Raw genomic sequence first — 70624 nt, 5'->3', positions numbered from 1 at the left:
GGTTATTGCCATTGTCATAGGAGTCTCTGCAGTAATAATTGTTATAGTAGGCATGAGACAGCAGCCCAGAGCAGTGATTATTCCTGCCTTTCACAATAATATAAATGAAATCTTTTGTTAAAAGGAAGCCTGAAATTAAATAATTTCATACAGGTAGAGCAGAGATATATCAGCTCTTCTGTGATCAGTTGGAGTTTTTCAGCTCTTTCCCATGGAACAAGAATTGAACCCAGAGGAGTGTGGGCACAGGGATTGATCTTGTGCTGTTTTAGCTTTGTGTGTAAATCCTGAGATCACACCAACCATGCATATAGTGTACCATAATATCACAATTCAATCAGCTAGTAAAGGGAAAAAAGGAAGCCAGATCATTAGAATGATGCAGGATCATATGGGACAGCTATGTGCCACTCTCTAGTGTGCAATAACAACCCTGTTTTTCAGGAGCAGCAAAGAAAAGGGGTGATCGTGGCTTCGGACAGTAACTTTTCCATGGCTGTTGCTTACCACGCCTCAGAGCTCCGTGTTCCTGTGTTTGTCATCCTGTCCACCAGCACGGCTCCGGCCAGGGTCAGGATGTGCCGCGACTACGGTGCCATGGTCATCTCCTACGGCACCACTGCCAAGGATTCCCAGGTGCACGCCCGCCGGCTGGCACAGGAGAACGGCTACCTCTACCTGGAAGAGTGAGTGAAAGCCAGGCACATTAGATCTGATTAGACGCCTGCACAGCTCTGCAAAAACAATTAGTTTCATTAAAATGTTATCACAGCTCATCCAAACGCTCCTCTTACCTGGAATATGGATGGCTATGTGTTCCCAGGCACAAATCATTCTTTCTGTAGCAGCTGGGGATGCAGACCAAAATGAAACACTCTTCTCTGCCCCTAAATTAGTCAAACTCTGTGATTTCTATGGGCTAATATGATGGTGGCTATAGTTTAATTCTTTAGTAACTCTGTCAGAAAGCATTTAGGCTAGTGTTCATTCCTGGTCTCTCTGAAGTTAGGAGGGTAAAAGTCAATCTTTAATGCAAATGGTTCAGTGGGATAATGTGGAGCAAGAGAAGGTTAAAGCTCTAAGATTTTCACATATCTGGCATGAGGAACAAAACTGATACTGCCCTGAAAAAAAGATGATTAAGAGACTACTTCAGGGATACACTTAAAGTAGCTAAGAATGAGCATAAATCCAAATTTGAGCTATTTGAGGTCACTGGACAAGGCAGATGTAACAAAAACATAGGTAAGACAAGCAAAACCACTTAGAACTAATATATTTTCCCATTTCTCTTTAATCTCTGTAGCCTCTTATGCATTCCCCTCCTCCCACTACCCCCTTTTCTTTTTTAACCTTTCTTCAAGAAAAATTTCCAAAAGCACAGAGGGGTGAATCATTAACAGTGGTCCCTCTGATACCCTGAGCTGGAATGTTATTGTCCCCCTACCACTGCTGCTTCTGTGCAGGTTTCATCCCTCTCCTGGTGTTTCTATGACATCTCCTGCAGGAAGTGCCCGTTCCCCTCCAGCTCCCAGGCACTGCTGCCTCAGACACAGTCATGCTGTTGCCTGGGTAGAAGATCCCAGAATGAGCAGAACAGAGCAAGTCCTCACTTCTTTCCCAGCTGGTGTATTGGGAAGGCAATACTACGAACTGTACTGTTCAACTCCTCTGTTAGCTCTGCAGCAGCCAGTGACGCACAGAGCTGGTTCCTGGGCCTGGTCTGCCACCATGGGCACAGTCTTGTCCCAGACTGGGATTTTCAGTGGGGAATGAGGTGCCCTGAAACCCAATGAATTTGAAACACTTTTAGGCTCCTTTGAAAACCACAGTTTTCCATAATTTGGTGATTCCCAAATTTCTGTCAGCCATCTTTCAATTGATGTGTTAACCTCCAGCTAGCTTGCATCAACTATCACGTTCACACAAAAGAACTAAATTATTTTATTGTAATTTGATGTTAATCTACCCCTCATCCCTAAATAATGATTTAAATTACATAAGGTAGCTATTCTCCATATTCATGGAGCTCCAGGGGCAATGCATATGTAGAACTTCAGCATCCAACACTGAGGAAATCTAAATGTACACACTACCATTAATAATACTAAAGCACTCTGATTTATTTCAGGTTACAAGAAACAAATTGTTCAATCTGTGACTCCATTTAATTAAAATCCCACAGATGCAATTTTTCACTTAAAAAAAAAAAAAAAAAGGAAGAAACCCCCCACTTCAGTTGTGAGGCTTTTCATCATGGGAATTATATAAAAATATTTTGTTAGGTGTAGATTTCCCAGTGTAATGTATGCCTTTATGGATAGCCAGTCTTCTCCAGTGTGGGTCTGACAAACATTCTTGTCATTTGCCAAAGCTGGATGTAACATACCAGCTGAGCTCCCAGGTGTTAGAATGGAGCTTCCAAAATGTCACTGTATTTCAGTTTAATTCTAGCTTGGATACAATCCCTAGCAATTTGGTCTCTGGCTCTCCTCACCCAGGAATTCATTCTGCCCTTCCTGAAGCAGACCCTACGTGCCTGGGTTGGGCTGTGCCTGCAGGGGCGATGCCCTGCAGCTGGGTGTGTCACTGTCAGCTCTTCCCATTGCTTGAGTGCAATTAAAATACTGTGTCATGAAAATGACCATGCAAGAATTCAAATAGATGAAGGACACTTTTTACTCAGTTGCAACTTCCTGGGGAATCCCAGGAAGGAAATGTGATTTTTCAAATTGGAATTCAATCATTTAGTCTGCTTAATTGCTGCCTAGGTGCCATGAAATTGTTTACTAACTACAGGGGCTCAGGACCTCATTATAAATGCAATGTGACTATTGCCAATAACTAACTCAGTACCTCTGTGAGGATATGAGAAACATTCCTTTGTGAATCAGGGAGGAAAGAGTGCTGCAGATGGAATTACACACCTTCCATCCTTGAGAACCCTTTTTTTTTTCTTGTGTAACTCCATATCTAAATGTTGATCAAACCTGATTATTTCTGATCTGGTTAGTCTGCTACTCTATCCTACAGACTGAGTTCTTTCCTAGGAACAGATAGGAACAGAGCCTTCTAGCTGCCGCACCAAAACTTCATGGGAAAACTAAAGCCTGACAGCCCATCTTTGATTAATGATGTATCACACATTGCAGAAGGCAAATATCCAAGTTTCTAGCTCTGGCTCAAAAATGCTTGTTTCAGTCTACAGTCTTTAGATTTATCTGCCCTCTTCCTTCATTTTGCCTCAATGGCATATGATACATTTTTTACTTTCAAAAAGAAAAAGTTATCAGACACAATGCAAAGAAAGTCACCCATTTTCTTATAAAAACTGATGGCTGATCAGTAAACTGATGTTTCAACTGGATGTTAGCAAGGAAAACATGATGATCTGAAATATTGATTCAAATTACAAACAACTGTCTGTGCTCAGAGCAGTCTCATTTGGACAGTTTTCAGTTGCTAGAGAGGCTTTATTCCTTCACTGAATATCCCAAGCCTTCACTCATTTTTGCAGGTCCCCCTTGTGCCTACTACGGCAGGGTAGCTCCACAAACTTGGATCAGAATCTTATTTGAGTATAATTCTCCAGAATTGTTCAGGAGGCCAGTGATATATTTTGTCACATATAAGGAGGAGGAGAGAGCTCCTTCAGTATCTTGATAAAGACAGTAAATACAAGCATTCAGTTACTCATTCCACTATGATTTCTTGCCTTTGTTTTTGGCTGTGCTGCAGGAGTGGAAGTTCATTAATCCTATCCTTTCTTATGTAGTTATATAGACCCTTGCCCTGAAGAATTTTCTGTGTCTTGATATATATGTGAGGTAACTTCTCAAGAGCCTTGGTCTCCTCCTTGCAGGAATTTTGTGCTCCTACACTGAACCTCTCTATGCCTGTCTAACAGGTACAGTAATAAAAACAGTTTCCCTGGACCCAAACATCCTTGGGTCAAGTAAATCAAGTACAGTCACTGGATCTACAGTTCTGTTTCTCAGAAAAAGCAGAATGTACAGAGAGCTCATATTTATTTTCTTACATGTAGTCCTACATTTACATCATTGCTAACTTGTAAATAAAATGCAAACCAGCTTTTAGAAATAGATCCAAGTCAGTCATGACTGTATAGTGGAGTTTTCTTCAATTTTTTGGTGCTGCTTGCCCCTATTATTTATACTACATTTGCCTTAAAGTATTTTACCAGTAAATATTTTGGCATGACTAAAATGCTTTGCTTAATGCAAAGGTATCAGATATTGGCTGTGGACTGTGGAAAGACAACTCTAGCAATCTCTTTGATATTTATGAGGTTGAACACACTGCTTAAATCTCATTAAAATTTCCATTCATCACAAACACAAAATCCACTTATAAGTAAAGAGAGGATTTCTTTTTGAGGCTTTGCTTGTAGTTTAGACTGCAACATTTAAAATTTATAAAGCTGAAGGTAGTGATGGCAATGGAAATATGACTTCTCCCTGCCAGTTCTGTAAACCCCTAATAACAATGGGAGTTAAGTGCTCTTCATCTGAAGACTGAGGGGCTTGTCTATTGCTCAAGTTTTCTCCTAGTAGGCAGCAGCATACTGCGATCCACCTGATGGCACCATCCTGCTGCATCACCTCCTCCCCTCATGTGCTGCTGATTTACTCTCACATTTATCTTTTTCTGCTGAACAATGTCTTGAAAGTAGTAGATGGAATTATTATTACTGCACTGAGAACTGTGACCTCTGCTGATCTGTGCCCTCCTTCCCCCAGGGAGGACAGTGCTGTGTACCTGTCAGGCCTGGGAACCGTGGGGCTGGAGATGTACGAGCAGGTGCCAAAGCTGGACGCCGTGATTTTCCCTGCAGGAGGCCACTGTGGCTTGCTGGCAGGGTCAGCTGCTGCACTCAAACACCTCAACCCAAATATTTCTGTAATTGTAAGTTGCCTTTCACCTATTAAGCATTGTGTTTGGGTGGCTTTCACCACAGCTGTTTACAAAAGACACTGGTATCTAGTGACACTTGCAGAGACCGCCTGTGCTGGGGACAGGAACTATCTGATCCCATGGGCTTTGCCTCAGAGAAGACCCTGTAAGAACCAGGGAAGTTCCTGTCCCTTGGCTGTTTGGCTGGATTTAAGATAAAAGTGTGGGAAGATTTTTCCTAAGCAAATAAAATCCAGTTCTGTGTTTTGAAATAAGTTATTACTGGAAAAATTTGGTCCTAAGTAAGCCACGGAATAAGTTTAGTGGTAGCATGGTTGTTTTGCCACTTGAAATTAATTGCTAATTTGAAGAGGAACTTTCTGTAAATTTTGCTGTCTACTTTGGTGGCATCTTCTGTTACAACTGGTTCAATAAAAAAGTGACAACATCTCTCTTCCTTAGGGAGTTGAATCTGAAACTTTCCCAGTATTGCAACAGTCCTTAAAAGCTGGCCACCCAAATGACGACCAGGCCTGCAACAATCATCACTTCTATGGAGGTGAGAAAATGCAGTATTCTTTTGGAGGTAAAATAGAGGTTGTAACAAATTTCTCCAACTATATTATTTTCTCATTATTTCAGTTCAAACTGGGAGTTTTTAAGGGAGTTCTCTGAAATATTTTAAGGGAGTTCTCTGAAAAGTCAGAACTTAGTTCTAGCTAAGAGCAAATTCTGCCACATTTTCCCCCACACCCTGATGGGGTAAGATGTTATTTCCAGCGTACATGAATACTTAGAAATATGAGAGTATTTGTCTGAACATTGTGCTCACACACAGCATCAAACCAGTGAAGTCAATGGGAAAGCTCTTGTGGAAAAGGCAGGAAAATTATGTAGTGCTTAAACATTTAGACACAAAACGAAAGTGTTTATAAATGGTAGAGTTGATTTGCTCAAAAAACCTCATCTGTTAAGCAATTTAAGAACATCCTGCTTGCCTGATGTTCAAATCTCTGGAAGTTTTGGATTAAATGGGAGTTTTGTAAGAAACTTCTAATTCTCTTGGTTTGCTCTGCCTGTGTCTGCACTCTTAGCCAGCTGTCCTGCTGGAGCTAACAAGCCCGGTGCTGTGTTTGGGTCTCCTCTCCTTCAATCCTTATTGAGCAGTGAAAAGCACTGGGCTGCAGGGTCATTCTCACACTGCAACAATGCCAGTGAAGTATCAGAAGTTTCTTGAAGAGGCTCAAAATGGCAAAATCTTCTTGTGAGGTTTGGTGTTTCATTGCCAAACACATTTCTGTCACATGAAAAAAATCAAGCAACTTAAGGTCATGTAACAGCAGTGTGCTGCACTCATTAAGGGCACAAACCAGCCAGGACTCCAAAAAATGTTGAATATGTCTAAAGCAGCCAACTTCATATTTTTGTCTTTTGAAATCTACAGATGTGAGTGGAGTTTGCTTTGGCAGCAATTCTTTGCAGCTGACTGGGAAGCTTGTGGATAAAGTTGTTGCTGTGAGGTAGGTGAAGAAAAGCAGTGACATGAATAATACTGGATGCACATTGTTGTATATAAAAAATGCAATATGCAGACTGGGGCAGTGTGGGAATGGGGTACCCTTCCTTCCAAGAGGGGCACTGAAGACTTTGAACCCAGACCCACAAACCATAGAAATCACAGAATATCTCAAACTGAAAGAGATCCGTGAAGGATTATCAAGTCCAACTCTCAGCTCCTCACAGGACTACCTAAAACGAAGTTATATGACTAAAAGTAGTGTCCAAACTCACCCCAAAATTTCACCTGCCACCACTATCTGGTCATGTTCTGGGTGTAAAACACCTTGTGTTCTACAACACCTGAACAACAGCCCTTGACAAACCTCTTCTAAATCTTCACAAAAAGGCCACATTTGTGGAATATACTTACTGCTAGGATTTAGGTAATATTTCTAGTAAACAAGCCATCCTGTCTTTCAGTTAATAATGAGTCTGAGATGTACATTCGCCCCCAGCAGCACAGCATGCTGTAATACCATCTTGGGATCACATGTATCTGGGTGCATGGCAAGAACCCAGTTACCCATAAATGCATTATCTTCTGCTTTTGGGAGCTCTTTTGATTTGTTTTGACCCAAGTCTCTTGCTTTCAGGGAGGAGGACATCCTCATTTCAATGCTGAGACTGCTGGAGTATGAGCGAGCCACGGTTGATGCAGAAGGGGCCATTGGGCTTGCAGCACTGGTGGCAGGGAAGCTGCCTGAGTTGAAGGGTAAAAGGTACAGCAACTATTGCAAACAGGGAACTGTGGCAAAAGCATGGGACTGAGCACCTTGGTCCTAGGAAATTATGAAAATCTACTTGTTCTATGGGTGACCAGGCAGTTCCTGCTCCTGGACTGGCAAGGGGCTCAGAAACTTGGTGGCAGAAACTTCAGACTGACTGGACCAGTCACAGGTGGTAAGATTGTGCTGAACCAGACAAATGCCAGCCTGGAGACCTGACGCATCTTGTCCCTTTCCTTGATTCTCAGATATTTGGGGGAAGAGCAGCTACAGCTCCACGAGGCATCATTGCACCTGCCAGGACAGTGTCCTGCTCTTGTCAGCCTGTTGTCTCCTCTTGTTCCACTGGTGGAATCCAGCTCTGTCTGTGGTGGGACAGGAGCTGGGCTCTCTGCTGCAGTGACCCAGTGGCACCTGCCTCCCAGTCCTGAGAACTGTCCACACAGTCAGAGGGATTATCCTTGTGCTTAGTGTTCAATGTGTGGCCAAGTGCTGCCTTGTCCCTCAGCTTGAGGACTCAGCACTTAAGTGGATTGAGCCTTGGCTCAGGTCATAGTCCAGAATGTATTTAAACATACATGCCCTCAAGACAAAACAAAATTTCTAGTGCACAGCATTGTACACTAAAATACTGCCGAGACAATTCTTCAGAAGAGGCTGACAGTACACACAGAGCAGCAACATGTTTTAGTACAGCTACAATAAAAGGGAAAATGCAAAGAGGTTTGGTTTGACTCTGCAGAGAGAGATTTTCACAGACCAGTCACGTGGCTCTTCACTTGCACTTCAAACATTTCTGCACTCGTTTTTCAGGGTTTTGATGAATTTAATCAATGGTTACAGAAAGCCTTGAACATACATTTTGTCTGATCAGTAAGAGGCTGAAACTTAGGACTTCCAGGTGAGAATTATGTCAAATTCTTAAAACTTGAAACCTAGACCTACAGTCGTCCAGCTAATTATCTCTAACAACTCAAATCTACAGGAAATGTGAAATGAAAACAACATTTCAGACCAACTAATGCAGCCAACTTCTAGGCCTCTCCTACCTGCTGACAATGGATGCTGAGGCAGGAGCCCTCTCATCTGTAATACTTATTGAGGGGAAGTTCTAGCAGGCTGATATTGGCACAGTCTTTATGATTTATAGTTCCTTTACACAGGCAAGTGCTAATCAAAACTCTTCTTTTTCTGTCTGTTTTCAGAGTGGCAGTTGTTATATGCAGTGGAAACCTGGAATTACATTTGCTGCAACAGTGCATAGCTCGTGCCCTGACCCTGGATAACAGAGTGTGTAGATTTTCCCTTGTGATTTCTGACTGCCCAGGAGACATGTCAAAGCTACTGGAGATTTTGGCTCGGGAGGAAGCAAGGTAAATTAGACTAATGGTTGGGAAATATAATCAGAGACTAGCACAAAGATTATTAAAGATTAGGAAATGTTTCCAAACATCTCTGAAGCCAAGTCTGTAAGTAATTAATTAATCAAAGGTTTTTTTCTTGTTACATTGCAGAAAAGTTTTTATTTCCTTCATTTTTTTTCCAATCTGAAAACACCTCTGTAGCATGTAGAATTGTGTTTAATTCAGAAAAAAGAAAATATATTTACTCCCCAAACACTTTCAGAAACTGTTTTGCAATGACAGGGAATTGTTGTGATCTCTAATTTGTCCCTTATTTGATCTAGAGTTTTGGATATCAAACAAGAACGCACATTTGTGACATCTGAGCTCTTCACTGTCGAGGTAAGAGGAGGTGCAATTTGTTTCCCTAATAGTACTGGCCTCCCCTGGTTTATTCTGTTTCCCTGTCTCTTTATGCCTATGTTGAAGAAGTCCAACAGGGTGTGCACAGTGTCAGAGATTATTTCCTCTGTGTTATACAGCTTCTTGCCAAACACTCAGCAGGCATATAAATAACACAAGACCAGTTTTACTTGCTGTTGCAACATCCTGGTGAAGTACTTCAGGTGTTGTATTGCCCTGTTGCTGGTATGAACCCTCCTGAATGTGTGGCAGGTGCTGGAGGAGGTGAGCAAGCTGCAGCATCCATCCAGAACTTGAAGAGCCAGCTGTGTAGGCTGGCTGTAATTGTCTGACATGTTTGCCTCGAAGCAATGTAGAGAACACCCTTACTCTTAAGGAATCCTCATTTTAAACTAGGGACTCAGTTTTGTTTCTTAGCCACCAAGAGCACAGAGGAAAGCCATTTGTCCTTTGTTTATTTATTCCTTTGAGTATTGGATGCAGAAATATTGAAGAAGTGTTACCAGCTAATGGTGTCTCTTAAAAGAACCATTTGTCTCATGGTGCATCTCTTATTTCAGCTGGTTTGGCAAAGGTGTGGTCCTACTGATTTCATGCTATTGCTGTCCAGGTCCAACCTGACTTAGTTTGTGAAACCCCAGGTGGAAGTCAAATTAGAGATCTTTGCTAAGCAGGCTTATAATTGGGGTGCAGAAATGTTACTGGGTAAGCAAGTTCTTTGATTTTGGACTTTAAATTTAATTTCCTGCCTGGATGCAAAAGCCTGCTTAATATTTTGACTTGCAGATTTAAAGAAGAGGCAGATGTACTATGGTACATTATATCATCAATACTCTCAAGTATCTAGGACTTAACCCACGTTGTTCTGCAGTGTGCCATAATGACAAGCCAGCTCACTGCTTTGGCTGGTTTGGAGATAGCATGACACTCGCTGCATGAGGTGGATAAATCCCTCTGAGTGACTAACTTAGCTCTGGAAATGCTTTTCACTGAAAGCTAGATTCAATAAAACCTGTCAGTCTTATAAAGTGTTCAATGCCATTTTTGTGGAGTGACGCTTGTAGTTTTTACTAATGCTATTAAGCAAATCAAATGAAATCTACTCTCTCAGGTGTTTTGGGTTTTTTTGCTGCTTGTTTGTTTTGGTTTGTTTTTTTAGTTTTTAGTAAATACAGACCCTGAATGAAAGCAATGCTGTTTATGCTGCCATATAGTCTGCACTTTAAGCACAATGTAATTTCACTTCAAGAATCTGACAGTGTCGTGCAAAAGGGTTGAAGGGAGGAATTTGCATCCCTGAATAATTTAATTGGATATTGAATTTGCATGATGGCTTTCAATCAGTTTGGGAGAGAGGCTATTGAATAATTAGATGTGGAGTACAAAGCAGTGACCCAGACGTACAGACCTCTGCAGGCAGCTGTATCTGGCAATATCTAGAGAATTGTGAAGCTTTCTTTGAAAATTAAAGCATGTGTAATCAAAAAGGATAAAATATAGAGTTTATATATAAGCATCAAAATGAATTTGCTCTATCCAGGTACAAGAAAAAATATCTATTTTCAGAGTAAAGCTGATACCTGTGAGGGATATTTTGGTTTTTCCTTTGTTGTTTCTAAGAGCCAAAGACCTGTGTCATCAAAATGTTTTATGCATTTGTTATATAAATAACGCATGAATTTAAACCAAACCTGGGTCAAGAGCCAAAATTACCACCTTGTGCTGTACTGGCAGTAATAACAAGAAAGGTATTGCAGCTATACCCATTTCATTCTGACTTTAATGCGGACTTTTGACTGTGGGTATGGTTTAGGTGTTTGACAGAACAGAGCAAAGAGCATAGATGCTGATTTGAAACACTAAATCTGTCCTGTCAAGATTGTTGCCTCAGTATTTAATCATCCTTTTAGATGTACCCTTTTATTTCTAAACAAAAAGATAGAAACTTGGCTTCTAGTTGCTTATCAGGATGACAGAGCTGCTTTGGTTGGGTTTTTTTTAATTCTAGTGAAATGCCTTTCTGGGTTACTGTTTGTTCATCTGTGTGCACTCACACTTGGAACACTCTGTGGGAAGATCCTTGCTGATAGTCTGATTTCATGAAAAAGTAAGGACCTTCTAAAATGAAATTTTATGTTCAAACTACACTTCTGAAAAAAAAACAAAACCTTATGGAACATTTTACTGGCAAAAATAAGAGATGTTTTTCTTTACTAAAAAAAAAAGAAGGAATACATTTATGTTAGAGTAAGAAGTGGTGCAGAGGGATCAGCTGCTTGTGTTCTGTGGAATGTTATGGGAATTTCTTTAGGGTTCTGCCTGCCCATACCTCCAGTGTAGATCCTCTTCCCTTCTGACTCATTCTGGATTTCTTTCTCACAGAGAACTACACCCTAATTCAGTCTTACCTGACTGGTTAGGAAACTACTTCCAAAGTCCCTATATTGAAATAGATAACTCCTAGCAAATCAGAAAATTACCAGTCTGGTAGGCTTCACATTTTACACCTATGGAGGTTAGATGCCTGGGAATATCTAGACAGAAAAAAGATCTGAGCTAATGAAATCATCTGATATCACCAGTTAACTGGATACAGATATCTAAAGGACTACCCAGTTCATGGGAGGAAGCTACAACTTGCTTCTGTGGACTTTCTCTGTTCTTCATCAGTAATATTCCTCAGAGTCAATTGGGACAATTTATCATTTAAATTGCTTCCATATGTAAACCTCCTTAAAACCATTTAAGTCCCTTTAATTTCATATTACTGTTGGCTCAGAGAGAAGTCAATGAGCAAAATCAATAAGCAACTTCATAAAGTAGGGACATTCTTTGCTATGAAGTAGATCAGCATCTTGCCTGCTTAATTAGTGTATCATTTTTGGACTTGGGCAATCTAGTTGAAAAAAATTTCCTTGAGCTCATCAATTTTCTAGAAAAGTCTTCTCACCACTGAAACTACAGCATAATCAAACTGGCAGGTCCAGGAGGGTTCTGTAAGGTCTTGAATTTCCCCAGCAGCTGTTCAGTGGGTGGCAGTGCTCCCTGTGAGCTCCCTCCTGTCTGGCATTATGGGTTGTCTGGTCTGTTCACTTCAGACCTCTTGGGAGCTTCAGTTTTTTCCAAGTTTGAAGAACTTGGAAAAGAGTGGTTGTAAAAAGAACATCCACAACACTACTTTTCCCCCCTGTCTGTGCACAAAAATGCTAAATCATAAATCAAATATTTCCTTTTCAGTAACATTACACATTCTCCCAGCGGTGCTGAAACTCCTGGCTTTGTGTGGTATAGTGCCTGTTTTTCTCATACAGTTCATTCACCTCAGGCCAGAACTCAATACATTATTTTAGTCTGCTCTGGTCAATTTGAATAAATTCATTTGTGCCAACTTGCATTCTGTAAAGGATGGAAGGGAATATTTTGGGCTAGAGTCCCCAGTTGCCAACATATTGCCTGTTAATGCCCTGTGAAGCAAATACATAGGAGCAGGCAGCTGTACAGCTAAGATGTGCAGAAGGATGCTACCATTCCCAAAGCATTTCCTGCATGACCCTGGGCAAGGCTCTGTTTGCATGTTCCATTCCCCAGCTGCAAAGCGGAGACACTGGGAGTGGGAAGTTCAACACTCCATTTCTTCTGAGGCCCTCCAGAAGAATTCTGTCACGTTCTTTGATGGCATTCCACTGTGGAATGCCAGACTGTGGCACAGGGCAGCCTGGCCCAGCTGGAGAATGAGAGGCTGGCCCTGGGGAGGGTCTGAGTGCTCCTGTTGGGTTATTACCTGCCTTATGTAATGTGGCTGCAGCTTGTTCCTGCTCGTGCTCACCCACCCGAATGCCCCAATTGCCAAAAGATAAGGGCTCAGGTTGCACAACCACTGGCAGCTGCTGCACTCTTTCTCAAGCATTCCATTGCTCTGACCATGGGGACAATCTAGCAGCTGATCCCCAAACCATCACCTGAGCTGCTGTTACCAAATAATCTGTAATGTGAAGCAATCTACACTGGGTGTTTACCAAATAATTCAGAAAATTGCCCAGTTGCTGTTTTTTTTTTTTGTTTTTTTTTTCTAAAGAAACCCCTTTTTCTAAATAAGGAACAGAAACCAGTGTATATAAATCAAGTTTTCACTCTTAATTCCAATTTGACTTTCATGCAAACAAACCTATAATGTTGCTAAATGTGGTGTTTCATGAATAGTAAGTTATGCAAAAAGACAGCTTAAGATGATTAATATGATTTCTAGAATTAAAAAGCAGGATACAAAGGTTCAATGGATGATTCACAGACATAAAGGACTGCACTAGTTATTTAGGATTAACTTTGCATGGAGCCTGGAAAAGCACAAAAGACTGAAATCTCTTGATTCAGCAGTACTACACACATTTCCTCTGCTCTCTAACATTGGCTCAGCATGTCCACCCACTATTTTTATTTGCACACACAGCCTACAGATAGTAGGCATCAGGAAGCTGAGAGTCATGTCAAACTCATTTTCAAAATCTAGAAAAATATGATGTAAAAGGCAAAATGCCTTCACTATGAGATTTTGCAGTTAAAAGCAAGTAGAGGTGCCCACCCTATTCAGAACAGAACTTTGCAAATTTCTTTCTTTTGTGAAGTTATGAAATTTCCTCTCTTTGAAGTCAGTTTAATTCCTAAGAGTATTTGGATTTATGCATCTGGATTTTGGTGTTGCACAGCAATAACTTGTAATCTATTTTTTCCTTCAATATTTTTTTAGCCTTTGTCCTGCTTCCTCAGTAATTTCCAGTCATTAAATTCCACAAGCCATCAATATTCAGTGAAATCTCTTCTGTCTTTAATTTTAACTTGTAGGCCTGCTCTGAAAAAAACTTACAGTCTGACTGAACCCTTTGGCTGAAATGTATCTTTAGATTACGTGTCACAGGGAATGGAACTTTAGGTACAGTAAAAGATCTGTCTGTCTGGTTGTTTTAATGGTCTTACTGGGCCAGACAATTATTTAATTAATTAATTAATCAATCCAGCAAAGATATGATATGCAGGAGAGAAATTAATACAATGCACTCTGTTGTTGGTGGTTTTGTGAGGTTTTTGATACACAGAAAAGAAAGGTGCACTGTGCCCAGCTGGCCCTACAGCCAATAAGAGCTCTGCAGGTTCAAAAATCCCATGTATAGTTCTGAGGGCTTATCAGTATGAAATAAGTTTAAGGTAAAATTTCCTCTACCTTGTCTGGTGTACAAGAAAGATCAGGCAATAGGTTCTGTTATTTATTCTTAAATAAGACCATTTTGGGGCACTTACTCTTAGCTCATCGATAGCTGTGCAACCTGCTATAGCAAGTGGTACTGGGATGCTTCTGCATCCCACAGGAAATGTAACCTCATAAACTCCCTGAGAATGTGAGGGCTGCTCTGTTGGACACCTGTAAATTAGATGTCCCAGGTGAAGCAAGCAAGAGAGAGAGTTTGTGAAAGTATAACTGCAGTGTAAATTGGCTTAATCTAAGCAAGAAAGTAAATTCTTGCCTTCCTTGCTGCTGAGATCTGTAGCTGCCCTGAGGTGTTGTGTGATTCTCTCTGCACTCCTGCTGGGACCAAATGTTCTCTGTTCCTTTCTTTGACAACTGTGAAAAATCGGGTGAATTTCTGGGGTTGTTTTTTATCACAGCTGTTGCTGTTAGTACTTTTATGATACACTGCAGCATAGTATCTCCCTTATCAGCTGCTGGCTGTTGTGCATGTTTAGAACAAAATGACAGTGTTTATCCAACCTGCTCACAAGCTCTCTGGCTCCAGTCTAGGGAGGCCTGCCTTCTTTCCATCATGAGCAGAAAGGAAAGGGCAGAGAGGATAATTAGCCATAAATCAAAATGCTTCCCCATACTTGCTGCCAGGGCAGAGCAACAGCTTGCTACCGGACATTCAAGGCTGGATCTGTCACATCCAGACTGGTTCCAGGAGCAGCAATTGATTTACTCAGGACAAAACAGGCATGATTGCATTTACATGAGGAAAAATCTTACTTTTTTAATTACAGACTCCGTGTGTGTGTGTCCCCTTGAAGATATCATTGCAAAGCTTTAGGGTTTTTACATCAACCAGGGAATGGATCATGGGTGTTTGGTACATTGGCGCTCACAGATACTTTTCCCAGTCCTTGTGTTCTCTCTCCTTTCCTCATTTTTACTTGTCCTCTATGACTGTCCTTTTCTTGAGATTAAATCCCACTTTTTTGAAGAAGAAAGAAATTAACATCTAATTTGCATTCCAAAGAACCAAACAAATAGAACTATCTGCAGCACAAGAGGCAAAGAATTACAAGACCAGATCAGAATTGTGGCTTATTTCATGATGGGTATTTGGGAAGCTGTAGCCAGTTTTCTATTTAAGTGAGCTATGGCTATTTAGATTAACTTGGAGTGTTAGTGTTTTATATTTTCATTCAACAGTTTTGCTAAAGGTTTATTATAATTTTAAGACAGTTCCAGAAAACATTATTCCAAAGTTCTTATTTAGAAATATCATTGTAAACAAATTAGAGTATTTTTTGCCTAGTTGCTTTCTAAAAGGGATGCAGCTCTGGTAGGAACATTTTGACAGGGCGTGTCTGGAGTAGCCCACCATCAGGTTATCATAGCTCGTTGTTTCTCTGCTCTCTGTAGATTTGCCTGCTACAATGAACTCTGTAGCTGCACTTTGACTCATCTTTTGCCCTTTCCTTGCTAGATTTCCACGTTTCTGTGAGGTCTTTTCCCCATGTGGCACTTTCAACATCAGTGATCATTCCAGCAGGACTAGCAGTAATGGAAGTTAGGAGTTTCAAATTATGAAGTATAATTTTCCTTCTGTGCCTTTACTTTGGTGCCTCATCTTTGCTAGTGCCCAGGCTTTCGAGTGATGGGGCAGAGATATGAGTATGCAAAAAAGAGAGATTATAGAAAAATTGAAAAAATGCCATTGAAGTTATTTTCTTTAGTGGCTGCATGACAGGATTTCAGTAGTACCTGTGGAGGCAAGTGAAGAATTAAAAAAAACTATCAAGATTGTGTTTGCCCAAGTTGTTTTATTTAGCAGCAGAACAACCATAAAAGAAAACTAGATGTGATGCAATAAAAAAGCAAAAAACAAAATTAAGCAAGAAGGTGTGTGAGAAGTGAAACCAGGCAAAATACTGAAGAGATGATAAAGAGCTGGGGGATAACTCCTTAACAGACAAGAGAAGGAGAATACAAAAAGCTTGAAGGATGGAGGTACTGGAACAAACCCTGCCAGAAATACAGAAATGTGATGAGGTAAGAGTCAGAGGTGGGTGAGGTGGCAGCAATGCCATGCACAGGGAAAGGAAAAGAGGAGCTGCTAACAGGTGTCTTCAGGGAAGCCAAGAGCAGAGAGGTACCTTGCCCAAGAGCCAGCAGAGGATCAGCCTGTCTTCTTTAAACTTTGAAGGCAATAAAGTAGGGTTTTGGAAAGTTTTATGGTCATGCAGGTGGGCTGGAAGAGCCCCAGATGTCTGCAATGTCAGTTCTCTTACCTGCATAGACAGCGGATGTGACAGCCAGAGTTTTTATTTTGAGCCGATTGTTTTTTTGAGTGTATTTTAGGTTTAAGTTGGAAATGCCTTTGTCTGAGATTGCTGCCATGCCATCAGGAATGGTCCTAATTCTTTTTCCAGGTGATCTGCACTGTGGAGACCAGAGACAAGATCCACACAGCCCAGCTGAGAAATGCGCTCTTGGAACGCTACCCCACAGTTGCCTGGACTGAGCGGTGACGGGCACAGCGCGGGGTGGGGCACGAGGGCCTCTGACAAGGACTCTGCAGAGCCCCAGCCTTGAGGCTTTCACAACAAATATTATCTTTCAAAGCTGAACAGTTGGCAAATAGTTTCAGGATATTTATTTCCTGCTCAAAATGTAGTAAATGTCTTTGGGGGAAAAAAAAAAAGCTCAACTCGGAACGTTAGTTTAGCTAAGGGAAGCTCTTAGTCTCTGCTGGTGTTGGAATTCCTCAATTCATTATCAGCTGGCTGCCTGGATTTTAGCTAGTTTGTAGAACCCAGTGATATTCCATAAACAGGGAGAAGGCATTTTTCTTTACATCTGAATATAGTCCTCTCAAAGGTCTTCTGATTTTGATGCCCATTGTTGAAGTAATGCAGCTCCTTCTGCTGGACCTAGCCACATTAGAGAAATTTTCTGTTTCCAAGCCAGAAGCAGTTTTCTGTTTGCTAAATCTGCTTCAGAAGGTATGTGGGGTTGAACATGACTATGTTCTGATCTTTGCTACCACGTGAGGAAAAATTATGCTAATAGAAGGTGATTTAAACACAGACAGAAAACCCCTTGGAAGATAAAAGCCAATATAATATTTTTTTCCCAAGGGAAAATGATCCTATTTGCAAAATCAAATTCCAAAATATTTTGCAGAAATTGAAAAAAAGTATTGAGTATGATTAGAACCCATAAATGGAACACAAATATATTTCTTCCCTCTGTTTTTGGAGACTCAGTATAAAAAGTTGCAACTGGCTTGTGTTTCTATATAAAAAGGGGTCTCACTACCCATGTGAATTTTGTAAATAGCATTCCACTGATTATCTTAGTCTGTATAAAACAGGCTCTATCCATCTCACCTGACAGATTGAGTACACGTGTTAATAGCCAAAGGCAGTGCTGGGAGAAGAGGAAGCCTAAGTCTTAGGCACATGGCTAATACAATTAACAAAGAACACATTGACCTAAATTCCATTTTTATCACTGCAGGCAGAGACCAACTAATAATATAACAGAGTGGGATGGCAAGAAATATAAGAGAAGTTCAGGCCCTCTTCTGAATGTGCACACCACACAGTTGTGCCTTTTCATTTGGGCAGAATTTAACTTTAGCTCTGGAAGATCTTACAGCACCTTCCAGTACCTAAAGAGGGCACACAGGAAAGCTGCACAGGACAAGGGGCAAAGGCTTTAAAGTGAAAGGGGACAGATTTACATTAGGTATTAGGAGGAAATGCTTTACTGTGAGGGTGGTGAGGCTCTGGCACAGGTTGCCCAAAAAAATGATGGATGTCCCATCCCTGGAAGGATTCAAGGCCATGTTGGCTGGGACTTTGAGCAGTCTGGCCTAGTGAACAGAACTCCATGACAGGGAGGTTGGAACTAAATGGTCTTTGAGGTGCCTTCCAACCCAAACCATTCTGTGGTTCCATGATCCATCTCTCTTTGTAGCTTATACAGGCAAGATGGGATGAGAAGGGCAGCATTGTGGCTGTCTGCAGTAGAATTTTTCTAAGAAATAATCTGTTTGCTCCTTCTTGTTGTAGTTCACAAGGGAGCAGGAGTACAGAGTCTTACAAATGGTGGACAAAAAAATAGAAGTTTACAGGTTTGGTCTGTTTCTGGAAGGACCGTATTGGTTTGCACATGGAACTAAAAGTTATTGATGCCCCAATGGTTAGTTGTGTTCCCTTCTTGCCATCCAGAATGATGGGTATAGGCCTTGGTCCTGTAAATCACAGCTGTGTCTTTTCAGACACGACTCTTTTCTCCACTGTCAGGAGAGTTTAAAAATCTGCATGGAAATAGATGACAGAGTCCCTATTACATACTTGCTACTTCCATTGGAATGAGAAATGAACCACATCATCAAAGAGCAGATTTGGGGATGAAAACCCACTATTGGTAAGGGTCTAACTACCCTCTCATGTGTTTTGGCAAAAGTCTCAGGAAATTTTGAGGATGTCTCAGGTACCTATATGAGAAGAAAATGGAGTTTTATAACCAAAGCTCTCAGTAGTGGTGAACGGGTCCTGCTGTCTGGGTATTTGGTTTAAAATTTTGTATTATCCTGGACTTTGTTGTTTTAGAAGCTCAGTGCATTAACAGCTTCTTTCCTAATCAGGGGGAAGTGCATTTAGCAAGTCTTCACAAATCTGGGGCAAGAAGATGTAGCAGAGCAACCAAAAATCAATGCACTTGAAATCACTATACGATTTTGGAAATGTGTTTGGGCTGGGGGGAAGGAAGATGATGTCCAGAAGGTGCTTAAAATGTCAAACATGATATTTGCAGTTTGGTTTTATTTTTATTAAGTATAAACATAGTTTTAAAGTGTAAATCACTCTGCAGTAATAAACACTTTCTATGTGAATATAATAATACCAGAGGTGTTTTACATTCTATATTGCCTTTATTGAAGTCTCACTGGCTTAAAAGAAAAAATTAAGATCTTCCAAGGGGAAAAAACCCTCAAAATGAGGCATGTAAATGAATGTATGCTTGGAAAGAATAATTAAATACCTGTGCTGCTAACCTTTTCCTTTTTTAATTATGAAATATAATAAGATCTATGGCATTTCAAAGATCTAATAATGTGGTTTTGAATGTTTTATTTAAAGAAGTATTTTTATATAGAGTGTTCTTATATACCTTGAAAAAACTTTAATGATTATTTTAAAATTTCACTAATGGTTAAATCAGCAAAACATAAATCTAAGCATGTATTTATTTGAAAAATAATTAAAATTCTGCTATGCCACCTCAGCAATTAAAGATTCGTCATTCTCTTGTGTGATAGTGACAGCAGCCTCACTTTAAAAAATCAGAGTTAATATTTTTCTTTTATCTGACATTGACATTGGCTCAAAATCCACATCATTCATGTGAGGGGGGAGCTGCCAGGGAGGAGAAAGCAGCTGGGCAGGATGGCTGCTCTGGCCCTGTGTGGTTGCAGGGAACACTCCTGGCTGCTCCCCAGCGTGGTGGGAGTCAGCCTGGACCCTGTTCATTCCAGCCTGGACTCTGTTCATTCCAGCCTGGACTCTGTTCATTCCAGCCTGGACCCTGCTCCGTGCAGCCTGGACTCTGTTCATTCCAGACTGGACTCTGTTCATTCCAGCCTGGACTCTGTTCATTCCAGCCTGGACCCTGCTCAGTGCAGCCTGAACTCTGTTCATTCCAGCCTGGGCCCTGTTCATTCCAGCCTGGGCCCTGCTCCGTGCAGCGCAGGCTCTGCTCAGTGGCACAGACGGAGGTGCTGTTCCTTGCCCTGGGCCTGGCTGTGCTCCTGCCAGCGGGCAGGGGGTGGGTGCAGCGTGTCCTGGGCTGGCTCAGGTGGGTCAGTGAAGTCCCTGGGACCAGCTGAGTCAGCTCTCTGGGATTCTCACTGCAGTCATCACCAACTTTGGGGAGCCTGTCCTTCACTTGCAGGGTGCCGCTGGCTGAAATGCACAGTCCTGTCTCCAGAGGCACAAGATGCTGTGACCCAGGTAGGTGCACTGGAGCCAGGCCGCTTTGGGAGCTGTCCTAGGCACACGCTGCTTGTCAGGGGCACAGCACAGCTTCTTCCCTTCTTCCCAGGACTGTTGCATAACTAGTGCATCTTAAATTGAAAGAAAATCTCTTCCCACACTAATTCCTTAATTTTTTCAACCAGGTCCTGTTAGCTGGAGATTAACATCTAAATCTCTGGCAGTACATGTTTTTGCAGCATCAGGAGCAGTTTATCTTCCCATGCAGGTGGCATGTCCTCACATGCAGCACCTTGCTTTCTGGCCTACAGCTTTTGGGAGATTCACAAACTCCCCATCCTACAACACAGTAAGTGCATTTGACATGTTATTGTTTAACTTTTGCTAGACCCAAACATAGGCATGTGGTTTACTGAATGAAAAAGTAAACTGCAACACCCTGGGGTTGGGCTGTAATTCCTGCCAGTCATTTATTGGATGGCTTTGGCTCTCCTGCCACTTTCTCTGCAGTTTGTTTAAGCAATCTGCCATGTAGAGGGTGTTGAAGTTTTTAGAGTTTTCTTCTATTACAAATCTTTGCTTTCATGTGCTCCCAAACATTTGCTACATCTCAGAGGAGGAGGAATCCTTCAGTACATTGTGCTCTCCTGAGCTGATGAATTTCCTGTTGTTCAAAAGCACTTATTTATTTTTTTTTAAGCTGCAGCAATAACTGGTGGCAGTATTTGGAAAATATTCTAATCAAATATGACTGTTGTGAAGTATGTCAATAATGATCAACATCCCATACAGCTAAGCCCATACAGCCTGTCAGTCTAAAGAAACCAAGAGTCCTTAAGGACAGAGCCAGATCAGTCACATCTGAGTGCATCCACACAAAGGATACAGGGGCTTGTCCTGTGCTGCTGATGTCTGAAGCTCCTCTAAGTGCAGGCACTATGATTTACTTCTGGTTTGCTTGCCTGGTGTGGGGGGTGCAGGGGCAGATTGCAACTGTGAAAATCCCTACCCGTCACACTTCCGAAATTTTGGAGAAGGACGTGGTTTTCCTTTTGATTAGAGGCCTAGAGTGTCTTTAGAAAGACATTTTAAATTGTGTAATTGCTAAACTTAGTAGACTGGTCACCCTATGTATTTCCACAAGGGGCACCTGAGTGGTTTTCCTTTGTGAAAATGGTCTCAAAGAACGCTGATAAATGATACAATAATGTTCCTTACATCTCTCTTTCCTCCTTTCCCCTCCTACTTCCCCTCATGCATGTGCTGTAGGTATGTTTGGAGTTGCAGGGGCTGTGTGAGGTCCAGCACAGTAAGTGGATTGTGCCATATTATTATTGGTCTTCTGAGAAGCAGGAGTAAAGGAAATACTGAGGGATTTTGTTTATTTTGCTTTCCACAAGCTATGGTAATTTCTTGAGCTGTTCATGTAGCTCTTGCATAAAGAGACTGTACCAGAATGCCCACAACCATCAGACTGTGGGACTTGCCTATAGTGGTCAAATTCACTGCAGACTCCATGGCAGTGAGCAAGGAGCCCATTCCCCCAGCTTCACCAGGGCTCTCCTGCTCTGCAGGGGACCAGCTGCCAGGCCCCAGAGCAAATTAAATGTCCCTAATTAACCAACACTTGGGTATTTCCAAAGTCTGGCTCAGCTGACTCCTGTTGTGTTTAGAAAAATCTAGGTCAGCATGAAAAAGAGGCAAAGCAAGACAACATATTGAGATTCTGAGAAAAGTTTTTCATCCCTCTCTCCCTCACAAAAATGAGCTACAGCCCTGAAAGCTTTAGAAGTAGTTTTTGAAAATGGGTGAGAGACCTCTCACTGCTTCTCTCCAGGCTCTGCAGTGTTTCTGAGCTGATGCTCCATGTCCTGATCTACACATCCAGAACTCCTCAACAGAGCTTGATTTGAGCAGTGATTTGCCAAACATGCTGATCTGGATAACCTGACTTTAAGGGGTAAATTACACTCATTTCCATATATTGTAATTTAAGGGTGAAAATGGATCTGGGTGGTTTCTTTGTTTTCTTCTGCAACAAAGCTACCAAGCAATCACAGCATAAAAGTACTGTTTTAAGTGAGATGGTTCTGACTTGTATGAAATTATTTCTTTTGATCACCAGTGCAGGCCAAATAAATAATGAATGGGGATGTTTTTAATATGTCTAGAAAAAAACAGGCATGGCTGCTTTTTAAATTTTCTTGGCATCTACTTTACATTGTTAATATAATGCATACCCAGTCCTGCACTTAGCTTTCATAGCAAGGGTTGGTTTTTTCTTCTTTCCAATTTGAAGTGGATGTCTAAACAGTATTTATTTTTCAGTGCTGTCACCAGCCAAGTTGGCAGAAATATCCATCCTGAAAAACCTTTCTTAGTGTCATCTAAGCTTTCTTGGTGATTTACCTTTTTAGAAGAAGCTGGATAAAAGCTCTTCTTGTATGCTTCATTGGGGTTTCATTTCAATGGGAAGTGATATTTTGAAACATTTTGTTGCAGTGAATTTCTTAATTTGGAAGTGTTTTCCTTTGACAAGCAGGGTGGGTTGGGTGCTGATGGGGGTGGTTGGACACCCAGCCCAGCCTTTGGGAACACAGGGCGCACTTCTGTTGCTCTGCCCTTCTGTTGTGGAAAGGACATTTTGATTGCAGTGGAAAGAGTTGCTCTAAGTGATTAAGAATAATCCTTTATTGCTAGGACTAGCCTGGAGAAATGCTTCTGCCTGGTGTAACCTGCAGCGTTTCCGGAGAGCCTGTCAAAGTCAGGAATGTGTCTTTGTGAGCTGAGGTGCTGACCTGTATTCGTGCTCCTACTGGCTTTTAAAAATAATTTTGTAACATATTAAGGGTATGTTTATCTCACTGTGCTGTTAAGGGCACTACAAACACTTACTGAGAAATGATATCTCAATACTATTTTCAGTCTTGTCATGCTGTGGGTTTGCTCCTTTTCCTCAAGGCCAGTCAGCATTACCTGTCCCGTGCTCCTCAGGTTTGCAGCTGGGATTGCATTGTGAAGCCTCCACAACTTCAGCAAACAGGCATTGGTGCTGTTCACAGCTCTGGGACAGAGGCTGACAGCAAACACTGCTTGGTTTCTGTTTGGGTTTTTACTTTTGGGGGTGTTTTGTGGGTTTTTTTTTAAACAAGTGTTAAAACTGAACTGCTGGGAAGCAAAGGCTGGGGAGAGCAAGTGTCTGAAGGTGGATGAATGAATACCTGGGAGTTGCATTTCTAGAATCTTTGGTAAGCAACGCCCAGCAACCTCCACGGAGAAAGCTGCTGAAATCTGTCGTGCTAAACAAAAATCCCAGAGAGGCTTCAAAAATGGGGCTGATGCCAGTGCCTTGTTCTAACTTGGTCTTTTTTTTTTTTTAACTAAGGCAGTACATATATTTTCTGCTCTAGCTTCCTTTAGCTTTCTGCTGTAGCTTCCTTGGGCTGCACTGAGGAAGCTTTGCCACTGCCCACCTGAAAGGAAGCCTGTCTAACTAGGGGGATCTGACAGGACGTGGTTACCTTCTCAGGGCTGTGATTTACCTGCAGCCACTCCAGAGCCCAGTGGAAAGGGCTGAGGGTGAGCCTGCCCAGAGCCTGGAGTGCAGCCTGGCCGTGGGAGGGGAAGGCAGTGTAGTACCAGCGATGGGACTTACTTTGGAAAGCTGATCCTGCATGTTCTAAGTGTCAACACGGATGTTGGTGTCAAGGAGGTGCCTATGTATGTTATATGGGATTTTATTTGTAATAAATAATGGGATCTATTAAAAACAACTTCTTCACTTTTTAAAAATCTTTATTCCAGGGTCACAGACTAAGACAAAAGGTTACACAGTAAAATGTAGCTCAGGCTCTAGACATTCCTGTTGGATTTCTAGCCACTAAATGAGTTTCTACTTCTCTATAAAATGTTTAAGTTAAACAGTTTGCCATTAAACAACAAAACCCAAACTACAAACAGACCATTTCAAAACCCTTCAGTTCTCCATGCTTTAGTACCCACGGAAAGCAAAAACTTTATGTATCTGTGCTTGAATAAGGCTTCCCACATCAAGTGTTACAGCCTGTAGGTACTGCACAAGGCACAAAGTTACTTGTTACCACCTTGTGGAGCTCTTAGAGGTTAAAGAACAACCTTTTCTTACCCTTTCTTCCAGAACAGTATCATGGCAAGTGGCATGATAAAACTTCTCCCCACACCAGAGTTAGTACTATAAATAGTTATTCCTTTTAAAAGTGCTAAAACTACACAGGCTAAATTCTTGTTCAAATATTTAAAAGTAAGAGACAATCTGATGGAAGACTCACTACACATACAGGAAATACTCTTGAGGTGTGCTTATGATGGTCTCTTAACCTTAGGTTTCAGAAGACCAGCATCTGGGAATCAGTGGTATATTTATTCATTACATCTAATTTCATTCCCAAATATCAATTTCTCAGATAAATTTTTGAATGATTTTTTTAACTTTGGATAATAAATCACTCCTCAAAAAAGCTGCCTTCAAAACTACTTTATAGTACAATAACTCATAACTTAAAATCTTCATTACAAAGATGAGGTCATGCTGCATGAATTTTAAGGCACTTGTATTAAACCAAGTTAAAGTGCTTCATGTATCCAAGCTCACTGTACCTCAGCCTGAGCTGAGACCTGGTCTTTTCAATGTGCCTGCAGCAGTACAGTGGTCTGTCCTCTGTGGAACAAAATAAGCAGACAAAACAAAGTGCAAAGAGCAGGCTTTAACAACAATGTCAGTCCCATAGAGAAAATATAGGTAAATTTAAATCCTATTACAAAACAGATGCAAGCTGCCTTGTGGATGTAAATAACCCTCCCTGTTGCAGAAGAACAATTCTCCTCATGAAAAGGTAATTTATCAACCACTGCCACCAGCTGTCAGTGACAGAGTATACATGTCAAAATCTGCAGAGGAGCAACTTTTGGCTTCTTGCCTGACAAATAGGATTAAAATTTGTCAGTGCCAAGACTGAAGATATGATTTTCTACTGAACTATCCACAGGGCCCTGTAAATGTTAATTGTGTTGCTTAGTAAGAGGAGAGTTGCTTGGGTAGAAGGGCACTGCATCATGCAGCAGGAATGTAATTTAGCTAATTACAGCACCTAGGTACGTATGTGGGGGTCTTTTCAGAAAAATGAGATCAAGTATGTGAGAAGTGACTTCTTTCATTGTCTTCTAGTACTGCTTCTTGTCTGCAGGCTTGTAAGACACCAGGAGACCGAAGGAAGCATATCCAAATAACAGGGTCTGAACGAACCACTGAAACTGAACAGCCGGGTCAGTGATTCCTTTAGCTCTGTAACAAAAACACAAAATGTGTCACAAGACTTGGCTCCTGCAGGCTGTACTGGTACTTACAAAGTAAGGTAAGCTATCTCTACCTTTCCCTGAGATTCAGACTGGATTAGAACATTTCAGTTCAGCACATTAGTTTCCATCTACTGAGACATTTCTTGTGCTAACTAAACATACCATTTCTTGTGGGTTTAGGATTTTAAGCTATTTATTGAACAAAGGTTTTCAGACATTCTATGAATTTCCTCAACAATATATAAATTGCAATCTCCATCTGTCCTATTTGAAATTACTTATTATCCCAGAAATTTGTGTGCAAAGAAGCAAGAAACTGGAGTAGCTTAATACTGGTCTTAATACACAAGTCTGAATACAATTTCTTGCTGTGTTAGTCAAGGAAGACTTGACTAACACATTGTCAGGGCAGAGACCTGACAATGACTGTGTGATGGGGCATGGAGAAACATTGGTTCCTGAGTTTGTGGCTAGTCAAAGACAGGTAATAGGGCTGAAGGCACTTAATTTATGAAGAAGAGACCTTCCTATGCTAGTTAGTTTCAATATAAGATATATGACTTTTTCTGTATGTTACAGAAAATGTCATTTTCTCCTCCATGGTTCTTGAGAAGTACCCCTACTGAAAGGAACAAGTATAAACACAACAGCAAACCCAAAGGGTTTCACATTTCCTGTAAACAATACCATAGCTGTGGTTTTTTTGTTTATAATCCCAGCTGTAGTGTTTTCAAATGAGTGCAAAACCTGGAGAACAAGGGCTTAAGAAATTTACCCGTTGCTACAAGACAAGCTTACTGAATAGACCTTGTGCAGCAATACAGGCCAAGAGCCAATGACAATACTACTGCTGATTAACAAATTTGTATCTGAGTCCTCAGTGTTCTTTGTGCCTCCTTTGTAATGTTGCCAGGTAGACATAACTTTTACAGAAGTAAAAATAAATGGTGTTTGGTGCTCGCAGAAGTACAACTGTCAGGTAATCTAAGCAGCATTCCTGACGACATGATCATGGGCAGACCACCTCTGCTTTTTTTTTTTTTTTGGTGGGTTGTAACACTACTCTGTAAAACTTCATTAGTAAAATTAATTACAATACACTCATTTGGTATGCTCACTGGTAGTCAAGTTTCCTCATACTTAAAAGAATTGCCTTAGGCCCAGATACCCATTTATTTGCACACTCAGACTCAAAATGAGAGTCTGATAAACACTAAATTTTTACTAACTCTCATGCTGAAGGCGGAAATTATCAATCCATCTTCTACTATCTTTAAAAAGAAACCAAACCAACTTATGCACCATTCCATGAAACAAAACCCTGTTGCTTCCAAGAGCTGTTACCTGAGAAGCCTGGGACAGACAGCAGTGAAGACCCAAATGAAGTGGAAACCCATCATGGCAAACAGACTGGCCTGGCTGTGGCCAGACTGGCCTGACTCTGCAGAGCATGAGAACCTAATGAGAACCTACATTCTTCTGAGTTACTGCAACCATAAGTCAAGGGAACAGAAGGATGATGTGTTTGGACAGCACTCCTTTCCAGGTACATTGTTATCCTAACCTAGCACTTAGATGGCCTTGCTTGTATGACTAGTTCAAGTATTTTATCCCAGGGACCTGCAGATGCAAGTAGATCAGAAAGAGTCCTCAGATGAAAGTGCCCAGTTGTGTTCCCACAATACAAGTGTGATTGTTTAAGCGTGTAATTAGCAGTATTGCAACCCTGATGAAGTAACATCTGATAAAATTCTAACACCTGAAGTTATCAGACTATTTCTACACTGTCTACTGTTCCCTCTGCCTCCTGAGCAGCAGTGTTACCCAGTGAACAGGAGTTCAGAGGCTGCCAGACAAGCTCTGGTGAACCTTGCTGCTGCCACTTCTGCAAGTTGCCAGCCCTTGGTTTTGCTGCCCTGCACAACAGTAACCACTGGGAGAATTGGCAGCAAACAACAGCAAACTATCGCTGCAGCAAGAATTTCACCAGCATCCTCTGACTTCACTGCTGCTGAGAGCCACCACAATCAGTCTGTAGCTTATGTTACTTGACTCAGAAATCCTTTGCAGAGAACCTGTGCTGGAGTGAGAGAAGGAAACAACTTACTGGCATAACTTAATACCGTAGAGGGCTTCCACTATGTGAATCAACCAGGATACCCAGAACCTGGTGGAAAGAAAACATGGTTTATTTTGCTGAAAATAAGGGAGAAACTGTTGTATCCAAGATGCATTATGCAGAGAATATAAATCTGGAAGCACTCAAGCGACAACTGATTTTAACCTAGAAACGAAGGGGTGTTTTTCATCTTGAAAAAACCCCACAAGTGTACACTAAAAAGAAACTGAAGCCCACTGAGAAAATCAGAGCAACTGTAACTTGTGCAATAAGCCTTGACCTGCTATTTGGAGCATCCACTAGGCTTCCAAAATTTTCAGCATTTAGATTAAGCCAAAAAGCCAAACGCTTAGTGAAAGCAGTACAAGTTAATCTTAGTTAAGCATGCAAAATCTATCCTTTTACTTACACAAGTATTTTTAGTGGTCCTAAAGAGCTACTTAAGTTTTTACAGATTTAGTTCTATGAAAACAACTGTGTGTATACATTCAGAATATAAAATGTGACTTGATAAGCCATACTTGGCCTACAAATTTTTATACAGAAGCTTTTGTAGGAAAAAAAAAGATAGGATATTCAGTTAGAATCAATTCAATACCTTGCTAAAGCAAAAGATGCTCTAAGAAAATACGAAGGTTCTGCTTCTGCATGATACATGGTAAAATAAACAAGAAAGCCCTACTGATTTCTGTCTTTACAGGAAGTCAGGGAGCTCAAGGAAATATTTTTTGGCTCTTTTGTTAACTGCAGTAGCAAAAACTGAGTTTTGTAACCCAGCAAAACTTAACACTATGCACTTTGTTCAGCAGGTTATTTCTCAGGTAGATCAGGAGAAGTGAGTACCAGGGAAGAAAATGTTCTTGAATTCAAGCTGGATAAAAAAGATTCCTAAAGAAAGAACTGGACTGCTTGAGTAACAACTAGAGAAGAAAAACACTTGCAGTAGGTGGTACAAGCATAACTTTGGATTAATAACTGTCATCAAAAGTAGTATCTCAACATTTTTCCCTTTCTTGTTAAACCATCAGTATGCCAAATTCAAAATTGAATTTTAAACTATCAAACTGGTCTTAGCCTGTCTAGTTCTCTACATACTTATTACCCCACACCCTTAATTGTAATGAGCTTGAAAGGAGAGCTCTTTAAATCTAATTAACAACTGGGTTACAGGAAAGCTTGTTAACACAGACTAAGTATAAGAGTCAGAGAGAGGCAAAATAATTACACAGTCAAATATAACTTACCCGTAGCATACCCATTTGTGGTGGTGTTCCACCAAATAATTAAGGAAGGTGCCAAATAATCCCAAGTAACTATAAGGTATAGTTGAAGGCCAAAGTGTTACCCACTGGAAAAAAAAAAAAAAAAGTTATCTTACTTCAAGGTAGAGGTACTATCAATTTAACCTTCAAAACAGATTTATTTTTGAGCCCTATGAGTTCAGAGCTCATTTATTCATAGTACTTAAATTCTTTCATTCCATTAACCTTGTCCAAGGACCATATTCTTCCAGTAGCCTTTGAAAGATTCCAACTAGGAAATTTTTATTCCTTGACATACCAGATGCCAAGGGGATAAGTTTAAGGTTGCTGTCTGGGGACCAAGAGTGCATCTGCACGTTAAGTGGTAGTTAAGTTGTAAGCTCATTACCTATTAGACATGGAAGCTGCAAAACCTACATTGTCTTTGTCCTGAAGAAGTTAATCTGAGGCAAGTGACCTGAGGAGGCCAAACAATGAAGTTTGTTTAGGAGGAATAACTATCTAAAACTAGGGGATTAGTCTTTCTTCTTTCATCCCCTAAAAAAGGAAATGTCAGATTTTTGTTTATTTTTAACAGGGCACAGAAGAAAACTGAGCACGACTAGAGATGCAGAATTTCTTTCCCAGTTTCTTTCCTGTCACAGAGCTGTCCGCAGTGCTTAGCACTGTGCACCCTGATTTCCACAAGCCAGGAGGAGAAGCAGGCAGTGAGCGATGAGCTGTGCACTTCAGAGGCCACTGGGGACTAAGGTAAGCGCTAGGCCAAAGTTCACCCTGCTTTATCTTGCTTCTGCTACCAACACTGCAGTTTCTCACTAGATGTAAATTTAGCTACGCCAAAGAAGCGGCAAGTGATGGGTTTAAACAGGGAATCTGCTTAAAGCTCACTCTGTTTCTTGAAACAGCCCAAAAACTGTTTTGTGAGTGACTTGACATGCCTCAACTATCACTTTTACAGTGATGATTCTTAAGTTTAGAAAATCTGTGCAAACAGAAAATCGCAATGTGAAAGTCAAGAGACGACTTTTATAAACTGGTCAGATACATCAAAAAGCCACTAATATCCCTGCTCCAGTAATCCAACCTAACTTAGCTGAAGTCTGGTTTTGGAAATTAATCCAACGTGGTGACTGAACTCGTGTGTTTTCCAACGCCACCCGGGCACTGCCCTCGGGCCGGGGCGGGGAGCGGCGCGGCACCGCCTGCCCGCCCGCCCGGGGCTGGAGGGAGCTCCGGTGTGACCCAGTGTCGCCTCCTGCACTTGGCCTCTGCAAGCCCAGGCTGGGGGCAGAGTGGCTGGGACGTGGCCCAGCGGAGAGAGACCGGGGGGCCGCTCGACACTGGCTGAACATGAGCCAGCAGGGTGCCCGCTTGGCCGGGGAGGCCAATGCCATCCTGGCCTGGATCAGCAGTAGTGTGGCCAGCAGGACCAAGCAAGGGATCATCTCCCTGTACTTGGCACCGGTGAGGCCACACCTCGAGTGCTTTGTCCCGTTCTGCACATACACACACACCCCAGTTTAGGAAGGATTTTGAGCTGCTGGAATGTGTCCAGAGAAGGGCAGCAAGGCTGGTGTGGGGTCTGGAACACAGGCACTATGAGGAGCAGCTGAGGGAGCTGGGGTTGTTTAGCCTGGGGAAAAGGGTCCTCATGGACCTTATCACTCTGTACACCTGCCGGAAAGGAGGGTATAGCCAGGTGGGAATTGGTCCCTTGTCCCAGGCAGCCAGTGGCAGGACAAGAGGACATAGTCCAGAACCACACTAGGGGCAGTTTGGGGTGATTAGACACCGAAACGGGCTGCCCAGGGAGCTGGTAGTGTCACCGTCCCTGGAGGTGTTTAAGAAAAGATTGAACGTGGCACTCAGTGCCATGGTCTTGTTGACAAGGTGGTGTTCGGTCACAGATTGCTTTTCCAACCTAATCGATTCTGCGATTCTGCACCGAACGCAGAGTGGAACAGCACAGAAGTTGGAGTGAGCTTTTCAACTTGACTCCTTGCTGCTTTGCTGCAGCGTTTACTTAGGGGCGAGGAAATGCAGGAAGCGGGACAATCGCAGCAGATGCGGCCCGCGACGCACCCCGGCTGCCGGGCAGCCCCGGCCCCAGCCCGCGCCGCAGGGAGCGGAGCGCCCTCTGGTGGCACGGAGCGGGGCCGCGGGGCGGCGGCTCCCGGGTGTGCCCGGTGCCCCGCGGCGGGCGCGGGGCTGTCCCTGGGACACGCGCGCTGTTCCTCAGCACGGCCCGGGTCGCAGGCTGCAGTGGCGCTCGCTCCTGGGGTAAAATAAACAGCTATTGACCTTCCTGCCGCTGAGCAGTTCAGTCGTTACCTAGAACAGTACAGAGTACCTTCCCTTTTGAAAACTGGCGATTCAAAGTGTATTAAGTCCAGCGTTTCCTATTCTGTGCCCTTTTGGAAATGTGGTCTCGTTGATGAGTCACCGAAGCCTTGGGAAAGGTGCTCAGGGGTAGAAATGTTGGGTGGGTTGGGCAGGTTTGTGCTTTCCTTTGAGCTTTACTGCCTGTTTGGTTGGCACGACTGAGACTGTAGAGACACTGTAAAATGTTGGCTGTGCTCTTGTTTCTCCTTGCATGAAGGCTGAACAGGCTGCTCTGATAATTATGTGTTAATGACATGCCTATGCTCCCCCCCACCCCCCGCCTTTTCTTTTTTCCCTCCTTTTTCTGGGGTGTTCTTTGGAGATTACAAGAGAGTTTGGTAAAAAATCCTGCTGTGGTAAAACTGCTGGGAATCCCATCTACAAAACCCACTGAGGTTGTGGACCTGATTAATAAATGTCCCTGTGTTGCTTTGCTGATGCAGGAGAGAAGAGCGTGTGGCCCCACTTAAGTCTTAGTATCTGGGAGAAATTTATGAAATTAAACTTTTTGTGGTTTTTTTCTCCCGCGTTTGTTTGCTTTGCTTTGGTTTGTTTTTTAGTAACCTATTCGTTAATTTCTTCCTCTTTAGAACATTGTACACAATTGCTTCTGCCTGCCCGTAATGCCATGCCCAAAGGTGGAGCTGAGATCCTGATCCGGGCCGAGCTCTGCGGTAGGAGAGCCTGGGCCTGGCCCGCACAAGGAGAGCCCACCTTGTCCCGCACCAGGACCATCACCGCGGTCACAGCAAGGCCGTGCTTGGGAATGCAGTCAAAAAGCGGCTCAGGGCTGCAGGGCTGCGCTGCAGGGCTGCGCTGGGGGGGGGGGGCGCGGCGGTGACTGCAGAGGGCGGTGCATGCACAGCAAAGGCCGCGGCTGCCTCCTTACACTGGCCTTGGTGGCCAGGCGGGGTCAGAGACCGTGTCGTGTCACCCGTACGGACACACTCCAGTGAGGACCGCCCGCACCGTGGGCAGGGGACAGGGAGCTGCCTTACTTTTGTTTCTCTGTTGCCAAAAATAATTGATATATCTTTTTATTAGGTGATACTCTTCCAGCTTCCCATGGGGCAGCAGCCCCGCTCGCTGCCGGCCCTGTTGGCTGTCATGGGTAGCTCTACCAGCCCTGGCATCTCAGCAGCCTTGGACCTGAATGTGAAATAGTTCATGGAGCCAACTCCCTGCTCAGGCCTTTCTGGGGGGCTGGACATTCAGAGATTCCATTTCTGATACGGGACAGTGTCTTCGGCCTGACTTTTTAAAACAGGCTATTTCTCTTGACAAAGAGAGGAGTCTTTAGAGTATTTAAGAAGCTGAATATAGTTCCAGTTTTAATAATTTAAAGCCAGATTACCTGTAGCATCATCTAGTCTGGCCAGCACACGCCATTTAATATTACCTTGTTTCTCTGAATAGAGGTCAGTGACTTGCACTTACAGGATAAGCTTCAAGGGGCATTTTGTCTTACCTTGAAGGTGTCATAAAACAGAAAGTCCACAGCTTTCAGTGATTAATCTTTCTTGTGTTTCTTAGGTGTTAGATAAATCTGATGACTAATTTTGAGGGAGTAATTTCCCAGAGTAGCTGAAAAGCTTGCTCTATCATATTTTGCAAAGGTTTGCAATTCTGCCCTCATATTTTTTGACAGATTAGTTATCTTTGTGGCTTCAGCATTGGAAAAGTTATTTGTCAGTGAATTGCATTTATTGACAGGTATAATCTAAACTGGAAACAACAAATCCCAAACACTGCTATGTGAATTATTGAAAAAAATGCAGAACAAATTCACTTTGCTGAGTTTACAGAAAATAAAGCTATTTCACCATAACTTCTAAGATTTCTACTTAGAAAACTGTTGCCTCTTCAGTTTAGAAACATTTGCTATCTCTAACTTAGAGATATTGGCTATCTTACTTCCATCGGGAAGTACAAAGGGTATTTGCCAGGTAGTCGGCCTCTTTTGTTTGGTGTTCCCGGTGGATGCCAGAGAATAGATAGAGACACGTTAGCTCTTCTCTGTCTTTTAAAATTCCTTAAAAAAAAAAAAGGGGGGGGGGGAGGATTAGTCAAATTCAGAACAAATTTTATGGCATGAGTCATCATGCTAGAGTCAGTGAGGTGACTTGTTTAAACAGCAACTTGCTTTATAAGTAAGGATTTAGGGATTGGGCTTTTCTTAGGAAGTTATGTGGAAATAAACTGGAGCCTATTTTAAACTGGATTTGAAGCTGGTATAAAAGACATGGCATCTGTTCAGGGAAAGTCACCTAAGGAAATAGAATTATCAACAGGACGTTTTTTTTTAAATCAGAACTAAATGGCACAGTGCTATAGTGAAACCACTGCAAGCAATGTCTGGTTCCTAATGTAGCTAATTAACCTGTCATTTTTAATTTTTAGTGGGGACTCAGAACAGTATCACCTTAATCTTTTAGTTCTAAGACTAGAGAAGCTAAGGAAAAGTATGGTCTTTTAAAATATTTTGTGTTGCAATTTGACAAGGATTAAATTCTTGAGGTTAATGGACAAGATTTTCAACAGATTCCCATACTTACAGGAAATGTTGAGTGTAATGAGATGTGCATAATAGGAAACAATGTGCTATAGCAATTCTGTTTGACACTGTGGTGAATAGCCTTTGCAGCTTGGAGTGAGTTAACTTTTGCATAGGTCTGCTGCATCCTTCTCATTTCTCATTGGATTCCTTGGACATTTGATAAAACTACTGCTCTTCTATCACATTTTAAACACAATTATGAGCATAATTCAAGTCTTGGACATTGTCAGCTATAAAGGTCCCAGCTAAATACTTTATTCTTTGCAAAGATTAATAACTAAGTTACACCTATAAGTTATAAACATATTAAATTCTTATTGATTTTACTACAAATTCAGTTTGTGCATTTTAGAGGTGAATTTATGTCAGAGTTCCAATGCTCATCCTAACAATATCACTGTGGGGTTTTTTCTCTTATTAAAGAGGAAGGTGAAACAGCCACCTTTATCGTGATGTGCTTCAACCAACATTGCCTTAATAAGCCTTTGTAAAGAGACAGCCAAGGCTCACCAGTTTGAAGTCCAGGTTGCACAGAGAGCTTCAGTTTTGACCACAGCTCTGCAGTTTACAGTTCTCTACTTGTTTTTACCCATATCTGCTGGAAGTCAGTAACTTGAGTCCAACAAAAAACATTTTGTGGACATCTCTGATGCCTTTTTTGATTATGGGAGGTAGCTTTAAAAAAAAATATGAAATATTACCAACTAACATCCATTTGAAATCTCAGTTTATAAATGTTGGATTTATGCTACATGGATCTGGTGGAATTTTAAAAATTGGATAAGAGCTACAAGCATTTTACAAGGTTTTTTTGAAGGTATGGGAGCAAAGAAAGATTTTATGTCATTTGGGGAGGATATTTGATAAAACTGAATGTACTTTGCAAGGATAAATTATGACAGACAGCCTTATTCATATTAGTCATGTTGGAAAACTCTGAGCAGCTTAGACTATTCAAAACCATATTTCATACAGGCCCAGTGCCATGACTCTGCACACCAGCATTCTACAGCACTTTCACTGGTTATAACAGGATGAAGGAGTACATCTCCAGCAAACCCTCAGCATTCTGATGCCTTTAACCACTTCATGACAGTGCATGTGTATTTTAATACATAGTGTTTGGAATCTGACACTATTTCTTCTTTCTCTCTGAAGGAATTCCTAACTCTTTATTACTGCTTCCTATTGGGAAAGACGCTGCCTTATGTTGCCAAGTGGTATGGCAGTAATCACAGAGTGCAGTGTTGAGAAAAAGGAAAGGCTTCCATTTAGTTTACTGTTCTTGAGGGTCCATTGGGACCAACTAATGGATCTTTTCTGTGCTTCTCAGTTAATGAACAAGTCATATCAATTGACACAGTTTTATAGTCCTGAATATTTTTTCCTATGTGTCTGGAATAGGAATATTGTGATGGAAAAATCAGATGCAGTAGAAAAAAGCCAGCACAGATCTAGTAAAGAAATGGGGTCACTCACTAGCAGATGGCTGAGATAGGTGGGAAGCATGTTTCACTACAGCCACATGGGTGGGGATGTTATTTGGGAGATGAGGAGGAATAGGATTGACAAGGGAGGTTAGAGCAATAGTTCTCTAAACAGGGAGAAGACTCCAGACAATTTGTCTCCAGTCCCAGCAGACTAGCCTTAAGGCCAAATTCACTGGTCTTTAGGTGACTAGTTATCATAATCAAGTTCAGCAGACTACCATGTTGAGATCTGTTGTATTTCTGTAGTATCACTTGCTGTGCTTGTATTCTGTCAACAGAAGAAAAAGATAGTCCTTTCCCTAAAACATCTGCATTTCAGAGGTCTGATCCTCTCAGGTCTAAGAGTCCAGTACTGCTTCTGGAGCTGATCAGTCACAGGATATAGCTGCAGTTACATGAACAGCACGGGTGAGGATGATGACAGACGCTTTCTCAGAAAGGAAAGGAGACAGGGAAGGAGATGGCACAGACTACAGAGAAAAGGATTACCATAAAATAAGGTAGCCTGTAAGCCTGACTTTACTGGGCATGAAATGCCACGACATTTAAAGGAAATCATATTTATCTCAGTGATGCTGCAGCAAGTGAGGGCTGGCCAGACTGAATTGTGCTCAGTAACCCTCTGGAGGCCCAGGCTGGATTTCTGGAGGATATTTTATCCACAATTTTTTAATGTTTCCTGAGGCAGGATTTTACTGACCACAGGTTTCCGACTGCATGGCCGTGTGGCTTTTCTACTGTGTGTTCAACAAGGTCAAGAACACTGATAATCTATTCATTAGGCTGATTGAACAGGGAAATCCTACTCCAGCCCATTCTTGCACTGGTGTGGACTCTGCTCTGTGCATTTGTCCTTCCCTGTTGTCATCCTAACCCTTTACAGACTCAGGCTCAGCCTGTCCAAATTGCAGATCAGTGTTATGTGTGGCTGTGGGAGGCAGGTCTGTCCCACAGAACACAGATTTTTTCCTCTACCAGAGCAGGAGACACTGTATTGCACGAGGCTGGGGGCACTGATCACCACTTTCCTAGCTATCCTATATCCATCTTCCAAGACTTTTTTTCTACTGCCCAGAAAAAATGAACAGTGTTGGGTACTGCTGGACTACCACTTCATAAAATACACAATTTTTACAAATACTTTAGCTTTGGTATGATCTAGGGTCTTACTTCCTTTAAAATTTAAGGCAGCCTTCTCTTTGATAGGGATGACAATTTCTTTCAAGATTGCCACAGGACTCAAAAACTCACCAGCAGGCAGCATAGTGACAGTACAAGTAAGGAACTGTTTTCAGGTTTCACAGCAGATTACCATTACAATACAGAAATGAGATTTTGGAGTTTGATAGATAATTCTATGAGAATGCAAGCTCAGTGAGGGTCAAAAAGGCAAAGCAAATATTAGTTGTTAGGAAAGCACTGGAAAAAAACCTGCACATTACCTTCATAATAGTTAAAACATCATTATTCCTCTACATCTTAAATTCTGATAGTCACTCTATCTTCTTTTTTCATAAAGGACACAGCATAACCAGAAAAAGCTCTGGAAAAGAAAATGTGAATGACAAAGGCATGGAGCAGCTAGCATGAATAAGATGGGATTCTTCAGTCTGGAAATGAGGTGGCTGAAGGGGTAGAGAGTGAAGGGGTTTTATGAAAAAATGGTCAGTGTGAACTGCTGGAATCAGTGAAGGTCACTCCACATTCTTGGGTGGGTGGCAGGAAGCCAAATGATTTTAGCAAGTTGCATGTTCAGAACACAGAAAACTAAGTGTTGTTTCATGTGACATGTCCTAGTGAGAGGATGCTCAAGAAGCTACAATTTTACATACATTCCGAGAAAGACTGGATAAATTCACAAAATAGAAACTCTGGGCTGAAAATGACCAAGGTCTTCATCATAATTTCCAAGTAAAAGTACCAGTATGTAATTTACTGAGCTGGTTATAGATTCCTACCTTCCTTTGGCAGGTATCTAATTTTTGTCACTGGTGAAGAGTTAAATATCAGGCAAGACAGACATTCAGTCTTGTAGGTAGGAGCTTTTTTTATCACTACCCTGGATTTCAGAGCATTGCAATCAGTGACATAAACTATTTAAATTATTTCTTGTATTTATTCAAATATAAGAAATACTGAAGTGTAATATTATTCCAAGTTATCTGAAATGGGCCTAATGCATTTCTCATCTTGAAATCTATAAATTTTCGTGTGAACTAGAGCAAGACTGATATGCCCCAAAAGTACACGGTGTTCTCAGCAATATTTTTTGCCCACACCTTCAAGCATTAGAAGCAACATCTATTTCTGGTAGGAGAAAAGTCTAGAGCAATGCCTTGGCATAACCAAGGTGCTTACTGTTAGGAAAAGCTCAATGTAGGTGACAGCTTTCTCAAGAGCCAGTTCTGAACTGGGGAATGAATACTCTTGAAAAGCAAGGATTGTCATAAATGTTGCCTTCTTTTTGCTCAAGGTCCAAAATGTGCCTCCATCCTGCTTATCCTTCTGGCACCCCAGGGAATTGGACATGTCCGGACACTGAACTACTTTTCAAAGCAAGTGGGGCTGCTGGGAGTGCTCCTTTCCCTGAGGAACAGGGGACAGCACAACCATCACTTGTCTGCTCATGTTCTCTGGAGGATTCCTGGGTGCCCCTGGCCATGAGAGTACTGCTCATGCTATGAAATCTTTGTGAATGAGAATCCATGTCCCTTTGCTGAATTCCACAGTTTTCCATTTGAACATGAAATCTCTTTGCAATTCTCCCGAGTTGCTTTCTGGCATTTTTATTTCAACGATGTAAGAGCTGCCTGTTACTGCCAAGCCCATAATTAAAGCAGTGTTGACTGGTAAGTAATGGGCTGCAAAAGGCGTACCAAAAGATAATTAAGGACACATTCCAGATAAGCAGGGCACGAGCACCGTTTTTATGAGGTGTTAATGTCTGAAGACCAACTAGTGAAATTGATCTTGCCTCCTTCGGGCTGAAAGTTCTGCTCAAACATCAATAGCTCTGTACTGCCCTAGAAAATGTTTGATGTAGGGATTTCTGAAGGGTGTTTTTCCTAAGACTCCCCAGGCAGGCGCCTGGTGACAGAGCCCTGCTGCACTGGGTGATTCAGCATATTCTCCATGCTAGCATCACTTTGGGGCCACCAAAGCTCCCGACATGAAGGCTGCTCTGGAGGGAGAGAACAGAGCTGCTTCCAGCGCCCTGCATAGGATTGGTGCAAACACTTTTTCGAGAGCCATTTTAAAGAGCACTGAGGCTAGTCCTTGTCTAATAATTATGTCGTTGCTCCTAAATACACTTTACTTACGTATCCTTAATTTCTGTTCTATTCTCAGCATATCCCACCTGTGATTTGGATTCCTCTGTAGCTGCACTTGTATCACAAAGGGCATAAAGGAACCCCGGCTGAATGGGTTTCCACATCTGGACTCCATGTAAATCTATAGCAAAATTCCGTGGATTTTTGTGGAAGTCTGAAGACAATCTGTGAACCAAATATATGCTGGTTTTGTTAAGCATGCTGCTTTGGGTATTCCTGCTTCTTTTCCCACACTTCTCCCATTTCTCTATTTGTGAAATGAATCAAAAGTAGGGGTCAGAATACTATTTTCCTGATGGAATTCAGAGAGGAGGTGCAGGAGCTGACAAACAATTCTTTTGATTATTACTGACATGCAACAGCATAAGGATGCCAAGGGAACATCAAGGAACAAGGGCAGCAAGGGCTGGTCACTGTTCTTGATTAGTGTATGGTCAAACTGCAGCTGTGGCAGAAATTAACTCTTATGTTAGGCCAAGTCCACATGCCTCAGCATAAAAGGAGGAAAAGGAGGGAGAGGCAACGATTGTCATCTTCTTTCCTGGAATCTGACTTAAAAACAAAACTCGCAATCTCTATCGATTAGCATTGCAAAGAAAATCTCTGAAAATGAAGGGTGTAAAGAGGCTGCCTGGCCGAGTTCCTCAAACAATAACTCCGGGAAGTGTGAACTGCTCTCTCTATGCTAGGGGATGTTAACAAAAGCTGTTCTATTTGAGCCGAGCTAGCAGTGATGGACAGTCACTGTTAGCAAGCAGTGCAAGTCTGTGCAAGCCTCTGCTGGCTCCTTCTTATCTCTTCTGCACTGGCTGTGTCTATAAGGTGTGTATGTGTGTGTTGGAAGAGGAGGTTTCCCTGCTCTTTTGAGCTCAATATTGCAGGCTGCCTACAGGGGCAGCTTTGTGCTATAGTCAGTCCCATGAGATGATCTTTTCTGCTATGAAAACTGGAAATCCAGAAAGAAAATTTTGAGCATTTGTTTCAGCATTCCCTCTGTGCAGACTGAATAAGTAATCTCTCTTTGTACCCTGCAAACATCCTTGGCATCCTTGATCCAGTGTAGCATGCACCCCATGGACAATTGTATTGGAATTGCAGAGATGGAAAGGTCATATGCAATTCCATACTTTATTGTGCTGGTTCAAATTGCGGCTCCCTGATTCTCTCTTACCCTTTGCCTCTGTGCATCCCTGTCCCATGCTGATACTTGTATTAAGTTCACCAAAAACTAAACTGGTCAAAAAAAAAAAAAAAAAAAGTGATCAGCTTTTTTTGAAGGAGCAGCTGCACGAACTTTGTTAGCCCAGAGTGCACTGGAGATGGCTTGTGCATGACTGGGTGCAAAGCCCTGTGAGGACTTCCTGGCAGCTAGAGGTGAAGCCTGCATGCTTAGAACAAGAACTAATAGCTGAAGCCGAATTTGCTGTAGTGAACACTCTCAATAAAACTATGCCCCCAAGCTTTATAAGTCTGCTTATTGTATCTGAGCACTCAGATACATATGCACTTCTGCTTGAATATATTATTTAGGCTTAGTGAAGGCATGTACCTTGCCTTATGGACCGAGCTGCTAAAGGAATCCAGTCTCCGGAGTACTAGACTCACAGGAGTCAGCCCTGACTGTCATCCCTGTGTGGAAGGACATGAATTTTTTGTTGTGAAGCACTGTGATGGTGTGTGTAATGCTAAAACCCTTGTGCAGCTCAACCCAGAAGTGGCAGCATGGATGATGGGTGCACTGGTCCCTACAGAATGCAAACAGTGTGTACCAGCTCACACACACTTTGTCCCTGTACCCTTCAGAATCACAGCAAGCTGGAGTAGGTCCCAAGTCTGAAAAACGAATGGGGACAAGTTGAGATGAAAAACAAATGATGTAATGATGCTGCTGTTCTTGAACACCTTCAGTGACAGCCATTAGTGGCCTCATTTGACAAATTATTACACTGACTAATTGATTTGCTTCTCTTCTAACATCTAATCCTTTTCAGTGTTGCAACTGTTGCTCCCTGTAAGTCCCTTATGTCACTCTTGGCTCTCTTAAATGATATTTCTGGCCACTCTTTTGAATTAATATGCTGTTCATGATTTCACCTTGGGCTGATAGCACAGACCTTGCTTGTTCTGTACCTGACTTGGATGAGCAGAGCAGTCTGGAGCGAAAGCAAGCTCCTCCAGGAAAGGAAAACCTTTGCTGAGCTCTTCAGCGTGCACTCTGGAGGGAGACTGCTCCATCTGACCTGGATGACCTGAGTGTGATGAGGGAAGCTTTGTTCTTTGCTGTGAACATTGGGTGTGGATGCAACGTCTAGTAAAGCCACCAGCATTTTATTTCCTGCAGTAAAGCTGATGAGAAATGTCCCATGGATGGGAATAGGAGCAGGGTAACCAAATGGGGAAGACAAGGACTTGTCACTTGGGTACAGTAAGCTCTGGGATGGCTTGCCTTTAGGAGACGGGTGGTATGGAGGCCTCCTTGCATTGGGGGAGCACCGGGTTTCCAGCAGAGCTCCAGGCCTGCAGTGCAGAGAGAAGGGGAGCTCCCTCGGAGGGATCTCTTCATTAAATTATTTGCTCTCCATTTGAATTAAAGAAAGGTGGATGGGTTGGTGGCAGCAGCGGGGACTTCGCTGGGAGACACTTTGGCTCCTTGGATGGGGCGAGCCCTCATTATGTGTATTTTGGTGATGGGATGACAATGGAGGTGTGGGAGACAGCTCTGAGTCACCCTCGGAGCCGCAGAGGGGCCGGGCCGGGTGGGTGGGGGTCGCTAAAGGCCGGGGTGGAGGCTTTTAAGGCACGGAGCTGCCAGTGCCGTTACACCGCCCGCAGACCTCGGCCCGCATGGAGCTCGCTAGCCTGCCTCCCGCCAGCCTGCTCCCCGCCAGCCTGGCCCCTGCCAGCCTCCCCTCCGCCAGCCTGGCCCCCAGCCCCGGACCCGCCGGTGAGCCGCGCCGGGCGGGCAGGCGGCGGGGGTCTTGGTGGCGGTGCTGGTGGCAGTGTTGGTGGTAGCTGTGTTGGTGGCGGTGTTGGCGGCGTTGGGGCAGGAGGACGCTGCCGGGCCCCGCTGACCGCCGCTCCCCGTTCTCTCCCCGCAGGCGAGCCCCGGGCGCGCCCCGCCGGCCCCAGCTCGGGGCGGGAGGGCGGCCGGCGCAAGAGAACCACCTTCAGCAAAGCGCAGCTGGAGCTGCTGGTCCGCGCCTTCGAGAAGGAGCCGTACCCCGGCATCGCCCTACGGGAGCAGCTCTCCAGCCTCACCAACATCCCCGAGTCCCGGATCCAGGTGAGAGGGGCGGTCCGGGCAGGGAGGACGGGCGGGTGGCGGAGCGGCTTCCCCGGTGGCTCGGGTGCTTAGTCTCTGCCGGTCCCGCAGGTGTGGTTCCAGAACCGGAGAGCCCGGCAGCTAAACCACAAGAAGTGCGAGGCCGCCGCCTACGCCAGGCCGAGCAAGCCGAAGCCGCCCCGGTGCGCTGGCCAGGAGCAGCCCCGGGCGCAGCAGCGCCCGGGGACAGAGCGGAACCTTCTCTGCCCGCAGCCAGGCCTGCCAGGAGGGAGCCAGAGCTTCGGTGGTCAGCCGCCGTTCTACTCGGGGCAGCCGTACTCAAGGCTCGACATGCATTTCAGGAGCTTGGATAACACTTTTGGAGCGCTGGGTCAGACCCCAGCTGACTTCGGTTTGGATTGTTCGGGAAGAGGGGTCCCACTAGGTGCGGGAAGCGTGGGGAGTGCCCCTCCGTTCTCGCTCCCTGTGCAGCAGGCACAGGAGTATCCGTACCTGAAGAAATCCTTCCCTGAAGGCTGCTACTCAGATGCAGATGTTTTCCAGCCTTGCACAGATCACCAACACCCAGCAGCTAAAGAGAACATGTACAGGAAGCCTGTCTTAAACTACTGCAGTGCTAACCAGGGCCTGGGTGTTGAGAACTGTCTGTATGCTAAGTCAAGCACTCCTCCCTTTGGGAAGGGCTCCACTTGCAGTTTTGATGGGGGGGAACCTAAGCTTGAGCCCGAGCAGATGAGGCACAGCTCACCTCTGCTTGCAGCTAGTAATGCTAGTCCTCCTTTGGTACTTCCAAAGCATGAAGGGGGGTATCAAACTGCACTTGCCACTCCAGCCCCATTGTATGAGCAGCAGCTGCTGGAGACAGTAAATGACTATGACCCTCATTGGCTGGGCATGAGAAATGAAATTTTGGGAATAGGGTTAGATTTGTTGTTTGAGAATGAGCAAAATATGGAGCAAGGTCAGACAAAAAGTTACCTTTCTGCTTTTGGTGGCCAGAATTCAGTCTGTCAATTGGGTCAGACATGAAACTGGCAGTGGGTCCACTTGCCTGATGGAAAACGAATGTGATTTTTTTTTTTTTCTCAGTTGCCAGTGTTGTCTGAAGTGGCTAGAGGTTTTGCAGGTCTAGGTGCAGAGTGCTTGCTCTGAGTTTCGTGCCCCTGTATAGGAGGGAAAGAAAGATAAGCCATGTTAGGAAGGGCTACCTGCTGCTTGTGAGCTGCCTCCCCACCCCAAGCCATCCTTCACCAGCCCCTTGCAGCATTTGGTTACGGGCAGCCTGACGTTAACCTGCATGCACAGGCTGATCTTCACAAGTGTGTCAGCACTGAGGAGCTCTGTGTTAGACTGTGCTGCATTAATTCTGCCAGGAGGCTTAGCACTAGGGTGGTGTTTTTGTGGCCTTTACTGAGTTTTGTTTCTATTCTGGTCATTATTCACTTATTTTAACTTAAGGAATCCTAGATAACAGACTTATTTATAGCTTTTAGTTGAGAAAGGATTAACACAAGAGGGGTACAAGCATGGGAAAAGCAGCCTTGGTGGTGGCACTGGGTGTGTTTGCATTTTAGGTATGTTCCTCATAAAGAACACTAATGGTCTTTTCCTGGGTACTTAATATATAGTGTTTTCATTTAAAAATGACGACAGTCTTTTAAAAGGCAATATTTTTGTGATTTTTGTGTAATTTGTTTGCAAATTGACTTTTTTTTTTTTTAATTGTGATTGTCTAGTTGCCAAATTAAGGTTTTTTACCTTCATGAAGTTGTAGAATTGCACTCAGAGGAGACAAGAATGTGTTTCATCTTTGCATTTGCACATGGATCCTATTTTTAGAATTCTCAAGATCCATGGTTATCCAGAAAACCACAGTAATCATGGAAAGGTTCTTCATGTGTACCTCTGGAGAACTGCCATGGATGTGTGTTAAAGCAGTATTAGGCCTAGGATGCTGAAAACTCTACATGCAGATCTATTTTTGTGTTTTAAATGTGTCTCTGGAATATTTTAAAGTATGCTTTAGATTGTAATAATTTGCTATTAACTCAATTATTTTGTTTCTAGAACAAGAGAAACAATGAAAATAAAGCTTAATCACAGACCATTATTTTATTAATAAAATTGATATCCCTGAACAAAATGTCTATGGAGGTGTGTACACAAGAAGTCCAGAAAATTTGTCCTGAATTTGTCAGTAATTTTTATCTGTGGCTGTAACTTTTCTGCCTTAACCTAAAGGACTGGAAGAAGCTCATGTATTACAGAAGAGCTATATGGCTTCAGACAATAGCTGCAGGGCACTTTGAACACAAGTTGTATTTGAGAGTGAAGGACAAAGATTGTATTTATGATCATATATATGACTCTTGTAGTAAATTTTTGGAAAAAAACGCATTAAGACTTTTTTTATTTACATATACCCTCTCCCTCATAATACCTTCCTAACGAGACTGCTTATTCATCACATAGGAGGTACTTCCACAGCCATGGTATAGCAGCCTCCCCTGGACTTGCATGCCAACAGCATCTCTGCTGTCATGTGATCAGGTGATGCTGGGGCAGGGACCAAACGTGCTCAGCAGTTGAACTACTCTTCTACTGCCTGTAAAATACTCCTGTTTATAAAAGATGGGAGGATTTTACATGCTAAATATTGAAAAATGTATTTTCTTCTAGATAACTTGTCAAAGAGACAGCAAGGATCCAAATTCACCAATGTCACTTTTAGTCAGGCTGGGCTGACACTGCAGGGTGGCCCGAGCTCCTCCTTATGTGGGAACGTGAAATCACATTCCTTTCTTCACAGTCGCCTCCTCCAGCAGCGGGAATAGTGTGACAGGCACGGCCCCTGCAAGTCCAGCTGGAAGCCTGGGAGGCAGGATGGGGCCAGCAGCACGGAGGGAGCAGTTCACGGCCGGACACCTCGTTAGCAGCCCTGCCCCTCATGGCTGGCTCATGCCGTAAGGAGAATCACCCTTTTTCATTGAGCAGGGTCTGCACCACCAGCGCACCTCAGGGGACTGGCCTTCAGGCGGGGCACAGACCTGAGATAAAACAATGGCTCACTTCTCACCTGGGTACCTTGCCCTCTGCGTGCCTGGTCATGTCCCTGTGGGTGCAGGGCTTGGTACCTGCAAAACGCCCCCAGGGCGTATTAGGGACAGGAGGAGAGGACATTGTGTTAATCTGCACCAAGGGAGGCTTAGGTTGGAAATCAGGAAGAATTTCTTCACAGAAAAGGTGATTAGACACGGGATGGGCTGCCCGGGGAGGCGGTGGAGTCCCCGTTCCCGTGGGCTCAGGGAGCGCGGCCCTGGCTGGCCAGACGGGGCTCGGTCCCGGGACGGGCTCCGTCAGCTGAAACCCCCATTGTTTCCGTCATTCCCTCACAATTCACTGCATGGAAAAGCCCTTCATAGCTTTTACCCTGTGACTTGTTCGTCCTCCCACAGTCCTTGGCAAGGATTTATTTTTTTATCCTTCTCGCAGTAATCGCTGAGGCCGCATCTGCCACTTCGTACGGGGGCTGCCCCGAGCCCGCGGGCAGCTGAGGGTCCCCACGCCTCCTCCGCTCCGGGTGCTGTGGGCTGACCCCGCCGGGTAGCTACCGCGGGCTTTCACCGAGCTTGCAGGAGAGTCACTTACTCCTGAACACGCGCACAGGGGCCGGCTCCCGGTTCCCGTCCCCGCTCCCGGTGCGGGCTGCGCGGCGCCGCCACCACCCTCCCGCTGTGGGACACCGTGTGCGCCCGCAATAGCGCTCCGCCGCGCCCGGAACTCCGCGCTCAGCCGCTGTTTCCGGGAGGGAGGCTCCGCAACGGAGCGGTCGGTGCGGGCACACGTGGGCCGGGGGGATAACACCGGGGCGGGGGAACAGCACCGAACCGGGGGGTAACACCACCGAACCGGGGGAACAGCACCGAACCGGGGGGTAACACCGAACCGGAGGGAAAGCACCCGACCAGAGGGGACAGTGTGGGAGCGGGACGGCACGCAGGGCCCAGGTGAGTGGTGGCCGCTCGTGGGCAGCGGCCCCGCGGCAGGAGCCCTTGGCCGGCTGAGGCCCGCCTGTGCCCGCTGCTCCCTCCCCGCTCTCGGCCGCACCGCCGGGGCGCTGCCGGCCTGCCCGCGGCCCTGGGCCGGGAGTGCGGGGCCCGGGGGCTGCCGTGCCCGGGCAGGCCGTGACTGGGCCCCGTGAGCTGGGTGTGTTCGTGCTTGCACGGTGTTCTCCCGCTGGTGCGCTGTGCACACGTGCTCACTGTGCTCTGCCTGTGCCAGCTGCTCACACGGAGGAACTCGGCATCCTGCTGGTTGTAAACAGCTGTTGAACGGGGAAGATGGAGGAAAAAGAAAAGAAGAAGCATCGTGCAAAGCATAGCGGGCCAAAGGCAGAGAAGAAAAGGAAACGTTATCTCAATGACCTGGGAATAGGCGATGAGGAGAATGCACGGAAGAGAAACCCCAAAGCCTTTACAGTGCAGTCGGCTGTGCGGATGGCCAGGACTTTCCATCGGTGAGGAGTGGGAAGTGGCTCCGGAGGTGCAGAGGCGGCTGGAGGGGTGGGAGTTGCCTGAGCTTTCTTTGTTACTTTGTGTAGACATACACAGAGTGTGATTTTCGCTGGTGTGTCTGCCTAGGTTCATCATTCACCCAGTCACGCTGTAGTTTGTGTGTGTGTCGGCAGTGGGGTGCTTTGTGCCTCTCTGTTGCATTGTACACTGTGTTAATCTGCAGAAAAGCAGTATAGCTCCTCAGTGGGAGTTTAAGGAGCTATACCTGGTGTCTCTGCTTGTGCTCCGTTTTGTGTTCAAGCCTTTGCAAACACTGAAGACTTTCAAATAGTAAATGCCACTATCCGTGACATTCCTGTATTTATTTATTACAAATTTCTCCTCAGAACTCAGGATCTGAAGACTAAAAAGCATCACATTCCCGTGGTTGACCGGACTCCTCTGGAGCCACCTCCCGTGGTGGTGGTTGTGGTTGGCCCTCCCAAGGTTGGGAAGAGCACTGTAATAAAGTGTCTCATTAAGAACTTCACAAGGCAAAAGCTGGTTGAAATCCGGGGTCCTGTTACAATTGTTTCAGGTGAGAACAAAGATAGGAGAAATGGAAATGCTTCTTTTTGTGCTGCTTACTTGTCTTGCTTTGAGAGCTGGGATGTGTTAATGTTCTCATGATTTCTGGTCATTTTGAAGATACCATTTGGATGTGTGATCTGGCATATGTACAGTAAAAGAAGATTGGATAATTTTAAGCTAAAAAATTACAAACAGGGAAAATGAGAAACTTCTGCAGTGATGCATGTTGGATGACTTACATGCTAGACAAGAGCCTGAGTCCCAGATACCCTGGAGGAGCTCCAGGAATGTGACCTGAAAAGAAAACTGTCTGAATTGGTTTGCTCCCTCTGTTGCAGTTTTTGATGCTTAATTCTGTTTTCAGGTAAAAAACGCCGGCTGACAATTATTGAATGTGGATGTGACATTAACACAATGATTGACCTGGCTAAAGTTGCTGATTTGGTAAGTTAACATGGAATGTGATTTCTGCTGTAATTTATATTGAAAATGCTACTTTTGATTGGACTGCACCAGTGTCTGGTTTCTCTACACATTTTTTGCTATCAAAGGCAAGACTGTCTTTGGTTTCAAAGAGAACAAGACCTGAGCTCTTTGACAGACCTTATGTTCTGGAACAACCCCAGAACTTTCCTCCTGTGGGGGAAAGTAAAATGTGTGTGGTGGGGGGGATGTGAAAGAAGGGAAGTGCTGCTGAGCTCATTGCTAATGCAACTGGTAAACTTCTAGTGGGAGATCTTACTACAGGCCAAGGTGACACAGTGGCTTCTCATTAATTTTATATGGTTAAACATATAAAATCTGAAAATGAGTTTTAGTCAAGAAGTTTTCAATAATGTTCAAAGTGCAAGTATGTATTAGTGTACTGGTTGGGGTTTTTTATGCACCCTGAGGACTGTATCTGTCTCCATCTGTTTTGTAGTAATGCAGCTGATTTCAGTGGGGTGTGATCACTGTTGTAATTTACTTGCAACGTTTGCATCAAGAGATTACACCAACTGATCCTAGAGATCCAGTGCATGATCCCTTTGTTCAGAATTTTACTTTACATGTGGATTTGGAGTATAATATTCAAGCTGATTAGGTATTGGGATCCTTGTCTAAGTATGAACTATGTAAATATCTAAATACATGTGTACACTGATCTAGATATTCTTCTACTTTTATGTTTTCTACTGAGTAGGGGAAGTGTACCAAACAGTACAAATACTTCTGCTGGTATATTTGGTGGATGTTTCAGATTCTGTGTGCACATGGTGCTGAGAATCTGGTTGGATTTATTGTTAAGGGGTTGAGATTACATCAGTGCTTGAAGATCTGTCATCAGTTCCTGTATGCTTTAAGTTCTTTATTGTTAAAACCCTAAATCAACTTTGCTTCCATTTTCATGTGACTCTTGGCTGCTGTTTCAGAGCATTTTAGTGATGTGTAAAAGCAATTGCAACAAGGGAAAAAAGTTGGTTTTATTTATCAAAAGACTTGGCCTTAGCAGCATTACTGTATCCAAGACACAGATATAAGTGAAAATTTTCTTAATTCAATTTAATAAATTTTATTAATTTTCTAAGATGTTCCTGAAAATCTTGGAAGATAATCAATTTTGCATGTTTTAAATTCACCAGGTAAACACTTGTTCAGATCTTATAATAATACTGAATGTTACTGCATTCCTAGAGCATCTAGAACATCTTTATCAGCCAAGTTCCATACTTCAAATAAAAAGCCAAAGTTGGTTTTCAGGGTATATAAAAATAAAGTAGAGAACCTTTTGCAAAATTTCGGTCCCTGAGAAGCTTAAGAGTTTAAAGTGTGGTCTTTGAAATAAGCTCATGTGGGCACTCTGGTAATGCTGTAGTGAAATGTGAATATTTTATTTACAGGTTCTCATGCTCATTGATGCCAGCTTTGGATTTGAGATGGAGACATTTGAATTCCTGAACATTTGCCAGGTACATGGCTTCCCCAAAATTATGGGAGTTCTAACCCACTTGGACACATTCAAGAACAACAAACAATTAAAGAAGACTAAAAAGAAGTTAAAGCACAGATTCTGGACTGAAGTGTATCCGGTATGACATTTAACATTAATTTTTTCATGTATTTTGCTTTATGGAAGCTAAATTAAAAGTGAGTCAATACTTAAGTGTTTATTATATTCTTACATCTTTTAAATAGGTAAGTGAACAATGTTGATACTGCATCAGATTGTTTGATCTTTCTTCTGTTTGCTAAAATACTTGTGTGATTATTCTCTGTCCCAGTGTGATGAGCTGCTAAATTTGCTACTAGGTTTGTTATGCAGGTGCTGTGCAAGGAGGATCTGCTTGTAGGTCTGTTTGAGGTCTTGAGGATGTGAAGAGTTTCCCATTAAGATTTAAGGGACAATTTTCATGTTGAAGTAAACTGGTTAGTTTGATCTTTCAGAACCAGTTGTAATGTAATTTTCAGTTAAGATTTACAAATTATAATCGGGTATTAAATAGAATTTTTTGTGTTTTTATGTCTTTTTAATGTGTTTAGGGTGCCAAGTTGTTTTATTTGTCTGGGATGGTTCATGGAGAATATCAAAAGCAGGAAATTCACAATTTGGGGCGTTTTATCTCGGTTATGAAATTCCGGCCTCTCACTTGGCAAACATCTCACCCGTATGTTCTTGCAGACAGGTGTGTGTTTTTCTCTGTTCTTTATTCTCAGCCTAGATAGCACCGTGTTGTTTGAAAAAGCTGTGCTGTTAGCCCTCAGCTCTGTGTGTGAATGGGTGTTTGGTGTTCCCTGAGAGGCTTTGGGAAGGGAAGGCGCCTCTGCAGGTTTGTGCTGGTTGTGCTGTTCAGTTTTCACTTGTGTCAGATCATGTACACGCCTCTGGTATATTGTAAATACTTTTGAAGCACAGGATAGTTGAAATAATCCTGCTTGTTGATGAGTATACTGAATTTCTGTGGAAAAGAAACAGCATTCTAGTGATTAAACAACAGCTGGTGAATTAGTCCTCTGAGTTCCCTGGAATATCCCTTCTGCTCTTCTCCCAGTATAGCATTTGATTCACAGTCTCTTTGGAACGTGAAAGTAATCTTGATGGCAGCTGTGCCTGCTTGAGAAATTACCTCACCTTTCATATTTTATTACCAGAATGCTTAGAGTTATGACTAAATTCCCACAGTAATCCAAGGTGCCTTGAATGAGCCTTTTCTTTAGCTCTAATTCTTCAGGAAAAATTGTCAGAGAAGTAGATAAGCATTGTGCAAAGTCCTGCAAAATACATAAAGAGAGGGAAAATGCAAACCCCACATTCTGTAGCTTTTCAGTAACATTGTTTTTGGTTGCTGTAAGTGTTGCAGTTCCATGATTGTTGGGTCAGCTGTGCAGCTGGGTTGTGTTCCCCATTCTCCTCCTTGGCTCTGTGCGCTGCCTCCCCTGTGCAATGTGGAAAGGAGTTTCCCTCTCCTGCCTGCAGACAGCCAGTCTTTTCTGTGGTTGGTTTTGTGTTGCTCACCCCCATTCTTAGGGAAAAGAAGGTGTTGTGTGGCTGCAGGGAATGTGACATGCAGCTGTTTGCCCTCTAAGGGTGATATTGATTAGAGGAGGGTTGTGTGTGCAAAGCCGATAAAGAGTAGTTAAAATGTGCTAAGAAAGCAATACCTGTTCAGTGAAGTGTCAGTAAACCTTCTGGAAATTCGTTGAACATAATTATACAGGTTTTAAAATACAATTCTAAAATGTTTTTAGAAGATCTTTTTTTCCATGAATTTTTTCTTTCTTACGATAATTCAGTTTTGATTATTAGAGTCAGCAGATCATGCAGTGGCAGCAGTGACGTTCTCTTCTCTTAAATTACCTTTTCTCAAAAGTTACCATTGAGACTCTGGATATTTTAACTGTTATTTTAAATGTTGAGTAGAATGGAAGAGCTGACAAACCCAGAAGATGTTAGAATCAATCCCAAATGTGACAGGAAGATATCACTGTATGGATACCTGAGAGGAGCACACCTAAAAAACAAAAGTCAAATTCATATGCCAGGTAATTTATCAGTCTTAGAACTCTTTCTGTATTAAGCTGTGAAAAACAGCATAGCTGAAATTATTTGTATCTTTAAAGTATGTTATACAACAGATTTTCCACCTTTCTAAATACCTGTTACGTTTTTGAAATTTTTTTTCATAATGCATGTTTTTGTGAAAATAAATCTTGTAAATAGTTTTGCTTTTAATTGTGCAGTTTTGTTGCACTGATAAACATGTTATTCACAGTATTTAAAATTTTTTAAAAGTGTATCACTTTAGAAAGTGCTTAAAATGTAAAACATATCAGTCCTAATAATGAAAAGTTAATTTAAATTATGTGAATTAGTAAATTATGTAATATATTTCTTATGGTCAGAATTGAATAATTTATTATTTTAAGTGAATGATTAAAAAGTTTAAATTAAGAAATACCGTAGTAATAAATTTACAAACCTACTCAAAAAAGTGAGTTGTTGATTTTGGAAACAAGCAAAAACACAAACAAAGCTTTGCAGGATTCTGGTGAATTCATGTATATTTCTCTGAGTTCAGTGGTGAGGAAGAGGAATTGGATGTTTGGTATAGAGCTTCCTGTTGATGAATCATTGTCTGTCCCCTCAGGTGTTGGAGACTTCACTGTAAGTGATGTGAGTTTCCTGCCAGACCCCTGTGCTCTCCCTGAGCAGCAGAAGAAGCGTTCCTTAAATGAGAAAGAGAAGCTCGTCTATGCCCCTCTTTCAGGAGTTGGGGGTATTGTGTATGATAAAGATGCTGTTTACATTGACCTTGGTGGAAGCCATGCTCATGAAAAAGAAGAGGTAAAAGAATGCTGGTGTTTGTTTGAATTCTCTTGGAAAATAGAGTTTTTATCCTTAAAGCCAAAATAAGTGTTTAAAAATAAGCTTCTTTAAAATAATCAATCCTTATCTATCCGTGGTGGGTAATTAGTTCTTTTCTCCTTCAGGGATTGCAGAAAAGGGCTATTTCTATTATCTGTTATTGAACAAAACATTGGAAGATCACTTAATATTAAATACCTAAAGTTTGTGTAATAACTTTCCAAATACTGACCTAAGATTTATGAAATCTGGTGCTGGACCATTACTATTTTTATTTTGCAGGACATGGTGATTGTTGGAAGAAAAATTCAAGGATTTGACTGGTCAAAGGGAGGAAAAAAAAAAGATTTACCTACAAACAAATTTAATTAATCTTTTTTTTCCCTGTATTGTGCTAAATGTTAAATACCTTTGGGTCTGTGATAGTGTGTTTGCTGGTACTGTAGTGGTTGCATATTGTGAAGGATTCCCTCTTCAATTTTTCTTGGGTTGATATTAGAGATAACCTTAAAATGTGAAGAGGGAGAGGGAGATCTTGCTATTCTATTCTGAGAAAATGTTTCTTCAAAATGCTCTGCAATTTTTTATCGCATATGCATATTTCTGCTGGTTTAGACTGGTGGCTGTCATTAGACATTTGTTTATTCAACTTCATTGAAAAGTAAAAAGTCTTGTCTTTCCAGGAGGAAGTGAGGCCAAATCAGGAACTTGTTCAGAGCCTCATCTCCACACACTCAGCTATTGATGTTAAGATGGCATCAAGCAAGGTCTCTCTCTTCATGGACTCTGCACCCTTAGGTTCAGAAGATGTAGGACAAGAGTAAGTTTTGAATGCTGAGCAGTGTTTGAGCATGAATGAATCTCTAATTTCAGGCTCTAATTTAGGAAAAATTCTGAATAGAGCACAGCTAGTAAAATGACATCTTGTCTGTTTCTTCCTCTCCTGAGATTACTCATATGCCACACTGTATTTTGGGATAGGAGTAATTTGTACTAGAAAGTTTTGCAAGCAGGGTAGTCCTGCCTTCCAGGAATTTCTTGCTGATAGAAGTAACATTTCTGTTTTAATACATTCCATGGAAAATGAAGAAATTTCTTGCAATTGTTTTTGGCTATAACATTCAATAGTCTAGAATAAAGAAACATTAAAGGATGCCAGTGCCTTTCTAATGGTCTACGTAACTTCACTGTCTTTGAAAGAAAATTTGTAGAACTGTTTAACAATATTTACATGGAGCTTCATTCTTTCATTAAAATTTACTTGTACTTTGCCATCTTACCCCAAATGTGGTCTTTGGGAAAACAGGTTTGTGATGCCAAAAGAAGAGAGGCAGGTGGATTTGAAGACCGGAAGAGTTCGTCGGAAGGCTGTATTTGAAGACGAGGAGAAGGAAAATGATGATGTAGCAAGTGATGATGAAGATAACCAAGAAGAAGAAGATGAAGAAGAAGCAGTGTCTGAAGATGGAAGTGATGGTGATGATGAAAATGATACTGAGGAAGAAAGTGAGAGAGTGCTCTTGCAGGAAGGGATGGCTGTTAGGAGAGGCAAGCGTCTGAAAACAGAGGTGGCTCAGGAAGAAGCTGTGAATGAGCTACCAGCATTTGCTGACAGCGATGATGATCTGGAGATGAGCTCTGAAGAAGAAGGAGAAACTGCCCCTGAAGACAGTGAGATGGAGGAAGATGAGGAGGAGGAGGGGGATGTACAAAGGACTTGTGACGATGAAAGCTCAGGTAGTGAATTCGAGGCTGCAAGTAAAAGAGCTGAATCTAAGCACTGTGACATGGACAGTGAACATACAGAAACAAAATCACAAATCTCAGAGCACAGTCCCAAAAGAAAAGCAGTGCTCACTACAGATTCAGGAAACTGCACTGCAGAAGAGGCATCAGAATCTGAGGATGAGAACACTTCCCTTGAAGAGGGTGATGATGAAGGAGCATCACATGAGGAATTAGAAGCTGAAGAGTCAAATAGGAATGGATTTCAGCACAGTAAAGCAAAGAAAGCTGATAGTGTTAGACACACCAAAGTTAAAACTGTAGATACTGAGGATGATGATGTGGAGAACCTGCTGAGAGAGGAAGAGGAGTATGAAGAAAAAATAGATCTTTCTGCTGACACAACAGGTAGACTATAACTGTTTAATTTTTACTGTCCACTTGAATTCTATTAATTGTTAAAGGATATAATTAGTAAATACTCCATGATGTTGCCTGTCATATATATATAAAAATATGTATTTATATATAATTCTTAAGTAGCAAAACTTCAAGTTAGGAAAGCTTGAAATACTTGGTATTAAGCCTTTCATTTACATTGTAGTATGCAGTGTCAGGTTTCCTTCCTCTAAAACGGAGGTGATTCATTTTATAAACAAAACTTCATTGATTTTGCTTATACTTCTCTTTAATCTTTATAGCTATGTGTGTAAAACAAATTATGATGCTCTATAACATCTAGAAAGACTAAAACATGTTTGGGGGAATGTTACTAAAATGCATTAACTGCTCACTGAGCGCTGGAACAGGAATCTCCATCTTTGGAAATGTGCAAAAGCCGTCCTGACATGGTGCTGAGCAGCTTGTCTTAGGTGTAGCTGCTTGAGCAGTGGGGCTGGACACAGAGACTTCCAGAAGTCTCTCCCAACCTCAGCCATTCTGTGAGTCTGTGAAGAAGACACGTATCATCCTGAACATGATCAAACCTCTTACTGTTGTTAATAAATTTTTAAAATTCTATCCTAAAAAAAAAAAAAAAAAATCAGTGGTATAATTTGTTATCCACAGTTTATGTTTCTGTGTATATATAGAGTGTGAGAAAAAGGAACTGTGGGTTGTGTCTACACTTCTTAAGCCTCTTGCCATGTCCTTATTTAATTTATTTTTGTAGTTGCTGATTCTTGTTCTTTTTTGCAATTTTTTCCCCTTTTCAGGTGCACTTAAATGGAAAGAGGACCTCACACAGAAGGCAGCTGAGGCCTTTCTAAGACAGCAGCGATCAACCCCCAATCTTCGTAAACTCGTGTATGGAACAGGTACAGATCTCTTTGGAAACTTGTCTCAAGATATGGTGGCTTTTAGCTGTTACCGAGCTTTCAAGTCTTAATATTTGAGCATGGTCTTCTGATGAGAGGCTTGAGGAGAGTTAATTGACTTTTTAATTGCTGATGCTCATTTTCACTAATAATTGTAATGAGAAAACAGTCTTTACTTTTCCCATAAAAAGCATTTTGAGTTCATTTTCCAGACTACTCAGTTGTTACTCATGTTTTCTGATACAGTTATTTCTTCCAAACGTTTAAGGTTTGTAATGATCTGATACATATTATGCAAACCCACTGTGGTAATTGTGTTTCATAAAGGGATGTTGTCTGTTGGCTGGTTTCAGAAATTTCTGTCTCACAGTGACATGACTTAGTATCAGGTGTTCGTCAAGGGATAAATAGCTGGCTTAAAAGGAAGAAAAAAATTGCTATTTATGTAACTTGTCCTGTTTTAATTCACAACTTTTACAGTGGTTGTCTGAGTGTGCCAATCTCATTGTGCAGGACCTTTGTAGAACATGATGAGAATTTGGCCTTTGTAAACCTTCCACAGTGCAGGTGTGGGAAGACTTTCTGACAGATTGTCCAGTCTGGTATTCTTGATTTACACACAAGCTTAATTCCTGTTCCTGTTCACAGATCATTTTGCTATTTTCTGATTTGTGATATTGAACAAGCATCCTCTGTTTACTTATTGGGCAATTTTTTTTTAATATAACTCCAGTTATGAAAACAACTGGATCAGGGTACCTTTTCTTCAGGCTTTTACATTTAAAATGGTTCCAGTTTGGTTCTTTTATTTCCTCAACTGCTGTAGCTGTTGGGAAACATGAGGAGGGAGGTGGTTAATGAATTTCATGCATGTACTGTGGGGGAAATCATCACAGCCTGTGTGTTTGGTTTAGCTGTGGAGGATGAGGACCAGGAGAGCGAGGATGCAGATGATGAACTTGGAGGTTTGTTTCGTGTCAGCCGTCCAGACAAAGCATCCAAACAGAAGGCTAATGCTCTTGACTGCTCCAAATTTCTGGTGGAAAAGCTGCAAGATTGGGATTTAGAAGAGGTAATGCCACTGGATAATTGGTTCTGCATATCCTGCCTGGTTCTGTCCTGGCTGTGTCTCATAAAGCATGATTGAGTTGTCATTGAAACAGACCTGTGGGGAGCTATGGCCACAGTGTCTTAGATTGTGCCACTTGCTGTCACTGTAAGTAACAGATTCCAAAGTTTGTTCTTACAAGAGCGGCAAGTTACAGTAAATCAGTTTAATGCTTGACTCACTTGAAATTTGGTGGATGATAGTTTGTTCTTTATTTACCAAAAAGTAAAAAGCAGGGGAGAGACCCAAGTGAAAATACAATGTAGGATAGAGATTTTGGTAGTGCAAAGACCTTTGGGCAAGAATTAAACTGGATTCACAATCCTGCTTTTGGGGAGGCATTGTGCAGTTTTGGTCATGGTGTCTTGATGTGGAGCTGCATGTGAGAATTGTCTCTGAGGTGATATCTCTGATGGGGGAGTGGGGAATGTCTTGGGGAACGTTTCTGTTGATGATAAGCTGCGGCTGTGCAAGGCAATGACAATTATTTTGCAGGTTATGAGCAGTATTCGAGACTGCTTTGTTACTGGAAAGTGGGAGGATGATAAAGATGCAGCAAAGCTGTTGGAGGAAGATGGTATGTGTAACACTTCTAAAATTATTCCTGTATACAGGATTTTTAAGAAAAATATGACTTTTTACTTATGTATGTAGAATATTGTACCTTAGTGCATCACTTGCAGGGGTTTTTTTTTCAAATTCTTACATAGATACTAACATGATTACACATTGCTGTCAATCACTGTAGAAACATTAGGCACATACCAAATTCTGGAAATTTACTTTCTGAAAAATAGAGTATGTAGTTAAAATTACAAAATGGAGTCCTTAGTCTCAACTTGGACATGCCAGCTTTGAATTATGTATCTGAGTTCATCTAGTCATCATATATGGTTTATTCATTTGGATAGTCGTGGTAGAAATAAAGAGAAACTATTCTTTATTGGGAAGACAAACTTGTCTTTCATGTTAGACTGAAAAGTGAGATTTATCTCCAGATGTTTTGGAGGTGCTATTTTTGTTTGTTTTTTTTTTTTTGAAGTAGGAAATACCTTAAAAATTGATAATGTGGCTGTATCTTACATGCATCATGATTGTGCTTTAACAGGCTTCTATAAGCCTATGTTTTTAACCTAAAGACTGTCAGCTATATTTAATTTTTTTTTTTTAATTAAACATAGGAACTCAATTGCTCTGCTGGTGTATTGTGTCATTAGAGTGCAAACTAATGTATTGGGACTCCTTTGGGGTGATCTAAACTTCATTTACATTTTTTAGATCATAAGGGTGTTGAAAGGGTAAAGGAGGAGCCACGTTGAGTTTAGGTGGGAATTTTCAGCTGAAGCTATAGAGAGGGCAGAACAAACATATAAAACTTGATGGGAATCAAAAATATTTGGACTGAAACTAATCTCCATAGCAGCACTTAGAAATGCATAGTACTGAACACATGGGAGATGGTGTGGAGCAATACAGCAGAATGGTTAACTAATGCTCACATGTCTTGGGTGCTCACTGTTGCAGAAGAGCTGTATGGAGATTTTGAAGATCTGGAAACTGGGGTTGTGCACAAAGGAAAGGCTGCTGCTGGAGGAGAGCAGGTCTGATCTGCATTTTTATGTTCTTTAGCAACATAAGTGTATGTTTCTTTTCAAGTGGTAGGCATCCTATGTAATAAATTTGGTGTTCATAGAATCAATAGGAAGGAAATCAGTGGGAGCATGAAAGAAAATTTATGTTTATTACTGACTTTATCTAGAGTGGCGTGTTTTTAGCCTGAGCCTGAATTTTTGTTTATAGTTAATTATATAGAAGTCACCTCACTTATTTAACAGTAGGTGTCAGGCTTAATCAAGAGCTGGAGGATCTGGAGGCAGGAGAGAAGTATTTTAAAACCAAATGTAATCATAACTGTTTGTACTATGTCATCTCATCTGATGCAGAAGATTACAGCACTCTGTTTAAACACAACAAATAATGGAAACTTGACACAGTTTCCTAGTTCATTCCTCTTATCTGCATAAAGGAGGTTGGTGGAAGCAATATTATGCTGTGGCTTGGATATTTTCCAATAACAGAACTGTAGTTGTCTGTGACAGTACAAACTGAAAAATCAATTTCTTTTTGGACTGAGCAACTTGATGGTTTTGCATTCATTACAAAATTGAGGGTAATGGCATAATTTTGGCAGTTTCTAAATGGTCTGTGAACAAACTTCCTTCTCCCTGGTCTCCAGAGTGCTTCCAGGCTTCCAGCTTGCTCAATGCTGTCAAAAATTACTTTTTTTTCCTCCTGTATTATAAATGCTTATATTAGCTCTAGAATAACAGGTAGGTCAGTTCTAGGGTCTGTTCCCTTACATTAAAATGATCTTTAGTCAAAAAAGTTTTGTCAGTGAAAAGAAATATGATTAGATCATGAGATCTTTTGGTCCTTGCTGAAGTTGTCTCCTTTGTATGAATAGCTTACTAATTTCTGTCTGAAATTGAAATGTTTTTCAAATGTCTAATAATTGACACTATAAGAAAATACTTTTATAGATATGGTTAAACAGTATTGTTTAACAATATCTGTCAAACTGTTGATCAGAATGGATCATTTTCAGTGAACCATTTTACATGTTTGACAACTTATTGTTGATTAGTCTGGAAGTGAAGAAGAGGAGGAGGAAGATGAAAAAATGTCCAAACCAGAACCTGAGGAGGAAGAAAAGAAAAAGGAGCGCATGGACAAGAAAAGAAAACTTAAAGAAATGTTTGATGCAGAATATGATGAAGGGGATGCCACATACTTTGATGATCTTAAAGAAGAAATGCATAAACAAGCCCAGGTACAATCTGCTAATTTGACAATTTATCTGGCTACATGTCTCCACAATGCTCCACAGAGTTTGTCTCCCAAAGATTTTTTCCTGGAGACACAGGTGATGCTCAGGAGGTATTTCAGAAAGTACACACAAAGAAATACATGCTTGTGCTTTTTTTATGCTTGAACTTTTTGATCCTGTTATCTGGAAGGGAAAACAAGCAAACAAGCCAAACAAATGAAAGCTTAATTTAAACTGAGTGCGGTATTTAACCATACTTTAAATCACTGAATAAGCCAGGATGTATCATCTAAACTTCAACTGCTTAAAAAGTTTTTAAATAAAAAAGGCATCCTTTTATGTGTAGGAAGGTGCAAATTCTCCTCATATTAATTTCTGCCATATATTTTCCTGGTATTATTTTTAGTGTGATTTTTTGCACTGTTATTAATGGATAAGTAAATTCTCTGTGACAGTCCTTTTCTTCCAACTGTGAAGTTATTTTGAGGAAAAAATAATTAATGACTATTGCTCTGTACATGTGGTAGAAGTCTTCAGTGTAACTGTATCCAGAATGTGAGGTGTTGGTTTTGTTCCAGGCCTTTGTTTTTTTTACATGAGAACTTGTAAGCTTAAAAGTAGCTTCCTTCTTGGACTGACTTGGGTGAACACTGCCTTACATTAATAACTATAATGATGTTAATAACTTCACTGTCTTGTCTTCTGACAAAATTTTGCCCTAAGCAGTTGTTAAGTTAATCCTTACCTGCTTGTATTACTCTCTGTCACAAAGGATGATATGAACTCTGGTATGCTGATGCACTGAGAGCACTTTAAGGGTAAAGAAGGACATTCCTCTAAAAGAATCAGTGTCTTATGGGTGGCTAAACATCAGGAGCTAGAACAGGAGGGTGAGGCTCCTGTTATTTACGAGGATATCTTCTTAAATATTTGCACAGTATCTACTTCCTTATCCCATGGTACAAAAGAGCTTTTGATGATGCACAGTGTGAGGATGCACAAAATTATTTTTAAGTTGCTGAGTTGCAGCATGGTGTCATGAAGTGATACCTTAAAGATCAGGACGTTAACTTTAAAAGGTAGTACTTGGGCTCCTAAATCAAAAAATGTACTTTGGACAGTTGTATCTTTAAAATCCAAAGTCACACCATAGTGAAAGGTGTATCAGAAGTCACTCAGCCATTTGCTTCTCTTGGGTACTGTCTTTCAAGCAGACTAGCAGGCCCGCTTGGGATCCTCAATTGGAAGGGCTTTGTGGTGGTAGAGATCTTCCTCTGAATAGGAAGTCACAAAACCTATTAGATCTTTCCCAAAAAGATTTATATAAATGTTAGAATGTTTTAAATAGAACCATCCCTTCCTGAACAAGTTGGTAATACTTGAATTTTGTGAATTATGTCTTTGTCACATAGCTTAATCGAGCAGAATTTGAAGATCAGGATGATGAGACCAGAGTGCAGTATGAGGGATTCAGGCCTGGCATGTACGTTCGAATAGAGATTGAGAATGTGCCGTGTGAATTTGTCCTGAACTTTGATCCTCATTATCCCATCATCCTGGGTGGTCTCGGCAACAGCGAGGGAAATGTCGGCTACGTACAGGTACGGAGCCGAAGGGCTGAGTGTGTTTTATCTCAGTGCAGGTGTGCTTCAGGGTGTCTGGAGTTACTGCTTTCTGTGTACTTAAAATACAGAAAACACAGAGAGAAACTTCCATCCTTGTCTCCTGAATAGGGGATTTGCTCTTAACACAAAGTGTAATTCTACAACTGCAGATTCTGGATTTTACAGGCTTAATTGGATAACTGGAAAAGGTTACTGTTGTTTAATGTTCAGCTGCAGAGGTGTTTCAGGACTAAGGTCTGATACTGTGATTGCTAAATTGCAAACATTAATTGCACTCTGACCTTTGTGATCTATATACAAGTGACTACAGAAAAGCTACTAGCACATATATAAATGTATTTTTAATATACTTGCTTGTATTCATACACACATGGCTTCAGAGTGAGTAAAATACTGATTGATCTTCCCAGTCAACCTAATGTTATTGAAGATAAAGATAAAGCCTAATGTATAAAAAATTCTAGTGTAGCTAGTTGTTTTCAATCATTCCTGAAAAACTAAGGCTTGAATGTCAGAATCGCTGTTGCCATCCTGTAGTAGCATGGTTCACCCTCTCTCCTCACCAGCTGCGCCTGAAGAAGCACCGGTGGTACAAGAAGATCCTGAAGACGCGCGATCCCCTGATCCTGTCGCTGGGCTGGAGGCGCTTCCAGACCATCCCCATGTTCTACATCGAGGACCACAACGGGCGGCACCGGCTGCTGAAGTACACCCCGCAGCACATGCACTGCGGGGCGGCCTTCTGGGGTGAGCTGAGCTCCTGTGTCCCGCTCACTTCAGCACTCTGCAGCTCTCGGGCTTTGCGGGATGTACCAGGGAATGCAGCTCTTGGAATGAGAAGTACAGCTTTTGAAACTTCCCCGTGGAACAAAAAATAACACCAAGTAGTATGGGAAAATAGGCAGTTCTCTAATATTTGTGGATTATTTAAATGATTTGTGAATTGCTTGGCTTTTAAACAAATTCTCAGCATTCTGCTAAGTTGTAGAAAATGAAGAGGAACCTGATTTGTGTGCAGATAGACTTTGCACACCTTATGGGCCAAGCCCTTGCATGAGTAACTTCTTGGTAACCATTCCTTTATGGGGCTTTAAATGTGAGCAATAGTTTGAGTTTTTTAAACTTTGGTTTTCTTAATTGAGTATATCTGTCATGTATTTTTAAGCTTTTGGAATTTAAATAGGGGCTAGATATTGTGTAGTAAAACTTCTCAGAAATTTTTACATTTAATTTTCTTTTAGGGCCCATCACTCCTCAGGGGACAGGATTTTTGGCAGTGCAGTCTGTCAGTGGCACGACGGTAGGTTTGTTACCACAGAATGTTTATTAATGCTTTCTATGGATGTTTGGGCAAAATATATGTGTTTTGGGAAGAAGGTCTACATTATGATAAGACAGATAAAACTCAAAAGCTTGAGTCCAGCTACTTTCAAAAGGTGTATTATGTTGAGATGGGAAACTGTATGGAGAGGATTTTTTTGGTTGGTTTGGTTGGTTTTTTTAAACAAATTTCAGGAAGAAATTGTGTATTGTGAGGGTGATGAGGCTCTGGCACAGGTTGCCCAGAGAGTCTCTGGATTCAAGGCCAGGTTGCATGGGGCCATGAGCAGCCTGGTCTAGTGGAAGGTGCCCATGGCAGAGGTGTTGGAATGAGATGATCTTTGAGGTCCCTTCAAAACCAAGCAATTCCATAATTCCAATTTAAATAGTGTTAAAGCAGTATTTATCAGATATGATCTTTATTAGATATATATTAATCAAAGGTAAGTTCATGTTTGCAGACAATTGGTAACAAAAGCTTTGCATGGCCTTGTAATGAGCTTGTCAGTAATCAGTGGTGATTATCTCCTTCCTAAAATATGCCTTCGAGTACTGTTGCACAGTTGTCTTTTTGTGTGTTTTAAACGTCTGTTTCCATCATGTGTCCCTCGCATAATACAGTGTCTTAGAGCAGTGCACAAAGCATTTCTCCTTTGAGACTTTCTGTCTGAGTAAGATTCTGTTTCATAAAGAGAGCACAGTGAGGTAGATCACAAGGACTTTTAGATTGTTTCCAAGGTAATTAGAATGGCAGTTATGGAAGTCTCATTAGTGAATGGTAGGAATGTTATGTCAGCAGCACCTCAACTAGTCTGTACTCGTCATTCTGCATTTTTCATGCTGCATTACTTCTGTAAAGGTTAGAAATTCTGAATCTTAAAAGTGAAATGTGGAGTGCAGGTGCCCCACAACATCCTTCTCTCTAAGTTGGAAAGATATTCATTCAATGGGTGGACTCTTCAGTGGAGCAGGAGTTGGTTCAATGGCCACATTGGAGGGTGGTGGTCAACAGCGCAGTGTCCTGATGTGCAGTGATGACAAGTGGTGTCCCTCAGCAGTCTGCACTGGGACCAGCACTGTTTGATCAGCACTGACCATAAGTGACACAGGAGTTTGCAGGCACCACCAAGCTGAGTGGTTGACGTGCCTGAGGAACGGAATGCAGTCCAGGGGAGCCTTGAGAAGTGGTCCTGGGGGAAGCCCATAAGGTTCAACAAGGCCAGGTGCAAGGTCCTGCACCAAACCTGGGGCAACCCCCAGTGTCAGTGCAGGTTGTGCAGTGAAGGGATTGAGAGCAGCCCCTGCTGGGAAGGACTTGGGGATTCTGGTGGGCAAGAGGCTGGACATGCTGGACTTGCAGCCCAGAGAGCATATCACATCCTGGGCTGCAGCAAGAGCAGTGCCAGCAGCAGCGCAAGGGAGGGGATTCTGCCCCTCTGCTCTGCTCTGGTGAGACCCCAGCTGGAGTACCATGGCCAGCCTTGGGGCCCTCAGCACAGGAAAGACAGGGAGCTGTTGGAGCAGCTCCAGAGAGCAGTCATGAAGATTATTGAAAGGATGGAGCACCTCTCCCAGGAGGAAGGGCTGTGAGAGAGTTGGGGTTCATCATGGAGAAGAGAAAGCTCTGGGGAGACCGCATTGCAGCCTTTCAGTACATAAGGGGGGGCTTAAATATGGGGATAAACTTAGCAGGGCCTGCTGTGATAGGATAAGGGGGAATGATTTTAAATTAAAAGAGTTGATGTAGTTGATGAGGAGGAAGTTTTTTACAACAAGGGTGGTAAAACACAAAACAGGTTGATGAGAGAAGTTGTGGATGCCCCATCTCTGGAAATACTCAGAGTCAGATTGGATGGGGCTCTGAGCAACCTGATCTATTGGAAGATGTCCCTGGTCACTTCAGGGGGTGGGACTAGATGACCTTTAGAAGTCATCTAGATGACCTTCCAATCCAACTATTTTATGATTCTGTGATTCTAAATGGTGTCTTCACTGTTTGACAAATACACATTCAGCAGTGTCTTTCCTATCTGATGTTTCAGCCTGACTTCCGGATTGCTGCCACAGGAGTTGTGCTTGATTTAGATAAATCCATAACTATTGTAAAGAAATTAAAGCTAACCGGTTTTCCATTCAAAATTTTCAAGAACACTTGTTTTATTAAGGTAAGTTCATAGGTATGTATACTGCAAAACCAGATGTACTGATGTTAGGAAGGAATACAACCTGGGATTGTTTTTCCTGAGGCATAAATTCTCAGTTATTGTTGAATGCTGTTCTGGATCTCAGGAGCTGCCTGTGGTTTTTTGACCTCCCTTCCATGTGATCTAAAGGTACTGGTTACTACAAGAAATACAAATAATTGTTAACCAGACAAAAAATTCAGGAACAATCTCCTGATTCACATTCAGTGTGATTTTTTTTTTTTCCCTTCCCACCCCCTGCTTCTTTCCTAAAACCCACTGATTAGCAGTGGCAGACACCTTTGGGGGATGTAAACCAGTGCCTGGTAGGTATCAGTCTCTTCCCACTAAATTTCAGCTCTGGAGTCAAAGAAGACTTCTAGCAGTGCTTAAGGCTTCTCAGTTACAGTTAAAAAATGTTTGGTGTAGGAAGTGCTGCAGAAGTGAATGTTCACTGACCTTCCCACTGTGCTTAGCTGGCCTTTCAGGCTCAGGGAGAGCTTAGGTTGTTCTGCATTTGAGGCAGCAAGCAGCTAAGCAGTGATCCCAGCAATGAAGCACTCAAGTATTTGCACTAGGCATAGACAGAATTTTTTCTTGCTTTTCTTGTGATATATGAAAGAAGCACAAATCTTCAAGAACAGTATTGTATTAGAATCTCAGAACTAGCAACTTAGGGCAGTTTGTTTGCTTTTAAGGTATCCTGTGTTCCAGCAAATTACTTTAAAGGAGAACTATAAAGCTTCTGTAGATATGTTCTGTTTTGAAATTTTAAATATATATATTTAATGCTTAGCAACCTTGCCTGTGATGCATGACTAAGTAGATTGCTTTCAGTAGCTCACCTAAAGTCAGCTGAGTGGGTTTTTGGCATGATCAGCACTCTTGGTGTAAAGACAATGCTACAATGCTATGCTCCTGTTTCTTTATAAGATATGCTTGTGGGAATTCTGGTTTTGTGGCCTAGGTCACAGAGAGAGACTTGGCATCTTGAATGATGGTGGGTAATTCACATTTTCAGGGAATGTTTAACTCTCAGTTGGAAGTGGCTAAATTTGAAGGTGCAGCGATCCGTAGCGTGAGCGGCATCCGAGGACAGATCAAAAAGGCCCTCCGAGCTCCCGTGGGTGCTTTCAGAGCAACATTTGAAGACAAGTTGCTGATGAGTGGTAAGTTGCACATTGCATGTAAGTTATCACACAACTTTCATCCTTCTTCACAGATTGTAAAGCAGTGTCTCAGAATTCCGGGATCTGATAATTGAGATGTGAATTCATAGAGTAAGAAATACCTTGTGAGATGCAGAGTGAAATTCAAAAGAAGTATATTTTATGTTGGATTTCTTTCACTTAGACTCAGAAGTCATATAGAATGCAGATGAAAAGGGTTGAGTTGAAGACATGCATCTTCAAATGTTTTAATGCTTTCACAGCATGGTTTTAGTGTTTTACCTAGCCTTTCTCCTTGAACATGATGAATTTAATTTAGTGGTACAAGTGCTAGAAGGACACTTTTCTGACAAGTCCAAGGACTGGTATTGTAACTCCAGTAAACTTTTTTTCTGTAACCTTTTGGGGAAACAGTGCAGAGGATCTCCTGTGTTTGCTGAGTGTCACTGTGATATTGAGAATATGAGTTTATACTTACTTGGGTTTATATGCCCTAGTTTCCTAAACACACCAAAATCACAGATAGTACAAAATAAAAGCAAGTTAGTTCTTTTATAAATATAGGCAAAGGAAAAGAAAATTGGTTTTGTCAGTAATTATACAGGTACATCTACATATATGAATTTTCTTGTTTGTTCTTGAATATGAATGATGAACAGGATGGTATTCAGCTGCCTACTCTTCAGGAATGTGTGCTGTTCATGCCTTTATGCTTTTACCACAAGTTGAAGACATGTGGTCTATATACGAAACACAATGCTAGCATGTGGTGTAGTATCTGTTCTGTTCAGGCAATCTTTGCTTAGCATGTGGATGTGATGAACTCTTTACATTTCATATTTTTGGAGCCAAGTAACGTTCCCTTTTCTTTCAGATATTGTTTTTGTGAGGACTTGGTATCCTGTTTCTATCCCAGCATTTTATAACCCCGTAACATCCCTGCTGAAACCAGCAGGTGAGAAGGATAGCTGGAGTGGAATGAAGACAACAGGCCAGCTGAGGTATGAGCGAGGCATCAAACTGAAACAAAACAAGGATTCTCTCTATAAGGTATATCTCTGTTTTGTTTTGTTTTTTAAAACCAGTCAAATTTGCAGTGTGTCTCATAGCTGTGCAAACTGAGAGCAGTATAAATACATGTTCATACACATGCATGTGTGACTTTAAATTTTTACCTACAAGGCACAGTCCTGGCATGAGATGGAAATAAAACAGTTGAGAGTAGATTGTTATGGGTCAGTTTAAATTTATAAAGTAATCTGCAGGGTAGAAGTCTTCTCCAGAAGCTTACAGAGACTTCTGCTGTAGTAATTGGGGTGAACATATAATTTACAGTTCAGTCCAAGGATGTCAGAGGATGTTGGTTTTTTTACTTTTGGTTTGTGTTTTTTGTGGTTTGTTTGGTTTGGGGTTTTTTTGAATGTGTATTTCTGTTTAGGTTTGTGGTGTTTTCTGGGGTATTTTCCCCGCTGAAAGATGAAAAATTAAATAAAAGCTTTTTAAGATCATAAGTGTTGTATGTATGTTCTGTATTTATTCTTTTAGCCTATTGTGAGGGAGAAGAGGCACTTCAATAAGCTCCACATTCCTAAAGCACTGCAGAAGGCACTGCCTTTTAAGAACAAGCCTAAGAATCTTGAGAAGAAAGGCAAAACTCCAAAAGACCAGTGGAGACCAGCTGTTATCAGGGAGCCTCATGAAAAGAAGGTAATTATCACTTACTCTGAATCAAGGACTCCTGAAGGGTAAATGTGTTGTTTAAAGCTTTTCTAACTATTGTTTTGGCATTCGAATCTACTGCTAATGCTAAAGATATATATGTTCCTAGTGGAAAACGATCACTTGCAATTTGTTTTGTTCCTGTTCGGCACACAGTATGTATATGGAACTGTCACTGAGTGGATGGTGTCTATTTTTTAGACTAGTAGGTCACCTGAAGCCTAAATACGACTTTTGTCCTTGTCACAGCACTTGCAAGGTATTTCACTTGGATTTAGTGCTCTCGTATTACGGGTGACTTAAATTGGCAGCTGCAGTTTTTTATTTGACTTGTCATTGCCATGCATTATTAACACAGACAGGATTTGAAGCAAATACTCTGCTTCCAAAATTGAGAATTAGAGTGCTTGCAGAGGCAAAAAGATCCAAACTGCAGTTTAAGTGTTCTATAGTAGCAATTAGGCATAGCCTTTTAAAAGCTAGCTAACCAAAATCAGAGTTCACAAAAATTAAAGCTTTGATTAACTTCCTAACAGGATAAATAATTAAACCATTTTAGAAATTGGGTAACAGGTGCAGATATAATTAGGAACTTGCCTTGAATCTCTGATTCATTATGTGTGTCTGCTGAGGTTACACTGTTTCTTGCTCACCAAAACTGAGCTGCATGTATATTGATTGTCTGTTTTCTGTTCTAGATATCAGCTCTGCTCAGTGCTTTGAGTACAGTGAATAATTACAAGATAAATAAAGCCAAAGTAAAGCATCGGGAACAGCTTAAAGAATATCTCAAAGTTAAGCAGAAGGAGGATGAACAGAAATTCAAGAGGCAAAAGGAGGCTAAGAAAAAAGTCTATCGCATACTGGGACAAAGGGAGAAAAAGAGGCAGAAGTCAAGCTTGAAAGGATCTAGTAAGGGAGAGAAGAGCATGTGAAATTTCATCAGATTTCAGGCCAAATGAGGAAATAGGGTAGCTGTGCAATGTTCTCTTGAAGAAACAAAAAGGCCTTGGACTACACCAGATGTACTTTCAAGAGAAGAAAGAAATGCAAATATGACCTTACTCACACTCTTGAATACATTTGGTATTGTATATAAATAAGATGTAGAAGTATGAATTGTGGTTTTTATACAGGAATATTCTGGAGGACTTTGTATTTCAGTATATTTCTATTCATACTGCATATTTCTGTCTAGCCAATAAAGTATTTTAATCAATTACAGAATATTGTTTCTTTGTGTTTTGTCTTAGTGAACTTCTGTGGAAGAAAACTCCCCATAATGTCTCCAAATATGTCCCTTACTTTGAGCTATTACCTAAATTTTGCCCTTGGCAAATCTCTTATTAAAAGGTGTGAAGATCAACAGTTACTGGGTAGGAGTTTGGGAAATTCTTTATCTTTGATCAGAGTAGCTCACTCCTGTACTTAGATCATTTCCCCCTGCATGAAAGATCTCAGTTTTTTCCACCTCTCACTAGGTTATTAAGCAGATCTTCAAAATAGTGTTGCATCTAGATCTTGTGTTACTTGGCCAATTTTGGCGCCCTGAGGCTGTCAGTAGGTCCCTCACTGACTGCAGCTTTCTGGGAAAACAGTATCAGACCTTTCCCAAATGTCTGTAGCTACTCTGTGATTTTCTGTGGGGTAAGCACTGACAGGGTAACTTGCTTCCTTTGGGAAAATCTTCCTGTATCCAGCCAGTTTGGTTTCACGGTACACTGTTAGGCTTAAGATGAATGGAGAGAAGAGGTTGTAGATGGTTTCAATCCTGTTGAATTAACTGACAGTGGAAGCCTTTCTCTGTATGACGGAAGACTTTGAACAATCATTTTGTTGGAAGAGCAGTAGAATTTATTTTTTATGCCATCTATGGCATAAAAAAGTAGTTACTATGATATACCTATTTTTAATACTTCATCCTCAAACAGGCAGTGGGGCAGATAATATCAGTAATTTCTTGGTCTCATTTCTGAAAAAGTTTACTCTTTGTCGTCAAGCTGAAATTCATTATTATTGCACTGTAGTAATATTTGCTATCTCAGATGTGAGATCCCATGTGGGATCAGGCTGCCTCACACAAAAGCCTTTGGTTGAATGGGTCTGTAGATTTTTTTTAAACATTTTAGTGTTTTGGGATTTTCTTAATTAATCTCATAATGTTCTGTTTACTGATATTGAAATTCTAATGCATCCATCTTTGTCTATATGATACTAGGCCGACACCTGACTCAAATTAATTTGTCAGTAATTTTTTTTTTCCCTTGTGAGATTCAGATGAGGTCACGTGAATATGAAAACATGGTTTATGTTTGAATAATTGAAGAGTCTCTGCTGAATAGACAACTGCTGCCTTCAGAGACTTACAAGGAAATTGTTGGCATTTTGCCCCACGGAGCAGTACAGGATGGTTGGCCGTGGCTTTGTTTCTGCTGGGTTCTTTCTGCTTCTGTCCAGCTGTGCTAGGCTAGTTCTAATCAAGCCATCAAGGAAATGTTTCCTCTTAACCCTGTTTTTATGCTGATGTGAGCAAACTTCCATCTTAAGTGCTGTTGTTTGCATCTTCCATGCATTCACATGTGACAAGCAGTTGCCTGGGAAGTTAGCACTGCACATTTGACTTTAGGTTTTCATATTTGCTATTTGCATGTCATGAAAAATTACTTTGATCTGGTTTATCCATAATAGCTCTGCCAGAGACAAAAATGGTGGGCTTCAGTCTTCTTTTCATTGTGGAGAGAAGCACCTGGAGGGCCAACTGAGCGTGAAGATGTGACACCTGGGAAGACAGTATGATACTTGGTTTGGATTATACTTGTTTTCTTCAGGAAGTCTTCTTCAATGGGAGAGAAAACGCTGGAAATTGACCAGATTTGTTTGAAATGAAGACAAGTTTGGTGGCAGGCGGGAGCTGGTGTGTGTGGTGGGCCCCGCCGAGAGAAAGGCGCTGGCACAGGGGCCGGGCCCGGGCCTTCCCTGCCGGCTGCGGCTGCTCCCGCATTTCCAGCCCTGCGGGAAGGCTCCAGGGGCCCTGCCCCGGCATTTCTGCCAGCCTGGAAAGAGCTACAGCTCCTGCGTGCCTGGAGAGATGTTAATACTGCTTTGAGGAGAACCACCACGTGCCAGCTAACAAAGGTATTTGGGTTTTGTCCCCAAACACGAAATAAATCTTGCTTTTAGTGGTAGCGGCAATCTCACGGTGCTTTTGGCCTGCTTTTAGCAGGGATTGTTTCAGCTGTGCCCCCGCCCAGCCCCACATCCCTCGCCACAGCCTCCAAGTAAAACTGCCCTAGGAAAACAAACAATATTTACTGCTCCTCCTCAGCTGCTGAAGCAGCCCGGGTTATCGGAGGGAATCGCTGGCAGCAGGCCGGGGCTGGCAGGTGGCGAAAGGAGGGGCTGAGCTGTTCTTATCCTGGATAAGCCCGGCCAGCGCTCTGGGAGGCGCAAATAATTAGCAGTTGTGCTCGTGATTAAGCCTGAGGCAAACGTGAAAAACTGTAACAAAAGCAAAGTCGTTTGTACAACGATTTCCGTGCTAAAAAAAAAAAAAAAAAAAGTAATGTGCTGGTAGAAGATGCCATACAGGTTATCCAGGCAGGGTAATACCAGATGAACTGTATGCCCAAGTATTTCACATGGAAGTGTATCCTGACTAATTGCCTGTGAGCAGGGGGATTTCAACAGCAACAGTTCACCCTGCGAGGCTGCAGAAATGCGCAACTTGAAAGAAACTGAAATTGCAA

The 70624-nt window shown here is 42.0% G+C and overlaps 3 protein-coding genes and 1 long non-coding RNA gene across 7 annotated transcripts in view; 3 read left to right on the top strand and 1 right to left on the bottom strand.

Moving 5' to 3' along the window:
• Nucleotides 1-19106, top strand: part of LOC121357379 (putative threonine dehydratase) — a 31655-nt gene extending 12549 nt beyond the window's left edge. For all 4 annotated transcript variants that reach the window (XM_041474623.1, XM_041474614.1, XM_041474606.1 and 1 more), the window contains 8 exons: nt 445-686; nt 4761-4926; nt 5377-5473; nt 6359-6434; nt 7068-7193; nt 8405-8572; nt 8887-8944; nt 16628-19106. In XM_041474623.1, coding sequence (XP_041330557.1) covers nt 445-686; nt 4761-4926; nt 5377-5473; nt 6359-6434; nt 7068-7193; nt 8405-8572; nt 8887-8944; nt 16628-16726 — 1032 coding nt within the window. In that variant the 3' untranslated portion in view covers nt 16727-19106. The remainder of the gene's footprint in view (nt 1-444; nt 687-4760; nt 4927-5376; nt 5474-6358; nt 6435-7067; nt 7194-8404; nt 8573-8886; nt 8945-16627) is intronic.
• Nucleotides 19107-36786: 17680 nt separating this feature from the next.
• On the bottom strand, nt 36787-45690 carry LOC121358227. Its single transcript, XR_005955847.1, has 3 exons — nt 45036-45690; nt 42938-43122; nt 36787-36887 (listed from the first exon to the last, which is right to left on the bottom strand). It is a non-coding gene; the product is annotated as an uncharacterized LOC121358227 (long non-coding RNA).
• On the top strand, nt 41009-42988 carry LOC121358223 (homeobox protein B-H1-like). Its single transcript, XM_041476234.1, has 2 exons — nt 41009-41959; nt 42050-42988. Exons 1-2 carry the CDS (start codon nt 41369-41371, stop codon nt 42986-42988), a joined length of 1530 nt encoding a protein of 509 aa, XP_041332168.1. The 5' UTR covers nt 41009-41368.
• Nucleotides 45691-45867: 177 nt separating the features above from the next.
• Nucleotides 45868-68102, top strand: BMS1 (BMS1 ribosome biogenesis factor). The gene is made up of 23 exons (XM_041474921.1): nt 45868-45966; nt 46241-46475; nt 46860-47050; nt 47408-47487; nt 48924-49112; nt 49564-49706; nt 50942-51063; nt 51669-51865; nt 52570-52706; nt 53193-54019; nt 54826-54927; nt 55842-55999; nt 56531-56612; nt 57560-57636; nt 58680-58865; nt 60275-60463; nt 61054-61234; nt 61729-61787; nt 63850-63972; nt 65012-65159; nt 66034-66209; nt 66705-66866; nt 67577-68102. Exons 2-23 carry the CDS (start codon nt 46300-46302, stop codon nt 67811-67813), a joined length of 3942 nt encoding a protein of 1313 aa, XP_041330855.1. The 5' UTR covers nt 45868-45966; nt 46241-46299; the 3' UTR covers nt 67814-68102.
• Nucleotides 68103-70624: the final 2522 nt, after the last annotated feature.

Source organism: Pyrgilauda ruficollis, unplaced genomic scaffold (genome assembly GCF_017590135.1).
Source record: "Pyrgilauda ruficollis isolate IOZ18807 unplaced genomic scaffold, ASM1759013v1 scaffold11, whole genome shotgun sequence".
NCBI classification, from domain to species: domain Eukaryota; kingdom Metazoa; phylum Chordata; class Aves; order Passeriformes; family Passeridae; genus Pyrgilauda; species Pyrgilauda ruficollis.
Note: the sequence above shows the minus strand (reverse complement) of the source record. Positions and strands in the feature narration are given on the sequence as shown.

Bases quoted from the DNA above. Each gene is read 5' to 3' on its own strand.
- LOC121358223 (XM_041476234.1), top strand. From the start codon at position 41,369: ATGACAATGGAGGTGTGGGAGACAGCTCTGAGTCACCCTCGGAGCCGC. The intron at 41,960-42,049 runs GTGAGAGGGGCG...CCGGTCCCGCAG, and splicing joins TCCCCGAGTCCCGGATCCAG to GTGTGGTTCCAGAACCGGAG.
- BMS1 (XM_041474921.1), top strand. From the start codon at position 46,300: ATGGAGGAAAAAGAAAAGAAGAAGCATCGTGCAAAGCATAGCGGGCCA. The intron at 56,613-57,559 runs GTATGTGTAACA...TCACTGTTGCAG, and splicing joins AAAGCTGTTGGAGGAAGATG to AAGAGCTGTATGGAGATTTT. The intron at 58,866-60,274 runs GTACAATCTGCT...TTTGTCACATAG, and splicing joins AAATGCATAAACAAGCCCAG to CTTAATCGAGCAGAATTTGA.